The sequence below is a fragment of the Mus musculus genome, chromosome X, assembly GCF_000001635.26.
Source record: "Mus musculus strain C57BL/6J chromosome X, GRCm38.p6 C57BL/6J".
In the NCBI taxonomy this organism is placed as follows: Eukaryota; Metazoa; Chordata; class Mammalia; order Rodentia; family Muridae; genus Mus; species Mus musculus.
In genome coordinates, this window is record NC_000086.7 from 8,233,304 (window position 1) to 8,304,817 (window position 71,514).

The following is a 71,514-nucleotide window of genomic DNA, read 5'->3' on the forward strand; positions in this document are numbered from 1 at the left end:
TCTGAGGACTGAATGGATTGAACTAGAAGCTTGCTTCTTGTGTGAGGTAACCCAGACCCAGAAAGACAGACATTGCATGTTCTCTTCTGTGTGGATATTAGTGTTTATGCTTTACATATGTGTGTTTCACTTTAGAACACCCACAGACGTTAGGTAGCTGGCAACAGACCAGTTGGGAGGAGGGAATCTTCTAAGGATATGGGATACAGAATAGAATCGTATAAAGGGATACAGGGGAAACTACAACAGAAGGATTAAGGAGGGCAGGGTAGAGGAGGGACAATAGAAAGGAAGGGATAATTAAGACTAAAGGTCTTTAGGCTGGGCAGTGGTGCTGCACGCCTTTAGTCCCAGCACTTGGGAGGCAGAGGCAGGCGGATTTCTGAGTTCAAGGCTAGCCTGGGCTACACACACTCTTCCAGCTTCCAAGGACACTGCTCATACCTGACATAGAATCACACACATAAATACAAAAAAAAGTGGCTCTTGCTGGGCGTGGTAAGATAACCCAGCACTTGGGAGGCAGAGATAAGTGGATGCCTGTAACATAAAGGTTATCAAGACCTGGCTACATAATAATCTCTAAGCTTTTTTCCCCCTTCTCCATTGGTTTTTCAAGACAGGGTTTCACTCTTTAGTCCTGGTTATCCTGGAACCAGGATGTGTGGTGGAGGTTAAGGCAGCTGTTTCAGCAGTTACAAGTACTTACTGCTCTTGCAGAGGACCTAGGTTTGGGTCCCAGGACAGCCAGGACTACACAGAGAAACCCTGTCTCAAAAATCAAAAATAAAGCAGGGCATGGTGGAGCACGCCTTTAATCCCAGCACTCGGGAGGCAGAGGCAGGCAGATTTCTGAGTTGGAGGCCAGCCTGGTCTACAAAGTGAGTTCCAGGACAGCCAGGGCTACACAGAGAAACCCTGTCTCAAAAAACAAACAAACAAACAAACAAACAAACACAAAAACCCAAAAATAAATAAACAAACAAATAAAGACTTAGGCCTTCTGAAAAGCCATATGAAAACCTTCTATTGTAGAAGCAGCCCAAAATATATACATTTACCAAAGGACTCTAAATGTAGTCACCATATAATAGGACAATATCACAATATCACAACCTTATACAACCTTAATATACAATCTTATACAACCAAGTAAAATCTCCAGGGCCGGGAATGGGTTACATCGTAAGTCCCTGGCCAAAGAGGTTTCTCAGACCATTCAAACACTGTAGGTTATTGTCAGTGCTATTGGTTACCCTCTGTCTTAGTTAGGGTTTTACTGCTGTGAACAGTAAACATGACACCATGACCAAGGCAAGTCTTATAAAAAACAACATTTAATTGGGGCTGGCTTACAGGTTCAAAGGCTGGCTTACAGGTTCAAAGGTTCAGTCCATTATCAAGGTGGGAGCATGGCAGTATCCAGGCAGGCATGGCGCAGGAGGAGCTGAGAGTTCTATGTCTTCATCCAAAGGCTGCTAGTGGAAGACTGACTTCCAGGCAACTAGGGTGAGAATCTTATACCCACCCCCACAGTGACACAGCCATTCCAACCAGATCACACCTATTCCAACAAGGCCACCCCTTCAGATGGTGCCACTCCCTGGTCCAAGGATATACAAACCATCACACCCTCCATAGGTTGATAGTAAGGCCCTACTGCTGAAGGTGCCACGTACTTACAGGATAGAACATGGAGAAATGAAGATGGTAGTCAACTGGAAGCACTGCCCCTCCTGGCTAGAGCTCACAGTGCTAGAAGGCGCTACAGGTGCTACTGGTGGGGAAAACTAATCAGTATCATCTGCTTCCAAAGCCTGTGAGCCAGGCTAGATTTGCTCGCTAGGATATGCACTGCCTCTGCATCCCAAGTGCTGGGATTAAAGGCGTGCAGCACCACTGCCTGGCTGTTGTTTTATTTTTTGAGACAGAGTCTCTCTGTGTAGCCTGGCTGTCCTAGAACATACTCTGTAGACTAGGCTGGTTTCAAACTCACAGTGATCTGCCTGCCTCTGCCTCCCAAATGGTGGGATTAAAGGCACGAGCCGCCGCCACCACCACCACCACCACCACCAGGCAGGCATTTTTTAAAGACTTATTATATGCTGGGCAGCAGTGTCCCAAACTTTTAGTCCAGCACTTGGGAGGCAGCAGCAGGTGAACTCCAGATAGGTCTGATCTACATACTAAGTTTCAGGATAACCAGGACTAAAGAGGGAAACCCTGTCTTGAAAAACCACCGGGTGTGGTGGTGCACGCCTTTGATCCCAGCACTCGGGAGGCAGAGGCAGGTGGATCTTTGAGTTCGAGGCCAGCCTGGTCTACAAAGTGAGTTCCAGGACAGCCAGGGCTATACAGAGAAACCCTGTCTCGAAAAACAAAAACAAAACAAAAAAAAAAAAACAATGGAGAGGGAGAAAAAAAGCTTAGAGATTATTATGTAGCCAGGTCTTGTAACCTTTATGTTACAGGGATCCACTTATCTCTGCCACACCCAGCAAGAGTCATTTTCTTTGTATTTATGTGTGTGATTCTATGTCAGGTATGAGCAGTGTCTTTGGAAGCTGGAAGAGTGTGTGTATGTGTGGTGGAGGTTAAGGCAGATGTGTCAGCAGTTACAAGTACTTACTGCTCTTGCAGAGGACCTAGGTTTGGGTCCCAGTACCCCTATAAGGCAGCTCAAGACCACCTGTAACTCTAGTTCCAGGAGATCAGGTGCCCTCTTCTTGCATTTATGTGACGTGCATACCCTCATGCACACAGGATCATAAAAACACATTTAAAAAAAAATCCTTCAGGGGGCTGGTGAGATGGCTCAGTGGGTAAGAGCACCCGACTGCTCTTCCAAAGGTCCGGAGTTCAAATCCCAGCAACCACATGGTGGCTCACAACCATCCATAACGAGATCTGACTCCCTCTTCTGGAGTGTCTGAAGACAGCTACAGTGTACTTACATATAATAAATAAATAAATCTTAAAAAAAAAATCTCTGACAAAAAAAAAAAATCCTTCAAAAAGGTGGAGAGGTTTGGATCTCCTGGAGCTGGACTTCCAGACAGTTTCGAGAAGCTCAATGTAAGTGCTGGGAATTGAACTCAGGCCTTCCAGAGCAGCAGCAGCAGCAGCAGCATGTGTTTTTAATTACTAAACCACTTCTGCAGCATCCAAGAAGTCTTTATTCTGTGTAAATAAAAATGTTATAGTTTCAAGAATCTCGAATGTTCTATATATTAAAGACAGTATCACATGTAGTCCAGGCTGGCCACAGACTTCTGATCTTGCATCCACCCCCAAGTGTGGGGGTTACAGAGGTATGTGCCACCATGCTAAGTTTATGCCGTGCTAGAGACTGAATCTTAAGTTTTATGCATTTTAGACAACACCCTACAAACTGGGCAACATCCCCAGACCTCTTGGTGTTTGTTTTTTGTGTTCGTGTGTATGTTTTCTTGCTGATATATATTTTTTCCAGATAGCATCTCACTGTGTAACACATGCTGATGGCATCTGTTTTTGCTTCCGGACTGGCTAGAACTACAGGTGTGTGCTACCACAACCAGACCAGTTCTGAGTTTTCACAATAAAAAACAAGTTGGGTAATCAGCACCACACAGCCAGAGGAGTCTGTTACAACCAAATGATTCATGCCTGCACTGTGTGCACAAAGCCCTGCCCCAGTGGCTAAGTGTCAGTCCTTTCTATGGCCTACAAGGGGCTGCAGCTATCCCACCTCCTTCTAAAATGTGGTATTTTCACTCACATTTAGTTTTGGCTAATTTCCATCCTTGTCTGCATATTGCTGCCTCCTCCTCGCTGTGCCCTTTCACCACAAGCACTCCCTGTCCTCTCTCCCCATCTTCTGTGTTACTTTCCCCACTCTCTGCCTTTCAAAGCTTTCCCCTTCTCATGGACACCTTTCCACTTCCACAGCCTTTGCCCACATTTACTCTGGCTTAGAGACACACACCTAATGCAAGCTAGGATCCACACAGGAGTGCAAAGGAGGCGGCATATTTGTCTTACTTGCCTTAGTGTTTTCCAGTGCCACCATATCTCTTGCAAATTTCATCTCTGGGGGCTGGCGAGATGGCTCAGCGATTAAGAGCACTGACTGCTCTTTGGAAGGTTCTGAGTTCAAATCCCAGCAACCACATGCTGGCTCACAACCACCCGTACTGAGATCTGATGCCCTCTTCTGGTGTGTCTGAAGACAGCTACAGTGTACTTACATATAATAAATCTTTGGGCTGGAGCGAGCAGAGGTCCTCAGTTCAATTCCCAGCAACCACAAGATGGTTCACAATCATCTGTACAGCTACAGTGTACTCATATACATAAAAATAAATAAATCTTAAAAAATTATCTCTCTTTACAGCTGAATAAAAATCTATTGTATAAATATACTACCATTTTCTTGCTATTATGAATACAGAGCAGCCCGAATATGGAGGGTGCACACCTTTAATCCCAGCACTTGGGAGACATGCAGGTGGAGCTCTGTGAGTTCGAGACCAGCCTGGTCCATAGATTGAATTCCAGGACAGCCAGGTCTGCACAGAGACTCTGTCTCAAGAAACCAAACAAAGGAAATACAAATGGCCAATAATCTTTCAGTTTGCTTGTTTTATTTTATTGAGACAGGATTTCTCTGTGTAGCATTGGCTGTCCTGAAACTTGCTCTGTAGACCAGGCTAGTCTCCAAATCACAGAGATCTGCAGGCTCCCAAGAGCTAGGCTTAACAGTGAGCCCTGCCACCACCCAGGTATTAACTCTATGTGAAGTATATAGCTGGCAAAAATTGTCTCCCACTGTATACAGAATGTCTGTTCACTCTGCTGGAGCACAGAAGCCCTTTAATTCTAAGTAATCCAATCTACCCAGTCTTTAAAGATGTATTTCACTTATATGTGTGTGTTTTTTCTGTCTGTTTTATATACTACATGTAATATCTGGTGCTCAAGGAGGTCAGAAGAAAGCATCAGACCTGGAGCTGGAGTTATGGGTGTTTTTCAGATACCTTGAGAGTGTTGGAAATTGAACCCAGGTCTTCTGCAAGAACAACAAATGCTCTTTTTTTTTTTTTTTTTTAAATTTTTATTTTTTTTATTTTATTTTTTTTAAGATTTATTTATTTATTATATGTAAGTACACTGTAGCTGTCCTCAGACACTCCAGAAGAGGGAGTCAGATCTCCTTACGGATGGTTGTGAGCCACCATGTGGTTGCTGGGATTTGAACTCCTGACCTTCAGAAGAGCAGTCGGGTGCTCTTACCCACTGAGCCATCTCACCAGCCCCAACAAATGCTCTTAAAGTGGAGCCATCTCTCCAGATTCTCAATTCTTGAGCTTTTTTTTTTTTTGTGCTATTGGGTTCCATTCAGGCATTTCTTGCTCCTCCTATAGGCCCTCTCTGATCTCATGTCGCACCACTGGTCCTCAGGTTGACTGTTCCAGCTCCATCCCTCATCTCTGCGTGCTGCTCATGGAATAGGGCAAGCACAAGGTTTCCCCTTCCTTTGCCTGGATCACTTGCCCCACCGATACAACTCCTAAGAGTCAAAGCCCAGAACAGGGACACTTGTGGAGCTCTTTCCCGGGCACTGCGGAGTTGCTGTGGCAATGGGTGTGGGCGTAGAAGCATCTGTGATTGAATGCCCTTCCTGTGGACCCTCCAGACATGCATTCCTGAGGTCAGATAGCCTGGGCTGTGGACATTCCTGTGGTCACATTGATTGGAATGAAAATCATCATCTTGGATTAAACCATTGTAGTGTGAACACCTCTAGACAGAGTGGGGTGCAGACATTCCGGGCATCACAGAGAGAGGCGTGGTCAGAGACCAAAGTGCAGGCGCACAGGAATACGAGGGTTTGTAAAGACATTGGATTAGGCCACAGAAGACGGCACCCTGTAGCTTAGGGCGTGCATGTCAGCTGCTGCCTGTCGGGCTCTAGGGAGACTAGAAAACAAGTCTCCCTCCCACACCCGCTTATACTGGTAGTGCTGGGCATACAATTCAAGGACTTGTACATGTTAGCTAAGCGTGAAGAAAAGACTGTCAACCTAAAAAACTTTGGTCTGGTAAAATCAGGCATCGCGAAACATGCCTTTAATGTGGACTTGGGAGGTACGGATGGGAGGGAGAATCTCTGTTTCTTTGTTTTTTTTTTTTTGTTTTTTTTTTGTTTTGTTTTTTTGTTTTTTGAGACAGGGTTTCTCTGTGTAGCCCTGGCTGTCCTGGAACTCACTTTGTAGACCAGGCTGGCCTCAAACTCAGAAATCTGCCTGCCGAGTACTGGGATTAAAGGCGTGCGCCACCACGCTCAGCTTGGATCTGTATTTCAATGTCATTCTTGGGTATACAGTGAGTTTGAGGCCAGCCTTGGCTACATGAGACCCTTTCTCAACAAAATAAAGCAAAACTAGAGCAAAAATTGTTTGAGAAATCCTTTGGAAATCTGGGATTATAGTACTACTACATTTGGCTTCACCTTTTGTTTTGCTTTGTTTTGTTTTTGAAAAGGGCCTAGCTATACTGTCCACATTGGCCTTGCAGTTCTAGGCTTGAGGGTTTTCATTTTAGGCACCCAAGTAGCTAGGACTATAGGTGGTGGTAGTACTACATCCAACTATCAGGCTTTGTGTGTGTGCTAGTGAAATTGGAACCCAGGGCCTTATGCATACGAGGCAAGGACCTACCTACCGCATCCGCATCCTCAGCCCATCACAGGACGTCTTTGAAGGCACACCTGCATATGCACACAAACACGTCTGAATGATGAGGAAAGCAGACTATGCTGAAATACAGTTATCACCTTACATTTGAATAAAACTGGAAGACAGTAGCTAGGTTTGGTGGCACAGGCCTGTAATCTCAGCACTCAGGGAACTGACACAGGAGGATTTTGAGTTTTAAGGGCGGTGTAGCCTATATGGGAGGATGTCTTACAAATACCTGCCCAGCCAATCACCCAATTGGGATGCGGTAATAGATGAGATGTCTAATTATAGGATTAATTTATAAAATCAACTATCATTCAAAGTGGTGAGAAATATGAGCAGTATTTCAGATGTCTGTGAACTGTCATATAAAAAAGTAAGCAACGTGCATATGTAGGGTTTTTCCTGTTTTGATTTATTGCCAATATTTGTTAACTGGGACTAAAGCTGAACTTCCGTCATAGTGACAACATTCACGCTTTCCTCCATCATGTTTGGTGGAGGTTGCTGACGTTTGACCATAGGAAGAACCAGTGCTTTGGGGGAATTCCTGGGCCTTCTAGGACATTCCAGGAGAGGTTTGGAGAAGAGGAATGTGCTCACAGTCTCAACAAATCCTTCCTGCAGTTCTGAGGACTTCTTCACCATTTCTTTGTCATGATGGAGGTGTTATAGATTCTCACTCTAGGTCGGTCTGTTCAGTCCCCATAGATGACATCTGCAAACAAACTCATCAAGCCAGCTTCTAGTTGTCTTGGCAGGCAGCAGCTTTTGGGCTGTATTAGTTTGATTTTTCCTGCAAACTCTAACATAAAGGGAAATGTATATATATATTTAAAAAAACCCACACGTGTCAAAGGTTAACTACAAGTAGTACTTCATTCTCATTGCTGTGTAGCTCCTCACTGTGACCAGGCAAGGACTGAACAGGAGGGCCATAGGCATTCAGGAACTAATTTGTTGGGCTGGAGAGGTGGCTCAGCGGTTAAGAGCACTGACTGCTCTTCCAGAGGTCCTGAGTTCAATTCTCAGCAACGACATGGTGGCTCACAACCACCTGTAATGGGGTCTGATTCTTCTGATGTGTCTGAAGAGAGCTACAGTGTACTCATGTACATAAAATAAATAAATAATATAAAAAGGGGAAAACCCCTCAATTTTAAAAGAACTAATTTGTCTAAAAATTTTCTTTTACAGTTATTTATTTTGTATACGTGTGCAAGTGCCGACAACAATGCTGGGGAGTCAGTTCTCCTTCTACTGTATGGGTTACAAGGATTAAACTGGTTGGCCATTGGGCTTGGCAGGGAGTCTTTTCCTTCTACTTCATCTCTGGATCCTTCCCCGGGCAAGCCCCATCACTGACATACAGCCCACCCGCTTTGGAGTTTGGTTTGTTTTTGTTTTGCTTAAGACGGGGTCTTACTATGTAGCCTAGGCTGGACTGTCGCTTATGTACTAGGGTCAAAGGCCTGTGTCACCACACCTGGCCTGCTTCAGTTTAAAAAAAAAGATTTTATTTATGTTCATTTTATGTGTATGACTGTCTTGCCTCCATACATGTATGTAAATGCATTTCATGTGTGCTTGGTAAATATGGAGGGCAGAAGAAAGCACCTGATATCCTGGAATCAGAATTACAGACAGTTGTGAGCTGCCATGTGGTGCTGGGCACTGCACCCTGATTGTCTGAATGGGCAGCAAGTGATCTTAACCACTGAGCTGTCTTTCTAATTAAGTTTTTTTTGTTTTTGAGATTACTTGTTTAATTATTTTATGTGCATGGGTGTTTTGCCTTGCATATCTGTGTACCATGTTGTGCCTGGTGCATTAGGTAGGTGTGAGCCCCTGGGTTTCATTCTGTAGCCCTGGTTGTCCTGAATTTACTATATAGACCAGGCTGGCCTTGAACTCAGAGATCCGCCTGCCTCTGCCACCTGGGTGCTGGGATCAAAGGTGTGTACCGCCATCCCTGGTCGGTGTCTCAATTTTTTGTTGGTTTTTATTTTTTAGTAGATTTATTTATTTATTTTTATATGAGTACACTGTAGCTGTCTTCAGACACACTAGAAGAGGGAATTGGATCCCATTACAGATGGTACTGAGCCACCATGTGGTTGCTGGGAATTGGACTCAGGACCTCTGGAAGAACAGTCAGTGCTCTCAACTGCTGAGCCATCTCTCCAGCTCATGTTTCAAATTTTTAAGGTGCCCTTTATACCAGAAGACTTAAATGTGGGTAACTTGCTAAGCCATGGTCAGAAAAGGATGTCTCCTAATGGCTAGACTAAGTCCACCCTACTACAGAGCAGCTGGCTTCTTCTATTTCAGGTAGTTTTAACCTTGAATTCTGCTGTGCCCTTTTCCCTGCAATGTTCTTCCCCTAGATAAACCCACAAGTCCCCACACCTCAATCCCCTCCATGGTTTCTTTACCTCAGAAAGGTCTTTTAGAAAACATGCTTGCTGGGCAGTGGTGGCACACGCCTTTAATCCCAGCACTTGGGAGGCAGAGACAGGCGGATTTCTGAGTTCGAGGCCAGCCTGGTCTACAAAGTGAGGTCCAGGACAGCCAGGGCTATACAGAGAAACCGTGTCTCGAAAAAACAAAAAAAAAAGAAAACATGCTTTTATTTTTTATTTCCTTTTCTCACAGGATCTCTACATAGCCCTGGCTGTCAACTTGCATGTAGACTAGGCTGGCCTTGAAATAGCAATCCTGGTGCCCCTGCCTCCCACCTGCCTGGCTAGAAAAAGACTTTCAAAATTCTAAACTCCTGTCTGCATTCTCTGACTTCCTCCATTTTGTTCTACTTTTCCTGCCTTCCATAGCCAGTATTCCTTTTACATGTGCAGCCATGCATTTCAGTGACAGGGCGTCTCTGTGGGAAATACACCTTGGGTGTTTTTGTTATTGTATAAAAATAAGCCGGTATCTTAGGAGACCATTGTTTCTGTAGCACACTGTACACACAGGCAAATACAAATTACAACGTATAAATCCCGGCTCTTTGTCTCCTGCTGGTTCTCTAAACCCAGAGTGCCTGCAAAATATTCATTCAGTAAATATTTATCAACCCCCTCAACAGGTAGTAGCGAAATGCTTCAAGTTCTTCAGACGCTCTCTGCACATTCATTTACTGAGAAAAAACAAACAAACAAACAAACAAAACCAAAACCAACTTAGCAGTGGGGGCCAGGAGCTGGAAAAATGGCTCAGTGGTTAAGAGCACTGCCTATTCTTCCTGAGGTCTTGGGTTTGATTCTCAGAATCTACATGGTGGCTCACAACTACCTGTAACTCCAGTTCCAGGGGACCTGCTACCATCTTTTGGCCACCTCCATAGCTCCAACTTTGTTTTTATTGAAGATAGGGTCTCATGGAGCCCAGGCTGTCCTCTTGGACATACAACTTGGTATAGAGTTGTGGATGACCTTGTATTTCTGAATGTCTGTGGTGGTTTAAATGAGAATGGTCCCCAGAGGCTCATATATTTCAATGCTTGGTGCCCAGTTGGTAGAAGTGTTTTGGGAGAGATTAAGAGTTACAGTCTTGTTGGAAGAGGCGTTGTCACTGGGGACAAATTTTAAGGACTCAAAGGCCCAGGTTATTACCAGTAATCTCCCCCCCCACCCCCGTTTGTGTCTGCCCCGTGGTTTATATCTCACAATTACTAATTACAATTACACCAGAGCCATGCCAGCCTACTGCCATGCTCCCTGCTACGGTGATCATGGGCTCTGCCTCTGAAACTGTAAATCCCCAATGAAGGTTCTCTTCTATAAATTGCCTCGGTCATGGTGTCTTATCACGGCAATGAAAAAGTAACTAAGACAACTTCCTACCACAGGATTACTGGCATGGGCTACATGGTACTGGGGCTCCGAGCTCTGTCTGTTCCAGACAAGCATTTTACTAACTAAGCTACATCCCCAGCTCTTAATTTATCTGTTTTATTTTCTTGGCAGCATTGAAGATGGAACCTTTTAACCCTTTAAAGATTTTAAAAAAATTGTATGTGTATGAGTGTATACCTAATAAATAAACTTTATTTTTTAAAGTCCCTGGGTGGTGGCAGTGTTTGCCTTTCACTCCAGAACTCGAGGCAGAGACAGGTGGATCTCTGATAAGTTTGAGGCCAGCCTGCTTTACAGAGCTAGTGTTAGACAAACCCTGTTTCAAAAAAAAACCCCCGTAAAACTGTACTGAGGTCTTTTACTTTTTGAGACAGGTTTTCGTGTAGCTCATGCTGGCTTCAAACCTGCTAAGGATCTGAGGATGCTCTAGAAACTCTGCTGCTTCTATTGTATCTGCTGGGTGCTAAGATTACTCTGCCTCGACTTTTATGTGGTAGCTAGAGATTGAACCTGGGTTTTATGCATTTTAGGTAAGCACTCTACAAACTGAGTTATATTTTCAACCCACTGAGGGATTTCTTTTCTCTTCTTTTTTCCTTTCTCCTTTCTCCTTTCCTTTCCTTTCCTTTCCTTTCCTTTCCTTTCCTTTCCTTTCCTTTCCTTTCTCCTTTCCTCTCCTTTCCTCTCCTTTCCTCTCCTTTCCTCTCCTTTCCTTTCCTTTCCTTTCCTTTCCTTTCCTTTCTTCCTTCCTTCTTTCCTTTTTAACAGACAGGGTCTCATTATGTAGCACTGGCTGGCCTGGAACTATTCAGACCAGGCTAACCTCAAACTTGTAGAGACTTGCTTGCACCCCACCCCTCCAAGTGCTGGGATTAAAAGTGAGTGACACCATGACCAAACTATTTTTATTATTTTTAATTGTGTGTTGTGTGTGTGTGTATGTGTGTCCTGGGTGTGTGCTTGTGAATGTAGGTATCCTGAGAGGCCAGAGATGTCTGCTCCTGTGGAAGTCATAGGCAGTTGTGAGCTCCCACACGTGGTTGCTGGAAACCAAACTCAGATCTTCTGCAAGGGCAATCCTTGCTCTTAACTAGAGAGCCAGCCTGCAGTCCCTATTCAGATTGTTCTTAAAGGTACCCTTTACTTGAACTTTAGAAGGGGAAAAAAGCAAATTTACCTTAATGTGTTAAGGTCAACAATGAATTTCATTGTCTTCCACCTGCCAAAGAAAGAGAAAAGGAACTCAGCTATTTGGCTACATTTTTCCATTTGTCAGTGGGCTGAGCTAGGGATTCTTAAAGAGATTGCAAGGCAGGAAAGGACCAGGAGAGGGAGTCAGTCAGGACAGAAACGGGCACACTGGGGAGATGTCATGGTGGGCTCAGAGGTACATATCCATACCTTGGGGTCTAGCAGGGTATGGATAGCCAGAGGCTGGGGCAACTTGTCCACACTGTTGATGGAGCATTCTTGGGGGAGGAGTTCCTTGGCCAGCTGTCCATTCTTCTTCAACCTGCAGGCCTCTTGGTATGGGGGTGCGATGGGGGGCTGTGTGGGTGGAGTATATTTGTACTCAGAGCCACCGTCTAGCTGTAGGACACAAGAGATGATGAGGATCTGCCAGTCCAAGACAATCTCCTGCCCCCTGCCCCGCTGGCTGGACACTCACATCCAGAGAGTAAGTGCGGTCCGAATCGTAGGCGCTGAGGTCCCCACAGGCCACAAAGGGCACAATAACACGGGTGGGACCATCCAACTGGTTGAAATCTGTATCTTAGAAAGAGGCAGAGTGAAGATACAGTCTACACCAGCACTGAAGTCCCCCTCCCCACCATCATGGTCCTTTTTCCCTCTGGTGCACATTCCCTTCTGATCACTGTTGCTAAAATGTCAGCCTGTGGCCTGGCTTTTTCACTGTACCATGCCCGCTCAGCGTTTTACCAGTACATTCTACCTTGTCTCATGCAAATAGGATCTACAGAGACAGGTTCCACCTTTGCCTATCAGGTTAGAGGCTACAGACTTCCACAGGGGACATGTTTAATACAGGTGAGCTTTCTACCTGAGGGGTTCCCTAAGGTAGACACTTAGGATCTTCCCTGGGTGAATGCTTAGTTTGCTGCAACAGAATTTCTACCAGGACCAAGGCTACCATTGGAAGACTATCTGAAATATCCCTAAGGGGGTACAACTGCCATCGGAGTGTGAGGCAGAGGGCTCTCAACAGACACAAGGTGAAGCAAGCCAGTAAAGAACATCCCTCCATGGCCTCTGCATCAGCTCCTGCTCCCTGACCTGCTTGAGTTCCAGTTCTGACTTCCTTTGGTGATGAACAGCAGTATGGAAATGTAAGCCGAATAACCCCCCCCCCCCCAAAAAAAAAAAGAGACACAAGGCACACGGAGCTGGTAAAGTTTTCCCAGGCATGGGTCACCACCAGCTCTGGCTCTCACCATATGAGTGGTTCAGCAGGGGTCTGGTCAGGTCTGGAATGAAGCCCTCAGGAGGGTCATAACCCTGACACACAGCAAAGGCCTCTGTGGGGGAAAACCTGGAGTGAGGGGTGACTCTCTGTCACCTCAACCTTGTGCAGACACATGGCCAATCACCCCCTTGCCAATCAGGCCTCCATGTCACCCACCCACTGACCAATGCTAGAGTTCCGGCTGCTCTTGGGCTTAGCGCAGAGCACACTGGAGAAGAAGATACGTAGTTGGCTGTAGAGCAGGGTCACATCCCGGCCTCGGAATATCTGTAGGGTGTGGAAGGCAAGCTATAGAAGTAAGGGGGCCCTTTCCCGGCAGGGACCTTTCTCACCACTCCTGCAGGATCCCCAAGGCTCACCTTGGCCACGAAGCAGCCCCCTAGCTTCAAGACATGAGTAGCGATGTTGAGAGCCTGCAAAAAGGAAAGGCGGGTATGGTGGAGGCAGAAGCAGGCAAGAAGGGGCCAAAGGAGGGCAGAGGCAGCCACCAGGGTTACTCACAGCTAGCAGAAGCTGGGCCTGCATGTACTCATCCACATCATGGAGACCAGTGACTGTAGCAAGAAGAACAGCATTAGGGGACTCTCTGACTTGACATGTCTTCTTATACCAGAGATTAGAAAACCAAGGATGTTTTTCAGGCCTTCTTACTGTGAAGGTTCTGGAAAGAGCATTGTCTTCCAACTAGAGTTTGAGCCCCGAGTGCTTAGCAACCTGGGAAGTCATTTTAATCCTGGAAAACTACTTGTCCTACAAGCAGCACTAGTATGTCTACCTCTACCCAGATGGCTTCGTGGGGCTGTATTGATAAACCAACCCCATAGGTGCAACCAGTTCAAAAGCAGATTTCTACTTCCTTCTCTATTACCAGTTTCTTGATGTTTCTCAGCTCATCCGATCTTCTAGTTACTCATGTCAAAAACCTTAGTCCCTGTGACCAACTTTGGCCCGCATCATACTCACATTCCAGACCTTAGCAGATCCAGCCCATTCTATTTTCAAAGTGGGACCATTCTCTCCTTACCTGTGACTGGAGCCCCCACTGTTATAAGTTACTCTTTTGCACTACTGCAGTGGCCAGCTCCTCTTGGTGTGTGTGTGTGTCTGCTTCCACCTCTGCCCCTCACACTGCTCAAGAAGCCTAAGGGATACTTCCTTGGTCTACAACCCTCAGGCTTTCTCCAAGTTTGCACTATCAAGGGCAGTGCTGTAACTGACAGCCCTGTTAGCCCCTTCGCTATCAATTCTTTCTGATGATAAGTCAATACAGCCTTTCCTATCTATTTTATTTCAAATCTCAGCAGGTAGTTTTTACTTCCTCAGCCTGTCTTAGTGACTTCCCTACATGATCTATTACCTGTTCTATCTTTTTAAAAAGTTTATCTTTTTATTAAAAATTGTAGGGATGGAGAGATGGCTCAGCGGTTAAGAGCACTGACTGCTCTTCCAGAGATCCTGAGTTCAATTCTCAGCAACTACATGGTGGCTCACAATCATCTATAATGGGATCTGATGCCCTCTTCTGGTATGTCTGAAGAAGGCAGCTACAGTGTACTCATATAAACAGAAATAAATTTTAAAAAATTGTGAATTGCTATTCATTTTGTGTATTTTTAAAACATTTTATGTATGTGTGTCTGCATTTTGTATGTCACATGCGTGTGCCCATGGGGACCAAAAGAAGAGTGTCAGATCCTCTGGAGTTTAAGCTATAGGCAGTTGCAAGTCACCAGGCATGGATGGCTCTCAAATGAACTCAGTTCCCTGGAAGAATAACAAGCATTCTTAACCATTAAGCCAGCCCGCCCCCCCATTTTTATTTTTTGAGAATGGGCTGACCTTGAGCTCCAGTGATCTTTCTGCCTCAGTCTCCCAAGATCTGCAATTACAGGCATTGAGCCATCAGATCAACTGTCTCTCTTTTTAAAGATTTTATTTATTTAATGTATATGAGTACACTGTCACTATCTTCAGACACACCAGAAGAGGGCATCAGGTCCCATTACAGATGGTTGTGAGCCACCATGTGGTAGCTGGGATTTGAACTGAGGACCTCTGGAAGAGCAGTCAGTGCTCTTAACTGCTGAGCCACCTCTCCAGCCCTCAACTGTGTCTTTTCTATGCAATCCCACGGAAACATTGACTTCACAAGGCCAGAGACCAGTGGAATTTATTTATGCACACTTTCCCAACACAACGTGTGGTCAGAAAATGTTTTGAATAAATGGGTGGCAAAAACAAACAAACAAACAAACAAACAACCAACCCACAAATCAAAAACCAAGCACAGGATTGGCCAGGCTCTCAGATGAGAAGGCAGGGGGCTTGACACACAGTCTAGCACGAAGCTGACGGGCGGGGGTAAACCTTAGCAGCAGAAGACTTGCCTCGCACACATGAGGGTTCATCTATTTTTAGCACCACAAAACAGTCCAAAAAAAAAAAAAAAACCAAACCCAAACAAACTTGAAAGGCAGGGAGGAGGAGGATGGGCAATGAGGGCGGAGATAGGGAGAGACTGCCAGAAAGGGGGGAAATGGAAAGAACAGAGGGAAAGAGGGAGAAAAAAAACTGAGCTAAGAGACAGAGGTCACCCTCACAGCGCATTTACCATCAGGAGCCCCGTCACACACTACTAGGTCAGCAGGGCAGCCTTCAAAGTGCTGGATGATCTCCTTGGCAGTGGAAAGCTATGGAGAAAGGGGGGTGAACAGCCTTAGTACCCCTCTGCTGCCCTCACCCTCAAATCCCACCTGCCTACAGCCCTCGCCTCAAAGCCTTGGGGACAGCCATGTTCTGGAGGCTTTGTCTGACTAAGACGTAGTTGGATCTCTGGGGAACCATCCTCACCATCTTTTGGTGTCTCTGCAATACAGTCTACGCACAGGGGGTCAATCTCCGTCTTTCTCAGGTTCTGTCTTTTGGTACTGGGACAGAACCCAGTATGCTCTGTTTATACCACATGAGGGTTCTAGCACTAAGCTACATATCCAGTCCCCTCCTCTTTCTTATTTACTCTTTTAGAAAACATTTTTAAGAGCACGCCTTTAATCCCAGCACTCGGGAGGCAGAGGCAGGCGGATTTCTGAGTTCGAGGCCAGCCTGGTCTACAAAGTGAGTTCCAGGACAGCCAGGGCTACACAGAAACCCTGTCTCGAAAAAACAAACAAACAAACAAACAAAAAGAAAACAAAAAAAAGAAAACATTTTTAAGGGGCTGGTGACCTGGCTTGGTAGGTAAAGCACTTGCTGCCAGGCCTTGTGACCCAGAGTTCCACTCCTGGAACTCAGAGTGGAAAGCGAAAACTGACTCCTCCAAGTGATCTCTGACCTCTATACGAACACCATGGCACCCGACCCCTCCCCCAAACACACATACAACAACTAATAACAACATTAATAAACTAATTAGAAATGCTCTCGATTTCCCTCTCTCCCTTTCTTCCTTTGTTTTTCTTAAGGTATATGGGTATTTTGCCTTTATGCATGTTTGTGCCTCACATGTGTGCCTGGAACTGGGGGAAGGCCAGAAGAGGGCAACTGATTCCCTGGGACTGAAGTTGCAGACAGTTGTGCGCCACTGTGTGGGTGTTCCGAATTGAACCCATATCCTCTGGAAGAGCAACCAGTGATTGCCCTTAACTGCTGAGCCACCTCTCCAGCCCCTTAGATATTTTAAAACTGCATTTATTTGTTCATTAATTGTGTGCGTGTCTGGGTACATACGCATGTGGAGGTCAGAGGACACCATTTGGGATTGAACTCAGTCACCTGGTTTGCTGTCAAGCCATCTCGAAGTCCTTTGATAACTCAGGCCAGCTTTGCCTGCTCAAGCCATCTCGAAGTCCTTTGATAACTCAGGCCAGCTTTGGTCTTATTATCCTTCACCCTCAGCTTTTTAAAATTCGAGGATTAAATAGCCTTTCTCATTTTTTTATTGTCTTGTTTCTCTTCTCCTTTCTACTGTCCCCCAAACGAAGGCAGTCACTCAGGATAACCCCAATATTCGTAGGCATGCTCTCACTCACCTGAGTGATGTCGCCCTGTATCTGTATCACACCTGGCAGTGGAGCCATAGCCTGTAAGTCCACGGCCACCACCTGACCAGAACCCTGGCCCCTGTGGATAGCACATGTCAGCATCGGATTGACGCCCCACGCCTCCCCCGCCCCCCAGGTCACCCTCTAGCCCCTCCACTCACCCAACCTTCTGGCTCAGCACCTGGCTCCAGCTGCCTGGGGCTGCACACAAGTCAACCGCTCGCTTCACACCTGTGCACACACAGTGAAGACATACTGCTCAGCTGCATGACCAGAAGATGCGGCAAAAGTCACCTCTGTCCTGTGGAGAACCTATGTCTACCCACTGCCCCTGTGCCCTCCTCCTCCTCCTCTTTTGTGGTCTATCTCCTTCCCCGTCTCCGTGCTCCAAGTCAGCCCAGCTACTACAGTGAGTTCTTCAGAAGCAGCCTGCTCTTCCACTCCCAGGTCACTTAGCCCCCAGATTAGGCACCTTTGAAGAGTTGGAATTCCTCATCCAGTTGCAGGAGCTTGAAAGCGCTTCGGGCCCGCCAGCCATTCTCCTTGGCCAGGCGGTAGTAGACATCCCGTTTATCCTTAGATGTCCGTCCCATCTCAGTCTGCTGGCAGACAGTGTGTGCTGATGCTGTCCTGCGCAGGTCAAAGAAAACAAAGTACAGCTAACTGAGTTCATGGGTCCCACACGACAGTCAGCTCATTCAACACATGGAACCCGAAGCCCAGGACCTTATCATGAACTCTCAGGCCCTTTTTCTGATCACATTTAGGTCCCCATCTCTGAGGGACATCACAGACTCCACAGTTAACTGACAGAGGACCCACTACTGACTCTGCTCTCTTCCAACTACTGTCACGGACACACTACACAAGTAATCTCTCTCGCAACCATTTTCTCTGCCCATTTCATCTCTATCAACACCTGACCGTCTCTAGTTATTTCCATTATCTTTAGAGTCACAGAACCCTACTACTCCCTCCATTAAGTCCTTGCTTTTCACACCTATTACCCGACACAACCTCATTCCATCTCCCATAGCCTAATCTCTCTCTCTCTCTCTCCACTCTGCAGTCCACCAATTCCATCATAGATTAAGCTTCCAGTCATTAGTTACTACCACCTTAATCCCCACTAATGCCTGGAGGACCATGACCTGTTAGGGCTCCATTACACCAATTTACCAGCTCCATTAACTCAGCCCTCCAACCAACCTCTCAAAGATCACACGAGTGGCCTTTGGGATCCTTTGCATCAATACAAAGATTACCTCTGTCACTCATATAGCTTCTATTTTGTCTTTCGTCACTGACCCCATTAGTTTAGCACTCTGCCTACGCACCTGTTATTCTCTCCAGAACCTCACCAATACGATTACTATGTAAACTGCCAAATAGCCACCACTTTTATTATTAGCCTTCATTAATTTTCCAGCAGACACAGCACCACGAGTGTAATACCTTCAAGACCCATCTTTTAGTAACATCCCTAAGACCATCTGCAGAGCCTCAAAGACCATCAGCCCATCAGAACCGCCAAATACCCTTCAAGTCGGCCCAGCAGATAGCAGATCAGTTGTGTAGCTCTATGCTGCACCCCGTTCGAGTTCACCTAACAATCTAGTTCCCTGCTCTAGGCAAGCTTCTCGGGGCTTGACTGAACTATGCAGCTGCAGTACCGAGAGTGAATCCCCTCATCCCGAGTTGGAGACAGGGCAGGCATGCCTCCAGTCTCGGTCCCTTTCAAGTCATCAGTGCCCTAGGACCTACCTCAGCTCTTGGATACAGAGCGTGGCTGTTCACCAGCCTCGAGAACAGTTTGCAAACTGAAAATTACAGACTCCAGTTGGTGTTCGGAGTGGACCCGAAGGCCTGTCGTACACGCCTAGAGGTTGTCGCCACGCGGTAAAGTTTGCTTTGTAAAACAGTTCAGTTCCACGGAGATCCAGACCGGAGCACAACGTATGACGTTAGTCTCGTCATCTTGTGTCGACATATCCCGGTCACAGGAACTTCAGTTCCCAGAATGCAACTGACATCGTCTGGCCAATAGTTTTGCAAGGCTTGTGAACCGGCTCTTTGTTCTTTGTTTCAAGGCCAGGGTCCTATAGCTGCGATCCGGAGCAAGATCCTGAGTTCTCGGCTAGTCTGGCTACACGGAGAGACCTTGACGTGGGAAACTTCCACCCCTCCCCCATCGCCCGCTCACTCAGACAAGATAACTTACTTGGCCGCCTTTTCCCTTTTACATCGGGACGGTTATTTAACCTATGTACTACATTTCCCAAAATTCAGCGGGCACGACCACGCCCATTTTTCTTTAAGTCTGGAGGGAAAGGAAATTACGCAAAGGGGGTGGAGCGTGACCACGCGAAGTGAAAAGTCTGTTGCGAAAGCAAGCTAACCTGGAGGCTACGGCGAGCAATTTTGAATTTTACTACCGGGAAGCTACCGCATACGATTTGCAATTTTGAATCCTACTTCTACCGGTTGACTGAAGTGCTTTCAATTTTGCCACCTTAGAACTTTAGTTTCCTCATCTGAAAAGAAGGGATAATCACCTATCTAGAATTCACGGTGTTAATCGGATGCACATCCTTTTCTAATTGTATATTTTCCAAATACTTTTTAATACATTTTAACCACCACCACTGCCCTCACCGCCTCCACCCGCACCACTGAAAAGCATGTCTACGGATTTGCGAGACGCACTGAGTAGAGGCTCTTGCCGCCAAATCTGACCACCCAAGTTCGATTCCCCATACACAAGGTCATGGATGGAAGAAGACTGATTCCTGCAAGTTGTCCTTTGATCCCCAACATGCGCACTTGTCACGCGCCCCCTCCCCCAAATAAATAAATAAATAAATAAATAAATAAATAAATAAACGGACGAACGAACGAATGAATAAATACATGTATGAATGAATAAAAGTTTTGTATTTTTTGTTTTTCCTTTTTCCTTCCTTCTCTCTCTTTCTTTCTTTCTTTCTTTCTTTCTTTCTTTCTTTCTTTCTTTCTTCCTTTCTTCCTTTCTTCCTTTCTTCCTTTCTTCCTTTCTTCCTTCCTTCCTTCCTTCCTTCCTTCCTTCCTTCCTTCCTTTCTTTCTTTCTTTTTGTTTTTTGTTTTTTGTTTTTTCGAGACAGGGTTTCTCTGTATAGCCCTGGCTGTCCTGGAACTCACTCTGTAGATCAGGCTGGCTTCGAACTCAGAGATCTGCCTGTCTTTGCCTCCCAAGTGCTGGGATTAAAGGCGTGCACCACCACTGCCCGGCGAATAAAAGTTTAAAGCATATATGCATGTATGAATATGTATATGTTCTTTAAAAATTCATTTTCTGAAGTGCTGAATTCAAATCCCAACAACCACTGAGCCATCTCTCCAGCCCCTATGTATGTGTTCTTGTGTGTGTGCTCATGTCATGACCTAGTGCATGAAACACAATAATTGAAAGTATTTACTGTGTATTAGGCACTATTCTAGTGCTCTCAGCAATGCGCTGGTAAATGGTTAACTGGCTTCTGGCAGGGTAGGGGATTGGGCCTGTTTGTAGCATTTGTTAGTTTCCATGGTTTACATATTATCTATCATCTGGTCAGATTTTAAGTCACCCATGTGTAGTCTAAACACAGGTGCAGCAGGACATCATTATGTATTAATTCGACCATACAAAAAGAGAAATGGCTTCAAGAACATAGGAAATGAATGCGATATAGTCAGATAACTGGGAAGTGATACATTTTGAGTATCTATTATGCATAAAAATCCTATCCACTTAATCGTTAAGTTCACAGTATTATTTTTCTTTCTCTTCCTCTCCCCATGGTTTCAACATAGGTCAAGCTGATCTCCAACCCACAAACCACTCCCCACCTGCCAAGTGCTGAGGTTTCAGCTTTTCCCACCCTAGTGTTCTGAATTTCTTATTTTATTTCTTTGAGACAGGTTCTCAGAGAGTTACTATGTAGCTCTGGGTGTCCTAGAACTCATTATGTAGTCCAGGCTAGCTTCAAATTCGCAGAGATCTGTTTGCCTCTGCCTTCTTAATGCTGAGATTAATCAGCATTTCATTTTAAAGATCAATTTAATTTTATATGTATGAGTGTTCTTTTTCTACATGTATATGCAGAAAACATGCACGTCTGCAGCTTAAGGAGTTCAGGAGGTGTCAGACCCTGGAATTGGAGTCAGGATGATGGTAAGCTATCATGTCAGTGCTGGGAACTGAAACTGGGTTTTCTTCAAGGGCAACAAGGACTTTTGACCACAGAGCCAACTCTTCAGCCCTAGCGTTTCAATATTAACAATAGTTATTTAACAGTCAGTTTACAAAATTCTCAAAATTGAACAAGCTTACTTGTGAAAACCTATATATGTTGTTTCCAGTGTACTGCTGAATTCTTAAAATGTTATTTTTAGGAGCTGGAGAGATGGCTCAATAGTTAAAATGCTCTTAATTCCCAGCAACCACATATGGGTGGCTCACAACCATCTGTAAAGGGATCTGATGCCCTCTTCTGGTGTGTCTGAAGATAGCAACAGTGTACTCACATACATAAAATAAATAAGTAATTCTTTAAAAAAGTTATTTTTAGATTTTATTTTGTTTTGTGTGTGTGCGTGTTTTTGCCTTCATATCTGTATGGGAATCAAAGGCATTCCTGGTGCCTTTTGAGGCCAGAAGAGGGCATTGGATCTCCTGGAACTGAAGAAAAATAGTAAATATTTTATATATTGTGTATCATGTATAAAACCTAGGCATCACCCTATACATATAACATACAGTGTATATGGTAATATGTCTCTATACATTTAGTAAGAAAACTATTAAATACAGGTATACTAGTAACTAGATAAGAGAATGTTTTAGGGGGCTGGTGAGATGGCTCAGTGTGTAAGAGCACCCGACTGCTCTTCCGAAGGTCCAGAGTTCAAATCCCAGCAACCACATGGTGGCTCACAACCATCCGTAACGAGATCTGACTCCCTCTTCTGGAGTGTCTGAAGACAGCTACAGTGTACTTACATATAATAAATAAATCTTAAAAAAAAAAAAGAGAATGTTTTATCTTTAAGGTAGGGTCTTCCTATATAGCCCACTCTGTCCTTAAGACTTGGTCCTCCTGCCTTAGTCTCCATAGCATTGGGATTACAAGTGTGACATACCATGGCCAGCAAATAGATGATGTTTTGTTGGGTGGCGAGAAAGTAAGATGAAAAGAACAGACAATAAAGAAAGGATTGCATTACCCTTTCTTCCTTTTGAGATGAGATCTTGAGAGGTTGCCCAGGCTGGCCTCTACCTTGTGGGCTCAGTCCATTTTTTCTGCCTCAGTCTTCAGAGCAGGAGCGCACACTCTGAGGATATTTGGAGGAAATGCATTGCAAGAAAAGGGAGCAGTAAACGCAAAAGGCTGAATGGGAAGAACTTCGGCAAGCATTCAGAGAACTAAAAGACGGACTCTCCATGTCTTTGAATGGTGGTGGTGCAGGGAGGGTGCGGGTGGGGGGGTTGGGGGGTGGGGGGGGTGGGGGGGGTGGGCGGGGTGGGGGGGGAGGCGATTGTGATGCTTTCTGCTGCCCCCTACTGCCTAGAACAGGGTCTGTTCTCAGTTCATAGCAACTAGCCTTTTGTGGCTGTTTCCTCATTTTCTTCTCAGTATGTTCTGTATTTTCTTTTATTGCCCAAGCACCCAGGGACCTATGCAAACAAGGTAAAGAGTTTTGAGCTGCACCCCCAGCCTCACTTTATGCTTTATTATTAATTTTTTTTTTAAGCAGAGGCTGGTGGTGCATACCTGGCAGGCAGAGGCAAGAGGATTTCAGTGAGTTTGAGGCCAGCCTGGTCTACAGAGTGCACTCAGGCCAGGCAAGGTTACATAGAAAGATACTGTCTCAGAAAAAATTGTGTGTGTGTGCGAGTGCTTGTCTGGAGGTCAGAGGATGACTTTAGGAAATTGGTTCCTGCCTTTCCCTTTGTTGAGCTAGATTCTCTTCTCTCACTGTTTTTGCTGCTGCTTTATGTAGCCCAGGAAGAAGGCAATGCTAACTTCTGGACTCCTGTCTCTGCCTCCCATTGGACTACATGAGTGCCAGGATTACAGATGCATGCCACTTCATTTGACTTTTACTTGGGTTTTGGAGATCCATCTTAGGTCATCTCTCTTGTGTGGCTATTGCATTTATCCATTGAGAAGTGTTGTGGACTCTACGCTGCTACTCTGTATTCTAGAGAGGTCCTAGGAAGAGACAGAAACATCCCTGAAGAACAGGGTTTTTGTTTGTTTGTTTGTTTGTTTGTTTGTTTGTTTTTGTTATTTTAATCTCTGGATAGGGGGCTGGAGAGATGGCTCAGCGGTGAAGAGCACCAGAGGTCCTGAGTTCAATTCCCAGCAACCACATGGTGGCTCACAACTATCTGTAATGGGATCTGATGCCCTCTTCTGGTGTGTCTGAAGAGAGCAATGGTGTACTCATATACATAAAATAAGTAAATAAATAAATCTTTTTTTTTTAAAAGAAATCTGTCTTTTTTTTGTTTTTGTTTTTGTTTTTGTTTTTTGAGACAGGGTTTCTCTGTATAGCTCTGGCTGTCCTGGAACTCACTTTGTAGACCAGGCTGGCCTCGAACTGAACTCAGAAATCCGCCTGCCTCTGCCTCCGGAGTGCTAGGATTAAAGGCATGTGCCACCACGCCCGGCTTTTTTTTTTTTTTTAATATCTCTGGGTGGGGCTGTGACGAGGCTCTGTTATGTGGCAAAAACCACTTAAGGGACCTGAAAGCCAAAGAAGGAGGGACAGCTTGGGATGCAGCTCAGTTATAGAGGAGCACTTGCCTGGTGTGTGTGTGTGTGTGTGTGTGTGTGTGTGTGTGTGTGTGAGGTCCAAGGATGGAGGCTCTAAATTGAGGCTCCATCACTACAGAAGAAACAAAATGTTACATTAAACAAGAAAGGTGAAGCAACATTTTGGTCAGTGGAGCTCAAGAGAGCCTTGTGGGGTGAGAGGAACCTGGCTGCAGTAAACAAGTGTGAGAAAGGAAGGGTTCAAACAGGCCACTGCTCCACAAAAGGGGAGGGAGTGGGGGGCACGGGGGCCCGTGCTCATCCTGCTGGATGCTTCCTATGTCCTGTTTTCTTGTGGGTCACAAAGAGGATGTTTAATTTTTAGCAAAGAAACTTGCTTCCTCCAGCAGGGCTCAAGGTTTGGGAGCCAGGAGTCAGGCTCTGAGTTCCCCATGCCACTGGAGGTGTCAGTGTCACCACAACAAGACAGACTTGGCCACCCGTCCTCCAGAAGCCAGTGGAAGAGACACATCAATAGTGAAAAGCAGGAAAAGGAAATGCAATCTTCGTGGGCACACTGAGAAGAGGGGTAAAGAGATTCAGCAACAACCTTTTACCAAGTGGCTCTTAGGTGAGCTAACACGAGGCCCAGGTTTAAGTAGGGGGTCAGAGTCATGCACAGCTGAGCTATCCTGGTCAAGGTGTGATTCGGCCCATCGGACCTGTTAGCTGTCTGTGCCAGTCTCTCCAGCAAGATAGTCTGACAAGTTCTAATATCTTTTTCCTAGAGACAAGATTTACCCCTGGCTGGCCCCAGATTTCAGTCTTTTTTTTTTTCTCTTAGCCCAGCATGAGATTCCTGGGGAAATTCCAATTTCTTGGGGTGCATTGTTTTAATAGTCTAATAGCCAAGGGAAGGGACATAAGTGTCTCTTAAGAATATCCTCATTCCTGCCAGGCAAGCCAGTTACACCCAGGCTCTTCCCGGAGCCAGAGGCTCCCACCCAACACCCCACTGAGTGTAAAGGTGTCCTTCGGTCAGCCAGACCAACTCTTTCCTGGAGAGGGCATTTTAAGACTTTGGGGGGAAGAGGAAGGGTTTCAATCACTGTGCGGAGGGCAGGGGTGGGGTCAGGAGGCAGGGGTGGCATGGACACAACTTTGAGGGTCAGGGAAGGATTGGAAAGACTTTCCCAGCGGGGAGCCTGCATGAAAAGACAGATTAAATTCGAAATGCAGAAGAGTTTTGCCTTATAGACCATTCGTCTATTCGGTTCACAAACTTATACTGGGCAGTTAAGTCGGGCTAAGCGTGGTCATTCACCCTCACTATGATTTCCTAAGTTAGGCCTTGTCTTGCTCCCAAGGCACAGCAAAATGTAGGGATTTCTCAGGGCCGCAGAGCTGAGGAGGAGTGGCTGAGCAGAGAAAGCTTTGGCCAAAGACTTGCTTGACTGGGTTTTTTTGCTCCTGGGCTCTGAAAATGAAAATCAGGGGTCTTCCCGAAGGACCAGATTCTCTCTGTCTCTCTCTCTGTCTCTGTCTCTGTCTCTGTCTCTCTCTCTCTGAGATGGTCTCACTACGTAGCTCAAGATGTCTGTAACTGAAGATCTCAGAGCCTCTCAGTCACCATGACCAGACAACGGGTCTCCATACTCTGCTTTCCAAAATGACTTGTGACTAAATAGGAATGCCATGTCACACAAAGCCCTGCTTTACTGAAGCAGCAAATCCTTAAGTGACCTTGAGTAGGAGTCATACCCTGATCAACTAACAAAGTGTTCTTATCCCTGGCAGGACCTCAAGGCTGCAGACATACTTACGAACGACCATCTGTTCCTTCCATAACAGGCTGTTCTCCACAGTCCGCTCCTACCCTCGGTTCGCATTTCTTTGTGCCAATATATGTATTGTGCCTGATATTCGTAAGTGCTTTCAAACTTCCAGGAGCTAACAAAGGAACTGGCAGGCTAGCTGACAGTTCATTGCCCCACCCCAGCTCCTTTGGCAGGAATAATAATAATTGTGACAATAATAATAATAACAAGAATAACAACAACAATGACAAATAATAATAATAATAATAATAATGATAATAATAATAATGACACAGCACTTGATGTTTGGATTTATTGACCATTTGCTGTGTGTGTGCCTGGTAGCCCTGTTCTGGGTAGTAGTGAAGAACTGAGGAAGGCCCTGGCAAAGGAGATGGGTTCGTTCGTGGGTGAAGGTATCTATTTTTTTTTTTTTTTGTCCAAGGTGTATTAATTCTTTAGACAGGAGATTTCAGATTTTTTTTCTTGAAGTGCAAACACTTGCCTAGCCCCCTCCCCCATTTAGTCCCACGGGCCAAGGTTTCTGCTGACAGGTGTCTTTTTCCCTGGCCAGCCTGAAGTACAGATGTACTCTGGGTGGGGGGAGGTTGACAGAGGAGAGAGAAAGCTGCATAGGCCTGAACCGAAGCGAAGGGGACAGCTGCTGCGGTGCCCCTTGCTCTGACCCTGTGCGGTGTAAGGTGTGTGTGTGTTAATAATGTGGGTATAGCTTCCGCGGCTGGTCACGTTTTCAGCAGTCAGCACACAGATAGGCGCGGCGTTTGTGTCTTCCCACTTATTTGCCCAGCTGTGTTTTCTTTCTACACCAACTCCCCAATTTAACATATTTCCTTTCTGGCAACTGAGGCGTGTGGTACTGTTGTTCAAGTTGTTCAGTTCAGCTGAATGGAGGGAGGTGTATGTTGCTCACATGTTTACGTGTGTCCTTTGCAAGACTTGCGGGTGCATTTTTCACGTGTGTTTTCTCAGTGTCTGTTGTGGCTGTGGTCATGCCTTTCTTTGGTGAGTGGCAACAGATCTGTGCAGAATGGGTGTTTTCTTCCGTAGCCACGGGATTATGCTAGCTGGCTCTTGTTTCTTGCACATTTAGGCGCATTTTCTGGAGTTCTACTTTAAATCATTAGAAGTGGACTTTCAGCATCCTTGCATCTCTCACTTATGTGCTTTTGTATGGTGTCCCCGGATGTTTCATTTCTGAATTCTAGTGTTTGTGTGTGGCCATGTGCTTCATTGCAGATGGGTATGCCAATCACGGTCCACAAGCACGAGGTATCCTTTGGAGGCTGGGATGAGGGGCCCCGCTGGTGCCATCTGAATCCAAGTGTAGGAAAGATAAAGGGATGTGCTGTACCCTGTGCACTCATCCGTGCATCCATCTTTGTACCCCGAGCAACTGCGTGACTGTGTGGGATCAGTTGGCTGTCTGTCTTTGGTGTGTCTGCGAGTCCGTGGGGGCAACTTTGTCTCTAAGTCAGTATCCTTCTGCCAGTTTATGTGTTCTGTGAGGCTTTGATTCAGTGGGTGACATTTGTAAGTCCGCTATAGTTCAGCACAGCTGTGAGTTTCTGACTGTCCCATAAACTCAGGTACTCCATGTGCAGTTGGGCATGAGCCCATAGCATGCTCTCCCCTCTCAGCCTGATTCTTTGTGGGTGATTGGGAGTCTTTGTGTGCCCCTTGCTAGATGTCTGCATCATTGAGTTGCTGGATGGAGCTGGGAAGGAGCCCGTTGTGTAGCTGTGGTTCCTGAGTGTGCAAGCGTCTTTCCTATTGTGGGGAAGTAGGTGGGGTGGGGGGCATATAGGCTACCTTTGAAGGCCCAGCCAGCTTCTGGCCTTTCCGGGAATTCTATGCTCCCTGTAGGGGGTAGGCAGGCAGACCAGATTCCACATAGACGCGCTTCTTGTCCTTGTCTACCTGGGCTTCAAGCAGCTCAGTCTAATTAAGCTACGATTTCAGGAACTCATGCCTTGTGCAGGACAGACATGCTTGTCACATCCTTGGATGAAAGTGAATAGACAGACTACATGGGACTTTTAATTAGGGCCTGGACAGACCCATTCAATGCCAGGGCTGGGCACCAAGACTCTGAGACACACTCAGTTTTCAGACATTGTTCATACTCCTTACTCAACGACAAATCTTCTCCGTCCCTCCATCTGGGGGACCAAGCATCTAGAGTGTTGTTTTAGATTGGTATCAACCTTTGAGGACCCGGCTTACCCATACACTATTACCACTGTCCCTTTGACCCTTTGGGCAGAAGTGTCTGATCCAAACCTGTTTGGGATGCATTTAGCTGTACATACCTGTCTAGTAGACTATTTCCTGTTATTGGCTTTGATTGTCTTTGGCATTCCTCCTGGTTACTGTATGAGCCCATTTTCAACCTACTTGTCTGAGTTTGCCTTCTTTGGCACTTTTTCCCAGTAACCACCCATCCAAATGTTTGCCATTTCCTCTTTCCCCATGTCTACCCTGTTTGTCTTTTTGACCCATGACCTTTCTGTCCTTATGTTGTGTCTCCTGTCCACCTATTTGTCTGAGACTGTTTTTCTTTTTGTGTCCTCCTCTGTCCTCTTCTACTGTCTGAGTCTGTTCCCCCCTTTTGCTTGTCCCTGTCTCTGGATGTGGTTGTATTCCTTCAATCATTCCATCTATCCATTCAGAGCACCCCAACATACACCTCCTACACCCCCCCCACAGACATGCACACACACACACACACACACACACACACACACACACACACACACACACACACTTTTCTTTTCCTCCACATGGGTTCAGATGGGAAACCCTCCCTTCTTGTCTCCACGTAGGGTGCAAAGAAATGAAACTCAATTAAAACTAGCAGTTCTTCTATCACCCCCAAACAAAACAACAGAAACACCAAACCAACCTGATCAAAAAACAAACAAACAAAACCCCAAACCTCACTATTTGGCATGGTGGCAAAGCTCACTGTGGGGCAGGCACTTGGGAAGCAGCTTGGTATGGGTGGGATAAGGCCGAGGCAGAGTCATCCCAGTGGGAGCTAAGCTAGCAATGGCGTCCCGGAGGCCAAGCCTGAGTTGTTTCAGCTTTAGAGATTGAGAAGTGTGCAAGGGAGGGAGGAGGGCAAGCCATGAAGATGGTGGTCCTAGAGACTGTGGGGATGGATGGGCATTTCAGGGGCTCCCTAAGGACATCTGAGTGAAGTGAGGACGGCCTTTAGGTGCCTTAGTCATAGAAACTGCATTTAGAAGTGATGAAAGCCCCCAGAGGGTACTCGTGGACTGGGACCCCTCCTCATCCCAGGAGACAGATTCAGGATGTTTGCCAGGGCCATATCATTTTGTAAAGCTCCATTTTGATTGAGCTGTGAGTAACTACAATAATTTGGTTTTGAGAAGTAAATTAACTTGTTTCTCTAGATTTTCCACTGCCTGGCCCCAGGGATCCCTAGTAACGGGCAGCCAGGACAGGTGTTGCGGATCACCTAACATCCTTTAACGGACCACTCACCGGACCACTCACCGGTTGTCCCTAGCAATGCTCAACTGCAGGCCCCAAATGGAAACCTTTTAACCTTTCCCTCCACCCGCTTCTCCCCTATTACTAACCCAGCTGATAAGGGAACCGTGGGCTCTGATTCTAACAGAGACCCATCTGTTCGAATCTGAAGCTTTCCCCCTCCAGATAAAAATCTGCATCGTTCTAAAGAGTTTGTTCCGTTGTCTGTTTTTCTTCTCGCTGACCTTTCGTTTGGTGGCCCATATGGAGAGTCAGTGTGTGTGAGGTCCTTCTCCAGCCCCTCCTCCTCCCCTTTCTCCAGGGACTGCTTTCTGTTTTGACCACTGTGTACACCACGAAACTGACTGGACTCTGCGTGAGTTTGGAGATTTTTTTTCCTTCTCTGAAAAGTTTCCTCTCTGCCAGGCAGAGTTGTCAGAGACCCTAGGGCCTTGTGGAGAGTTTTGCCTAGACTGAACTCTTGGTCTCCTTTGGGGAGTTCACTAGAGATGCTTCTGGCCTCTAGACTGGTGCTGAACAGAGTCACTGGTTGACGGATACATCTTCCTTTCCACTAGGTTTCTCTCAGGAAAGAGGCCCCTTTTTTCACCCTTCCTTGTGGCCTTGAGCCAGCAGTCCTCTAACTGTCCAGACTTTTTTGAGCACATCTTAAAATTTTCTTCTGTAACCCAGCTTGGCCACCATGCCCCTCCAAAAATGGCTACCATTGCCCAGAGAGTAACAAGTTTTTGACTCGCCAAATTCAAGGACCAATGCAATGGAACACTGAAGTTTCCTGCACTCAAGCCTTTATCTTCCTCAGCTTCTGCCCTCCTCCCTGCTCCTCCTCCCCATGGCCTTTCGGGTTCTACACTCTCCTAGGTCTGACCCCACTCCTTTGTGATGCTCATGTTTTCTCTTGCCATAAAATGACCTTTTCTCTTAGCTGGATGATGCTTTCCAAAACCTGTTACAAAAAGTTCTACTTCTCTGGAAAACCCTCCTTTGTCCTGACTAAGCGGCAACTGTCTAGCAAAACCTTCTTTCGAACCAAACTCCTGCTCTAATCAGATAACAAGACTCAGGCAGGCTCTCTTTCTGCTCTCTCTGCACCCCCTCCTCCAGTTTGATACGCATGGTGGCTTATGGCCACTAGCCACCCCTCCCCTGAGACTTTCTCTGCCAAATCTCCCCATTTCTGTCTGCTTCCCACTTGTTTTTTTAATTATTATTATTATTTTATTTTTCCCTGTCTGGCCTAAAATTGGAACAGTCCATTCATCTCTCTGTGGGCATCTTGCCCATACCTGCCTGCAGGGATCGATCAGAGACAAACTCACCATGCCTACACCTGCAGATTCTCCAGCTAGACTTCTAGATCAAAGCAAGCACCAAGTTCTCTGCTTGTCTGAAATGGCCAATCTGTCTTCACCCACATGGCTGCCATGGGGAACATGCTGGAGGCTCTCTTTGTTACTGACCTTCTGAGTCTTATCTTAAATTACATTTCAGACATTTTATTACATTTTTATTTCTTTATCTAGTGTTGTGGCGGCGGCGGGGGTGGTGGTGGTGGTGGTGCACACCAGACCATATAGGTGGAAGGTCAAAAGACAACTTGACCCAGTTCTTCTATCACGTGGATCCCGGGGATTGAACACAGGTCATCTGGTGGGGCAACAAGTGTTCTTCTCTCCTGAGTCATTGATGGGTCCCTGCATTATTTGTTTTGAAAAAACAAACAAACAAACAAACAACCCCAAACCTAAACTAGTTCAATCTGCAGACCTGCATACAGCTTCTCTAGCCTGCAGGGACGCGTTGTTCAGTTGCATGGCTTTTGCTGACTGTCCCCTAGCTTCCTGCCCCACCCCAGTCTTTGAAACATCTCTCAGCCAAGCTGCAAGAGATAAGATGCTCTAGCAGGGAGAGAGGTTAAACTGCCCAGATGAACTCCCAGCTGTGTTCCCATTTCCCAGAGGCCCACAGTCTGCCCAGATAGAAAAGTTTTACATGAGTCCTGCCCTTTGGTGATTACATGTGATCATGTAATTTTGTATGTGTTTGTCATGTATGTTCATAAAGGTTGTGTTACACGGATGTAAATTGTCTTTATACGTCATAAAACATGTGGCCACTGTTAAGATTGTAGAGTTCTATATATCTGGTTTTAAGATGTGTTTATATGGGGAGCGGGCTGGAGAGGAAGTTTTGTGATCAAGAGCACCCTTTGCTCTTCCAGACGACCTTAGTTTGGTTCTCAGTAACTATAGCTGGTGGCTCACAGTCCTTTGTAACTATGAACTGCAGCTTCAGGGGATTTGACATCTCCAGCCCCCATAGTCACTTGCACTCATTTCTCTGTGTGTGTGTGTGTGAGTGTGTGTGTGCGCGCGCGTATGCAAATACACTATTAAAAAATAAAAAAAATCTTAAGAAGGAGTTGTGCACATAGGGCTGGAAAGATGGATGGCTCAGCGGTTAAATGACTGCTTCTCTTGCAGAGGACCAGGGCTCAGTTCCTAGCTCCCACGTGGTGGCTCACAACAGTCTGTAACTCTGATTCTAAGAGATCTGATGACCCTTTAGGCCCCTCCACAAGCGCCAAGCATGCACGTGGTGAACATAAATACATGCCAGCTAACAGACACATAAAATGAATAAACCTTTTAAAAAAAGATGTGTAAATGTGTATCGCTATGTATGAGTGGATATATATGTTACATATATATGTAAACATACTAAGATGACTTAATTTTTAAAATGGCATAAACAGTTTTCCTATTCAGTATATTTAAAATGGTCACTATATCTTCTTGTACTGTTAAACATTTGTGATACAGTGTGCGTATTTTCTGTGTCTCAAATAAAAGTTATTTTTTGTGTATGGGTGCTTTGCATGCATGCATGTCTGCACACTAGTGACATATGTACATTGCCCATGGAGCTGAGAAGAGGGTAATGGATCCTTTGGAACTAGAATTACAGAAAGTTTTCAGCTCTATGTGGGTGCTGGGAACTGAACTAGGGTTTTCTTCAAATATAAATATGAAATATAACTGGTTTAAAAAGCCATTACATTTAATGAGCTATGAAATATAAAGTATATAGTTGATAACAACACTAAAGACAAATGTTTTTACATAAAAAGATTTATTTATTTATGTATGTAGGTGTTCTGTCTTCATACACACCAGAAGAGGGAATTATATATACCATTACTGAAGGTTGTGAGCCACCATGTGGTTGCTGGGAACTGAACTCAGGTCTTCTGGAAGAGTAGTTGGTACTCCTAACCATTGAACCATCTCTCTAGTCCCCATAAAAAGATTTTAAATTCATTTAAATATTCATGTACTTTATGGATCTGAGTGCTCTGTCTTTATGCACACCAGAAGAGATCCCACTACAGATAGCTGTGAGCCACCATGTGGTTTCTGGGTATTGAACTCAGGACCTCTGGAAAGGCAGCCAAGTGCTTTTAACTGTTTGGCCCTCTCCTAGGCCCCATAAAAGATTTTTATATAAAATTTATAAAGGACAGGTGTAATATAGTTCTAACTTAATTTTAAATCTTGAAGTCTAAACTCAGGCGTATCCAGATAAAAGCTAAGCCTGCTTCTCTGTTTTCAACAAGGTCCTCTGAAGTATTGATCTGTTCTTACTAATGCTTATCAAATCTTGGAAGTGTTTACAAAAACTGTCTTGCAAAAACATAGATTTTTAGACCTGAAGATTAGGCTCCGTGGTTGGGAACATTTGTTGCTCTTGCAGAGAACCCAGGTTCAATTCTCAGTACCCACATAGTGATTTGCAAGCATCTGTAACTTCAGTTCCAGCGGGATCCCATGCCCTCTTCTGACCTCTGTGTGCACCAAGCATACATGTGGTGCATATTACACACACACAAGCAAATAACTCACACATAAAATAAAGTGAATAAATCTACTTTTAAAAAACAAGGATTGTAGCCGGGCAGTGGTGGCACATGCCTTTAATCCCAGCACTTGGGAGGCAGAGGCAGGCGGATTTCTGAGTTCGAGGCCAGCCTGGTCTACAAAGTGAGTTCCAGGACAGCCAGGGCTACACAGAGAAACCTTGTTTCGAAAAAACCAAAACAAAAAACAAAAGAACACACGCACAAATAAAAACAGGGATTGTGTTTTATCCTTTTACTAAATGAGATTTTAAAAACCTGTGATTGGATTTCTTCAAAAAGCTGTTTAAATGTTTTTCCATTGACCAAATTTCATAGCTTACTTCATGGGACAAAAACTTAAATCCATATAAATTTTTGTTCATTATAGAAACTGTTGCTGTGTCTATGATCTTCAGTTCTGTAGATTTAGCTATGGGAAAGAACTATACTTTAATATTTCTCAAATCCTAGATATTTAAATTTTTACTTCAGTGATAGAAATGACTAATAACCCCAAGTCTGCTAAATTTACAAGGAAAGACATTTTTAGTTCCGTCTACTATAACTTTGTTTACCAAGAGTCCTTATCTTATTTTTGGGCCACCTACACTTGAACTCTCCTAAACTAGAATATCGGTCTCCTTCATCTTCTTTCTTTGCATTTTAAAACATATTATATTTTATTATTTTCACATTAAATATAGTACCTCTGTGCCTTTCTAGCTGTCAGCCACAAGCATGCTGTGAGATAAGATCATGGACCCAGTACCATTCACAACAGCCTAAAAATATGTAAGAATAAACACAACCAAGGAGGTGAAAGACCTCTATCATGAAAACTTTGAATATCTCAAGAAAGATTGAAGAAGGCATTAGAAAATGGAAAGATCTCCCATACTCTTATGCTGGCAGAATTATCATTGTGAAAATGACCATTCTACCAAAGCAACCTGTAGATTCGATATGATCCCAATAAAAATCCTCACAGCATTTGTCATAGAAACAGAGCAAGAAGAACAAGGCTGGAGGGACTACCATTCCAAATCTCAAACTGTATCATGGAGCTATAGTGTGTTGGTATTTTTGTCATCTTGACACAAGCTAGAGTCAGTTAGAAAGAGGAGCCCTCATCTGAGAAAATGCTCATAAGATTAGCTTATGGGCAAGACTATATAGGCATTTTCTTTTCTTTCTTTCTTTTAAAAAAATTTATATATTTAATCTGAGTACACTATAGCTGTCCTCAGACACATCAGAAGAGGGCATCTGATTACATCCTATTACAGATGGTTGTGAGCCACCATGTGGTTGCTGAAAATTGAACTCAGGACCCCGGAAGAGCAGTCAGTGCTCTTAGCCACTGAGCCATCCCTCCAGCTCCTATGTGGGCATTTTCTCCACTAATGGTTGATGTGGGAGACCACATCTCACTGTGGATGGTATCGCCACAGAACAGGTAGTTTGGGATTGGATAAAGAGACAAGCTGAGCAAGCCACAAGGAGCAAATCAGTAAGCAACATTTCTCTTCTGTCTCTGCTTCAGTTCCTGCCTCCAGGATCCTGCCCTGAGTTCCTGCCCTGATTTCTCTTCATTATAGACCGTGACCCAAGAGTTCTAATTAATATGAAACAAAGCTTTTCATTCCCCAATTCATTGCTTTTGGTCATGGTATTTGTCACAGCAATAGAAAGCAAATGAAAACATATAGTAGTAAAACCTTGTTGTATTGGCACAAAAGCGGAAACACAGGCCAATGGAACAAAATAGAAACCCCAACACAAGTGCACATTAACCTCCGCCATCCGATGCTTGACAAAGGTGCCAAGGCATCATGTTGGAGAAAAGACAACGTCTTCAGCAAGTAGTACCGGGAAAACTGGATGCCCATATGGAGAAAAATGAAATTAGGTCCATAGCTACCATAAGCCAATCTATAGAAAAAGTAGCTCCAAATGGAAAGACCTAAATGTCCAACCCCAAAACACTGAAATTGCTAGAAGAAAACATAGGCAGTATGCTGCAAGATATAGCTACAGGAAAGGATTTTCTGAATAGGACTCCATTTGCCTAGGAATTAATGCCAACAGTTGACAAGTGGGAACTCATAAAGGTAAAAAGCTTCTACACAGCAAAGGAAACAATCAAGGGAAGAGGGAAGCCACAGGATGGGAAAGGATCTCTGTCAGCTACACACTGAGAGAGAAATAGTATTCAGAATATACAAAAAACTAAAAAAAAAAAAAAAAAACCCAAACCCCAGATAGTCAATGGTCTAATAAGAAAGGGGGCCTATGAAGCTAGTCATGGTGGCACAAGCTTTTAATCCCAGCACTTGAGAGGCAGAGACAGAGATATCTCTGTGAGTTTGCGGCCAGCCTAGACTACATAGCAAGTTCTCACTAGCCAGAACTTTGTTTCAAACCTAAAAAGGAAGGGGGTATGGATCAGAGAATTCTCAAAAGAAAAAATAAAAATGGCTAAGAAATATCTCAGAAAGTGTTCAACATCCTTAGCAATGAGGAAAATGGAAATTAAGACTACTCTGAGATTTCATTTACTCCAGTCAGAATGGCTATCAAGAAAACACAACAGGTGTATTCACACACACACACATCGTATGCATACACACATATACACATACATGTATACATACACACATATACACATACATGTATGCACACACATATACACATACATGTATGCACACACATATACACATACATGTATGCACACACATATACACATACATGTATGCACACACATATACACATACATGTATACATACACACATATACACATACATGTATACATACACACATATACACATACATGTATACATGCACACATATTTAAATGAAGTTACACCATTAGGGTGATGATGCTTCTTTTTTTGTTTTTTGTTTTGTTTTTTTGAGACAGGGTTTCTCTGTGTAGCTCTGGCTGTCCTAGAACTCACTTTGTAGAACAGGCTGGCCTCGAACTCAGAAATCCTCCTGCCTCTGCCTCCCAAGTGCTGGGATTAAAGGTGTGCGCCACCATGCCTGGCTGTGATGATACTTCTTACAAGGGCCATAGTCTAGCTTACAAAAACTTCAGTTCCAGACACAAGAAGCCTCCTTACAAGTCACTGGTCAGAGGAGTTCAAGAGATTCCCCAAACAATATAAATATGGGCTCATCGGCATTGACCTTAGTTGTCTTCCCAGAATTTCAAGGTAAATCCCTTCTGCTGAAGACAGCACACACTGTGGACTCAGGACTTGGAGGAACGGAGCCAGAACTGGCCTGGAAGCCTCGTCCCTGAGCACCAGAAGTACTCTTCAGAGTTCTGGAAGGTGCTGTGTAAGTTCCCTGGGGCTGCAGGGACAACCAGTAGTCTTATCCATTTGTCATGACTGTGAAATACAATGACCAGCATAGCAAGATATCCCCAAAGGTGCAATAGTGGCACTTCTATTTTGGGGTGACCAACAACTGTCTAATTGGACTTATGACCCAATCAACAGGAGAAAATTCATACCTGGCACTGTGAACCTAGCTGACTTAGCCATGGCTAAAGTCATGGAACCTAGTGGGGAATTTATTACTGCCCGTTTCTGAAGCCAGTATGATTTCCATTTGCATTTTAAGTACCTACCCTTAAACCCACAGGTAAGTGTAGCTCTCACCCATCCTCAAAGAAGGTTTTTTTTTTTCAGCAGATAGAGACCGTTAATGCAGATATCAACTAACTGGCCGTGGTGTGCCCATTCCCAGTCGATACACACACAATGCAACTTCGACATCTAAAGCTTGGAGGGCTTTATAAAGAGAGGTTTTAAAAGGTTGTCAGAAGAGGATCAGAGCATCAGCTGAGTGACTATATAGGACAAGGTAGCTACACCCATACAATCTCAACAGTGTAGGTGCCTATGCAAGACCATTAACAACAACATTAGTTCACGTACTCGCAAGCGTGTGTGTGTGTGTGTGTGTGTGTGTGTGTGTGTGTATCTCAAAAGGCTTCACTTTAAATAAACTCATAATGTCTCTAGGCAGTTCATGACTGCTCAAAGAGGGGAGAATCAGTCTTGCCCAGGGAGGAGGTTTCCCAATCAGTTACCCAGTACCAGTGGTCAGCCCTAAAAACGTATACATTCAAGCAACACTGAATAGACCCAGCAGGGTGTATTTATGTATGTATGTAGACGTGTAACAATAACAATTAAAGTGAAAAGGGAAACAGTGGAGATAATACATGAAAGCAGGAGGGGCCTTGGAGGCAGAGGAAGGAAAACAGTTGGAAGCAGAGCAGGGTATGGTAATAGGGGGAATGAAGACCATCAAAGCACATTTCATACATATATGACATTACATATATGAAATGTCAGAGTGAAACCCATTATTTTGTACAATTTGCTAATTAAAAAAGGCAGGCTTTCCAGGTTTGGGTGGGGATTGCAAAGACAATCTTACTCTGAGAAAGACATGAGGATCTGGGAGGGGGCCTTGGGTATTGTTGGCAGGCTCATTATCAGGAGGGGAAATGTTTAAACTTATGCGGGCTTGTGAGGCACCCCAAGCTCAGAAAGCGGCTCAGGTCTCCTAAACTTTTCCTCTCAGGAGAGGAGAGTTTAAGGCTTGATAGGGATCCGAGAAAAAGGGAAGTTTAATGAGAGTCCCCAGGTCAGGCTTTTCCCCCCCTTTTCTTTTTTAGTGCTGAGGATTGAAAGCGCTCCTCCAACTAGTTACATTCGCATACCGGTCAGTTCTTTCCCAGCAAGAGGGGCATTTCAGTTTGTTTCAGTCTCTGGTGAAGATATTCAGAACCGTAGTAAAAGCAGTTTGCAGAACTAGGGCTGGGGTCTCTAAACTGGGAGCGGGGGAGGGGGGGGGGGAGGGCGGCCCTAGGAGGGGTGGGGCAGACAGGTGACACGTGTCCCTGTTAAGAGCCAGCCGGAGAGAGGTGGGGGCGGGAGATAGGGACTGAAAGAGACAGAAAAGGGCAGACGGCGCGGGAGACAGAGTCTGCCCTGTGGGAGGAAAGTTCTATTTCCCACTTCAAATGGCCATTTCATGCGCTGTGGGGTGGGTCATTCTGTATCTCTTTGTGTCTCTCCCTTCTTCTATTTATCTCTTCTTGCCTTCTTTGCCCCAGGTCTGTCTAAGAAGCTGTTTTTGGTTTTCCCTTCCCTGATATTCCTTTCTCTCTCTCTCTCTCTCTCTCTCTCTCTCTCGTTCTCTCTCTCTCTCTCTCTCTCTCTCTCTCTCTCTCTCTCTCTCTGGCTTGTCAGCTCTCCACTTTCTCCTTTGGCGCTCTTTCCTCTCTGTTCCTGCTTGTCTCTCTGTCCAGTTGCTCTAATTTACATCTGTTGGTCTCTGCTGGGCTCCTCTGCCCTTCTAACTCTCCTCACTTTCTAGTTCCTTCGCTCCACTCCTGACCCTCCTACCCCATCTCTTTGCCAACAGGATGGAAATGCAGGAACCAAAGATGAATGGAACCCTCTCTGCGGGTGCTGCTGCGGGGTAAGTGGGGGGATTCAAGGAGCCAGGGTTGTTGGGGGGAGGTCCGGGTTACCTCTTCATCAGCCTCGGTTTTTCTGCCCTATCCAGCTACAGGCAGGAACGCGAAGGCTTCCTGCCCACCACCCGTAACCCTGCTACTGGGAGGAAACCTGTCCAGTTCTTGGATGTAAGTGAGCCCACAGGACCCGTGCAAGCCTCACCTCTCCTATCTAATCCCAACTCCTTCTCCTCCCCAGCTGCTCCCCGGCTAGCTATCTCCCCGGCCCAGCTATTGGCTCCTCAGTTGCTGCCATCTCTAGATACCCCATTTCCTCAAATGCTCCCGCTCTAGCTCTCTCTGTTGCCTAGTTTCTCCCTTCCCACCGATTGCCCCTGACTTAGTGACTGTTCTCCCTAACTCTTCTCCTCTTCTGCTTCGGGCTGCTCCCCCTCTGTAGTTTCTTATCTCCAGATGCTCCCCTGCAGCCCCCTTGCACTTCCAGCTGCGCCCTCCAGACTTGTCTCCTACTTTTCCCTTTCTAAGCGCTCCCCTTCCCATCAACTATCTCTTTCAGCTTCCTCTTGCTTCCCATCGCTCCTCGCTCCTCGTGGATGTCTCCCCTCCCCAGTTGCCTTCACCCTCCTGTCCTTTCCTGGCTCCACTCTAGCCTCTTGTCCTGTTCTCCTCCTCCCCGTCTGTGTTTGCTGGATCTTGCCCCTTGTCAACAGTTCGAGGGGAAGACATCATTCGGAATGTCAGTGTTCAACCTCAGCAACGCTATCATGGGGAGTGGCATCCTGGGACTGGCTTATGCCATGGCACACACTGGAGTCATCTTCTTTTTGTGAGTCTATGTGAGGCTTTTTGGGGGGTGGGGTGGGGTTGTTGGTCTGTGGTACAGAGGGCTGAGTGGGAGACCTGGGCCAAGTCTCACTGTGCTGTGTGTCATAGGGCCCTGCTGCTGTGCATTGCTCTCCTGTCTTCTTACTCCATTCACCTCCTGCTGACCTGTGCCAGTGTTGTAGGTGAGATTCCCAACCTCAGTCCCCATCCTCTGTGGACCTCAAACTCTAGATTCCAATCCAGAGCTCAACTCAGATCTTGAGCCCCAATCCCAGCCTCACTTTCTTGATGTCTGATTGCAACTCAAATCTGACTCTGGACATAAGCACTCTAACCTCAAACCCCAAACTCAGCACCCCAGTTTCCATACTCAACTCCCTGTATGACAGATTCCTCATTCAACCCCAGACCAGCCCCCAGACTAGATTACCATCTCCCAGTTCCCAATACCCACTCCTTTGGCCACCAGACCTTTTCCAGCCCCAGACTACTGCATTCTATCTCAGGAATCTTCAGGTCCTCCTAACCTGGAAACCAGTTCTGAAATACTAAGACCTCTGCTTCCCAGCAATGATGGTCCTAGGACTCTCTCTCTCTCCATTGTCTCAGTCCACAGTCTGTCTCCCAAACCCCAGCTCTTTGCCTTTAGCCTTTAACTTCTCCCTGGCCTCAGATACCACTTGCCAGACCCACAAATTCCACCTTAAACCACATAGCCCTCCACACCAGCCTCTATCAGTCACAGCTGAATTACAGTTCTCCCTCCTAGCCTGGCTTTCCCAAACTCACAGGCTATTCCTTCCTGCCTCCCTGTTCACAGGCATCCGTGCCTATGAGCAGCTGGGACAGAGGGCATTTGGACCTGCCGGGAAAGTAGTCGTGGCCATCATCATCTGTCTGCACAACGTTGGGGGTGAGATCGTAGGGAAGGTCAACTAGAGGGAAGAGGGTATACCAAGTGAGGTAGGCTTTCTCAAGGGTGGGCTGGGGAAGAGGGAACCCGGATTAAATATCTGCTCCTTCTGCACCAGCTATGTCCAGTTACCTGTTCATCATCAAATCTGAACTCCCCCTTGTTATTGGCACCTTCCTGCACATGGACCCTGAGGGGTGAGTATATAGTACCTTCCAGGGAGGGACCCCAACCCTACTTGTGAGTTCTAGCCATCATCTTTAATGCTGTATCTACCTGACTCCCAGGTGCTGTGTTTTGAGACTACTGCAGGTTAACCGTGACTGACTATGACTCCTGTGTATTATGAGTCAATATCAAATGTGACCATAGGCCATAGGACTCTGGTAGACCAGAGGCTGTTTTTGAGACTTCTTCAGGCTGATTTTGCCTGGCAGCTGTCTCTGTATGCTTAGTGTGTGCTGACGTTGGCCACATGTGTGTGACTGTACAAATCCAGTAGATGTAGACCCTGGATTGAACTCAGTGACTGTTGGACTGGCTGATTCTCTCTGGCCAGCCATGTGATGGATGACAGCTGGGTCCTGTATGCTGCGATTGAGCCCAACCATATGTGTTTGACACTTGGCTACTCTTATTTTTCCTGTTTAGCTGATTCTGGGTTCATCGGGCTATTGGACGCTATCTATCTCTAAATGTGTGATTGCTGACTCTAGTGGTCTGTGGGTCATGTCAACTGTGTGCGCTCTGTCAACTCCATCTCCTTGTTTGCTTTGGCGATTATTGTATGGCAGATCCTCCCAGGCTGTGTGTGTGCTCAGGGGAATGTGACTGTGGAGGTTCTCTTGATTACAGTTGCAACCATGTATATATGTTTAGACTGTTAGACTCCATGTTCACACTACTGGCACAGCATCTAAGTTTTTATTTTTAAATTATTATTATTATTATTATTATTATTATTATTTTGGTTTTTCGAGACAGGGTTTCTCGGTAGCCCTGGCTGTCCTGGAACTCACTTTGTAGACCAGGCTGGCCTCGAACTCAGAAATCCGCCTGCCTCTGCCTCCCAAGTGCTGGGATTAAAGGCATGCACCACTACTGCCCGGCTAAGTTTTTATTTTTTAAAATACATATACAATGAATGTGTTCATTTGTGCACACAGCAGTACTTTTTTTTTTCTTGCATACGTCTTTATGCCTCTGTACTTTTCTTTTTTAAATGTGGATGGAACCCAAGGTCTCTTGTGTGCCAGGCAAGTGCTCAGTCACTGAACTGCATACCCCTAATTTCCTCTGCATACGTTGTTGTTGTTTTGACACAGGGTCTCTTTAGATAGCCCTGGCTGTTCTGGAACTCACTATGTAGACCAGGCTGGCCTCAAACTCACAGAGATCTGCCTCCCAAAGTGCTGTGGCTAAAGGCATATGCCACCATGTCTGGCTTTCTATACACCTTTTTGAGAGAGGATTTGGCTCTGTAGCCCAGGCTGGCCTGGGATTTCCCTTGGCTTCTCAAGAGCTGGGATTTACAGGTCTGCACTACCTTGCCTCATGCCTCTGTATATTTTGGCATAGGTTTGTATGTTTAGAGACCAGGTCTTGCTCTAATCCTGTGGACTTTGGTGCACATGTGTGACTTGGTCAGTTAAACTCAGGAGTAGTTTCACGTGCCTGACTGACAGTTTTAACTAAGCACTTTGTTTTTAATCTCTGTATAGCCTGTGAAGTGCTTGGTTTGATTCTGAAACTATCCAAATATGACTAGGTATGTCCAAGTCTTCTTTTTTTTCCTCTGCCTTGCTGGGGTTCAAAGCTGGGGCTTTTGGACATACTAAGCAAGTAAGTGCCTTCACCAGTGAATGACGGCCCCTGCCAAGTTAATGACAACCAAGTCCCATTGTGTATGTAACCAAGATTTATTCTATTCAATTGTGTCTATGTAATAGGAAGAGAATATGTGAATGCCTGGAACATAGCATAAAGTGCGTATGTGTTGTACGTGTGTGTTCTTGTGTATGTGCACATGAATGCACATGTGTGAGTAAAGGCCAGAGATTGATGTCAGGTATCTCTTCTCTCTTTACCTTATTTTTGAGACTGGACCTCTCATTTTACCCAGAACTCATCAATTAATTAGGTTATAGCAGTGTGCCAACACTATGTCTGTCCATCCACAGCTCTGGGAGTTTGCATGAGTGTTGGAGATCCAAACTCCGGTCTTCATCGTCACCTAGCAAGCACTTTACAAACTGACCTATCTCCTCAGCCCTAAGTTTAAAAAAATTCTTTATTTTATATGTTTGTCTGAATGTATGTTGTGCATTTCATATATATGGTGCCCCCAGAGGCCAGAAGTGAATGTCAGATTCCCTGCAACTGAAATGTAGGCATCCGTGAGCTCTCTGATGTGGATTCTGGGATCTCCTTGTCTTCCTAGAGACTGGTTCTTGAAGGGGAATCTCCTTATCATCCTGGTCAGCTTGTTAATCATCTTGCCCCTGGCTCTCATGAAACACCTGGGTAAGGAGGCTGCCTGGGTCCGTCACTGGCTAGCAGGGTTAGAGTGTGGGAACTAGGCAGAAAAATTCCATTTTGTTTTATTTTCATTTTGGTCCTGGAGACGGAACCTAGGGTTGCACACAGACTAGGCAAGTGCAATATCACTGGGCTCTATTGCCAGTCTGGGGAAAAAAAAAATCCCATTTTCAAGGGTTTGGAACACTGAGGGGTTGGGGAGGGCTTGTTTGATTTGGGTTTTTAACAGATTAGTCGGAGTTTTGTATAGAGGTGAGGCTGGCTCAGGTGGAAACAAAGGCTTATTCGAAGAAGGACAGACCTTTGGTGTGTGGAGTGCCAGGTTCCTTGAATTCTGAGGCTCTGTTATCACCTCCTGTAGGCTACCTGGGGTACACAAGCAGCCTCTCCCTGACCTGCATGCTGTTTTTTCTCATTTCGGTAAGTCTGAGAGCGAGGGTGGGGGGAGAGAATGGGCAGTGGTGGGGGACACTGAAGCAAAGCCTTCTCTGTGAACTTGCTTCCTTACTCGTGACCCCCTAGGTCATCTATAAGAAGTTCCAGATTGGCTGTGATGTGAGCCACAATGACACAGTAGTGGAGGCTGAACAAGCTCCTTTGCAGGCGTTTAACAGCAGCTGCGAGGCCGAGCTCTTCACCGTTGACTCGCAGGTAGGTACACAGGCAGGTAGGAGCTTGGACCACACGGGGCCATCTCGTCACATCCCAACGTTTTGTTTTGATCAGAGTACCTTACTTGAGAGGGAATGGGATCCCCAGTACTGTAGGGATTCTAACTCTATATTCATGGACCATTCCCCCAGATGTCTTACACAGTGCCTATTATGGCTTTTGCGTTTGTCTGCCACCCTGAGGTGCTGCCCATCTACACAGAACTTTGCCGGTGAGTAGAGAGGCATGTGAGAGATGGGCCTGCTAGAGGGGGCAGTAGCCATAATGTCTGGCAGCCTCCATGGTAACCTTGGTATGGTATCTTGAGGGTGGCTGGCTTTGCCAAGGGAGGGATTTGGAGTGTCCACGAGACCTCAGAGACTCAGGGCAGTGAGTATTTCCTACTTGGATTTAAGTGGTCCACTCTTTTAAAATGTGAATAGACAGAGTTAGGAGGCAGCCATCAGGTGACTAGACAGAAGAGATGATGGTCTGAGGAAGCAAGAATGGTCAGATGGCTGGGGAGACAGATGGACAGAGGAGATGCAGGGCTGGGGTTTCTGGATGACTAGACAGAAAGGGGCAGTATCGATGGCTCTATGGAGGAAGAGTTGGAGATAGTCATATGTGTGGAGATATAGAAGGACAGATAGGGGAGGCTTGGCTAATTATAAGGGGGAGGGACGGGTAGAATGTCAGCGTGGACCAGCTGAACATTGTCAGATCAGGAGGAGGGAGACTCTGGAGGGTTGGGGGAAGTTTTGAGGGTTCTGGGACAAGATCAGGGGTGTGGACATGACAGTTTCATGATCTATGCACTTCAGCCCCACCCAGCGCAGGATGCAAGCTGTGGCCAACATGTCCATCGGAGCTATGTTCATCATGTATGGACTCACAGCGACCTTTGGATACCTCACCTTCTACAGTGAGTGTGGCTAGGGCCAAGGTTGGGTGGAGCTATGGTAGAAACTGAGCCTGAGCTATGGCAGAGGCCTCTGAGCTTCCTCACAACCCCCACTCCCCAGGACCTTGGGCTCATCAGTTTCCAAAGGGAGAGTGAGCATCACGTGTGTAGACTTTATCATCATGTACGTGTGCCTTGGTTTCTGAGCTAGTGAGCCCAGTGTTCATGCATCTTGTGTCCCCTCCTTATGGTCCAGGCACTGTGAAGGCAGAGATGCTGGAAATGTACACCCAGGAGGACATGCTTATCCTTTGTGTGCGTCTGGCCGTACTGCTTGCAGTAACCCTCACTGTGCCTGTTGTGCTTTTCCCTGTGAGTGGGGGCAAGGAAGACCTGGGGGCAGGGTGAAGGGATATGGATGGATGAGCAGAGAGAAGAAAAATGATGTTTGGCAAGAAGGTGGAGATAGGAGCAGATAGGTAGGTGGAAGACGTAGGGACAGATACACAAGAATGGGCCTGATGAACATAGACCGCAGCAATAGATGGCAAAAGAGGACATGGGACCAGGGATGTAACTGAGTTTGCAGAGTGAGTTTACCCTGAGTGAGATCTCAAGCACCATGGTGCATTCCTGTAATCCCAGCACTCTGGAGCTAGAGGCAGGAGGATTAGGAGTTCCAGGTCAGTCTTAACTACAGGCTGAGTTTGAGGCCAGCCTTGGCTGCGTGAGATTCTATCTCAAAAACCACAAACAAAGGAGGGACATGGTGGGAGAGGCAGTCAGAGAGGGAGAGAGGCAAGGATGAGTGATGGTCAGAGGATAGGCAAATGGGGAAATAGAGATGGATAGGAGAGGAGACAGATGTCAGTAGTGGTGGAAGTCGAGCTAGATGGTCATACGGAAGAAGATGGGTTGTCAGGGTAGAGGCACAGATACTTGGTCAGACAGGTAATACCTCCAGGTATGCTGGAGACATAGAGAGCGGGATAGGGAATCAAGGATCTTCGGCAGGGTAGAGACAGACAGGATCCCATGGCAGAGGGACCACATGTGAGTCCTGTCCTGCCCTTCCTTGGCTGCAGATCCGCCGAGCCCTCCAGCAGCTGCTCTTTCCAAGCAAGGCCTTCAGCTGGCTACGCCATGTGGCCATTGCCTTGATTCTGCTTATTCTGGTCAATATCCTCGTCATCTGTGTGCCAACCATCCGCGATATCTTTGGGTTTATTGGTCAGTATTGTCAACCCTGGTTCCTTGTCCTGTCTACTGTGGGCCTTGCCCTCAAACTTAGGTTGACTGCGGTCCCTTTCTGTCCTTCAGGGTCCACTTCAGCCCCTAGCCTCATCTTCATCCTTCCCAGTGTCTTCTACCTCCGTATTGTACCTACTGAGGTGGAACCTTTGTTTTCCTGGCCCAAGATCCAGGTGAGTATCCCAGGAAGTAGGGTTGGGGGAAGAGGCAGCATTCTGAAGAGGGACTACTTGCTCCAAGATGCTGAGAAATGCAAGGAGCTTCATCTAGATGGGGCTGGGGAAGGAAGCAGTATCCAGGAAAGAAGGGAAGATGGTAAGGAAGAATGAAGGCGGTTGTCTCAGAAAGGGATATCTAGCAAGAGAGAGAACAGTCTAGAAGGAACTGGCAAGCTGAGCTTATGGTTCAGCTGCAGTGTGTTCCTAGCATTGGTAAATCTCTAGTTTCTCTCTCCAGCACTGCAGAGTGTGGAGGATTTTTCAGATAGATGGAGGGCGCACCACTGGGGAGAGAGACAGAGAAACTCTGAAAAAGGGATGGAGGGAACGAATTCCCAGAAGGTTCTGAGAAGATGGAAGATATACTTCAAGGAGGGACAGGGAGAACATAGGAGAGTCAGGAATGGCTGGGGCTTCCCCTGGAAAGGGTGGAGGACTTCCAGAGCATTCTCCAGAAGGCTTTGGTGCATGATCCAGGCCAACTTTACCTTTTCTTCCTATTGCCCACAGGCCCTGTGCTTTGGTGTCCTGGGAGTCCTCTTCATGGCCATCAGCCTGGGCTTCATGTTTGCCAACTGGGCCACAGGCCAGAGCCGTATGTCTGGCCACTGAGCTGGCCTGGTTTGCCTCACTCAGCCCCTATGCTCACGCGTGTATACGAGGGAATCCAAGTCACTTTCCTGAGTCCTTCCTGCCTGGGACATGGAGGTGTCTGGTCTCTAATAACATTGCTGTGGGAAATGGGGACAGTTGAGGAGGCATAGTAAGTAGTTTATCCCCTTCCCCTTAGAGTTGCCTCACTGCCAACCTCATGAGAGGAGGTATGGGAGGCCAGGTCCTTAGAAGAGTTCTTAGCCCACATAGTTCTCACTTCCTAGATGAAGCTGTTAGGGTTACCCTGGCGCTAAAAGGGAAGAATAAAGATGCTGAATGAAAAACCTGGTCTGAGCCGTGTGTTATTTCTCAAAGCCTTACTAGAAGAAAAATGCCCAAGTTCAGGCAGGGGGAAACTGAGGCTGTGAGTAGACTCCTGCTCCTTGTCAGCTGTGCCCTGCTTCTCCCCATTCCTTCAGTGACATGGCCTTCAGCTCAGCCACTCCCTCATTTACTTACTCAACATTTATTGTGAGGTTGGGAATATAGCAGGGAATGTTCAAAGTGTCAGACATAGAGTCAGGAATCAAGTAGATCGGAGTGCTTCAGGACAAAAGACAAGAAAAAAATGGCCTAAACTTGGTCTGCTTCCCTTTTCTGTGTGGCTCATGAACTAGAAAGGTTTTGCAAATTTCTAAAGTATAGGAAAAAAAAAATCAAAGGAAGAATAGTATTTTCCAGACTGGCAAGATAGCTCAGCAGGTAAAAGTACCTGCTGCCAAGCCTGACAAAGGGACCTTGATTTGGAAGAGTTGTACCGATTCCCATCTATTGTCCTCTGACCTCCACACAAGGACCAAGGCATTTTGTGCATATGCAAATGCATGCGTATCCATGCATGTGCATGCACACACCTCAAATAAACATGCATGCACATCCATGCATGTGCATGCACACACCTCAGATAAACAAATGTAAACAAATAGATAAAACTTGAAGCATGAATGGTGTTTTTGTGACACTTGGAAATGATAAGAAACTCACATTTCATTGCCTGGATGGTCTTGCTGTAACGTGGTTATTATGTGTGTTTGCAGACTATTCATGGCTGTTCGTGCAGAACTAAGGAGTTGCTAAGGAGACCATATAGCCAACAATACCTATGTTATTCATTCACTGGCCTTTGCCAGAAAAAAAATTAGCTGAATGCTGACTGAGTGGAAAGGAAGAAAAATACCACCCCACTTTGAGACAGGGTCACACTATGTAGCCTTTGGTGACCTGGAACTGGCTGTGTAAACCAGGCTGGCTTGGAACTCACAGACATCTACTTACCTCTGTTTCTGCTTCCCAAGTGTTGGGGTTAAAAGCATATACTGCTATGCCTGAACTTATTTTAAAAAAACTTTAAATTTTTGTTTTGTGTGTGTTATGCTTGGTCACTGCAGAGGCCGGGAGAACATATTGGTTCCCTGGAATGAAGTTACAGATAGTTCTCAGATGCCATGTGGTTGCTAAGAACCAAATCCAGGTCCTCTGCAAGAGCAGCAAGTGCTCTTAACTGCCTAGCCATCTCTCCAGCCCCATAAAGGATTATTTTGAACCCTGAAGCAAAGAATTTCCAAAGCAGAAGGAACAACAAGTACTAAGTCCCTGAGGCACGGATGACCTTGACTGGTCCAAGCAAGAATAAGGAGTAAGGAGAAGCTAGCATAAATATTTAAGGGCTGATTTCACCACACCTTTGTCAATAACCCCAAATTACAAAACATATTATTGGCCACCTAATAGATGAAAATGGTATCACAGTTACATTTATATACTTATGGAAGAAAGGTTCAGGTGCCAGGTGACATTTATCTTCCCGCATCCTTTATATCTTCAATATTTATTGTGCCAAGATAAAACCAAAGGCTTGATACCTGCTAGGTGAATACTCCATCAAAGCTACATCCAGAGCCTCCTCAACAATCTTCATGCATGCATAGGCCACTGTTGATAAATAATGTTTCCCTATGTGATGGTTGGTCTTGACAACTTCATGGGATTAGGAATTGTCTAGGAGACGTACCTCTGGGTTTGTCTGTGAACGTGGGGGTAGGTTTGAGGAGGAAAAGAACCTGTGTATGGATGACACTTTCCCCATGAGATGAGGCCCCAGACTGAATTCAAAAGGAATAGGAGAAAGTGAAAAGCATACCAGCAACCATTGCTCTCTTTCTGTGCTTCTTGACTGTGGACATAGTGTGGTCAACCCCTTGAGTGCCTTTACCGTCATAAATTATACCTCGCCCAAACAAACAGTGCCTCAAGTCAATTTTGTTATAACATTAAGGAAAATAACTAATAAACTCCCGTCCACTCTATTTTTAAATTTTTTCTTAGATAAGTCCCACCATGGTGTCCAAGCACGCTGTGAGTGATGGCTTTCTCAGTTAAGCAACTGGCATTTTGGTGCATTCAGCTGTGCCCACCCCCATAAAAAGATCAACTCAGCTGGGCACATTACATAGCCCCCTCCACCCCGAATATCCAACTGGCAACTGCATATAGAGGCCAGAAGGGGGCTTGGTCCATCTATGTGGCTCTGGGGAGGCCCTCATCTGTGTTGTGTAAGGTTTTCAAGGTGAGGCTGCTTGGAGAATAGAGGACCACAGCCCTGCAAGGAACCCCTCCACCTATGTTCTGTAATGTAGCCCAATAAGCTCATTGCTTTTCCAGAGGGAGCATTGGAGGAACCGTGCCTCAGTTTGTAGCTGGGACCTTAGGAGAAGGGGTAGATAGATGTTGCTTATGTCTCCTCTGGAGAGGAATTTTAGTAACAAGTTTGGTTTCAAAACCTTGGCTTTGGGCTGGAGAGATGGCTCAGCGGTTAAGAGCACTGACTGCTCTTCCAAAGGTCCTGAGTTCAAATCCCAGCAACCACATAGTGGCTCACAACCATCTGTATAGCTACAGTGTACTCATATACATAAAATAAATAGATCTTAAAAAAAACCTTGGGGGGCTGGTGAGATGGCTCAGTGGGTAAGAGCACCCGACTGTTCTTCCGAAGGTCTGGAGTTCAAATCCCAGCAACCACATGGTGGCTCACAACCATCCGTAACGAGATCTGGCGCCCTCTTCTGGAGTGTCTGAAGACAGCTACAGTGTACTTACATATAATAAATAAATAAATCTTTAAAAAAAAAAACCTTGGCTTCAAGGAGTTATCTTAGGTGTGTGTGTGCGCGTGCACGTGTGCGCGCGCACACACCCACACACACACAGAGCTCTCCTTCTCTTCCCCTTCCCCCCCCCCCCTTTCCTTCTCTTCTGTGTGTTTTAAACAGTTTCACCTTGTAGCCTAGGCTAATCTTGAAGTTGTAATGATCCTCCTTGCTTCACCCTCCTGAGTGATGGGACTACAGACATATGCTACTATGCCCAGTCTCTCTTCTTCTTTGTTTATTCATTTGAGACAGGGTCTATGTAGCCCAGGCTGACCTCAAATTTGCCATGTAGCTAACCATGGTCCTACGTTCCTCATACTCATTCCGTAGTGATTCAGGTTTATATGAGTGCACCAGCAAGCAGAACCACGGCTCCTCTTTTCACTGTTCTTTGATCCTTACTGCCACCAGACACAGCTAAGCATGACTACTTGACCGGAGTCAGGTGGGGTAGCGGGTAGGTGTGTGTAACAGGCACACCAACCGAGCTACACTCTGGCCCCTTTGGCATTTGTTCTGTACAATTTCCGTTGTGAGCAGAATCCAGGTGGGGTTTTCTTGCATTTTAAAGTTTGCCAATAAGAAAGCAGGATTTAAAAAAGGAAGGACAGATTAAAAAAAAAAACTGCAGTTTGCCAATACAAACTAAAAAATAGCAGAATTAATATATAAAGAGCAGCCAAGACAGACCTGGAGGCACAGGCTTATAATTCCAACTGTGTGGGAGGCTGAGGTAGGTGGATCACAGGGCGAATTTCAAGCCAATGAGCTACAGAGGTGTATGTTACATTTGCGATTTAATGAGAATATGTTTCAGAAATAGAATGTTCAGGAGAGCAGGAGTTTAGTGCCCACTGGGAGAGGGCTCACCTATTCACACTGGCGAGGCTTTGATTTAACCCCCAGTCCCACGCACACACAACAGAGTATAGGCAAGCATTTCCTTATGCAGTGCTGCGGATTGAACCTGGCTCTTTATGCATGCTAGGCAAGCACTCCACCAAGTAAGCTCCATCCATAGCTCACAGCCCAGGAGATTTTGAAAATGAGAATAATATAGTATATTTGCCCTAACAAATACTGCCACGTAGCTTAAAAATCATAGTCAAGGGAATAGAGTGGCGTGCTAAGGAAAATAAGGGTTCCTTCAAAGATGCTCATCTCCTAATTCACAGAGCCCATGAACATGTTGAAGGGAAATTACAGTCGCACATGGAATTGAGGTAGCTCAACCTTAAGATAGTGAGATCGTGTTTGCTTATCCTGATGGTTCCAACGTCACCACAGCAATCTTTATAAATGGGAGGTAGACAGTTCTCAGAGAAAGACAGCAGAAACAGAGACAAAGGAATGCTATGTTGTTGGCTTTCCAAGATGCAAGATGAGCAGGGTGGTGGCGGCGCACGCCTTTAATCCCAGCACTTGGGAGGCAAAGGCAGGCAGATTTCTGAGTTCGAGGCCAGCCTGGTCTACAAAGTGAGTTCCAGGACAGCCAGGACTATACAGAGAAACCCTGTCTCGAAAAACCAAAATAACAAACCCAAAAAAACAAACAAACCCAAAATAAAACAAAAACAAAAACCAACCAACCAAACAAAAACATCCCAAAAAACAAACAAACAAACAAAACCCCTCAAAAACCAAAACCCCATAACTACAAAGTAGATGGGGGCTGGATATGATCATATATGCTTGTAATCTCAATTCTGGGGAGGCAGAAGCAGAAGTTGTGAGTCTGGGTGGCTATCCTGGGCTACTTAGTGGGACCAAATCTCATCAAACAAAACAAAACATAGGCATAAGTGTAGTGAAATATAAAAATTTAGCATAAGTACTTCTTGACATGACATAAAGGCTAAAACAATTAATCTGATATATTTGTAAGATCTGAAAGTGAAAGTACCATTTATCGTGCCAAAACACAGACAAATTACTGCTCTAAAAGGAAGATTTGGTGGGAAGGGAAGAAACATGTAACAGATCAATAGTAATTGTTCTGAGGATATAGTTCAGTGGGTAAGAGTGCTTGCCCAGTATGCACAGGTCTGGGATTGATCCTCAGCACCCCAAAAGTGAGAAATGGAGATTGGAGGATCATATATTTCTTAGGTCCATAGTGAGTTTGAGTCCAGCCTGGGGTACATGAAACTTAAAAAACAAACAAACAAACAAACAAACAAACATGAACAAACTGGGGGCTGGAGAGATAGATCAGTGGTTAAGAGAACTGACTGCTCTTCTAGAGATGCTGAGTTCAATTCCCAACAACCCCATGGTGGCTCACAACCATCTGTAATGGGATCCAATGCCCAATTCTGGGGTGTCTGAACACAGCTACAGTGTACTAAATAAAAATTTATTTTATTTATAAATAAAATAAATAAATCTTAAAAAATGTTCTTAGTATATAACAAAGTTATTGCATATCAGTAAAAGTATCATATTGGCAAACATGCCTAGGCAAATGAGTATTAAAAATATGTTCAGGGCCTGGAGAGATTGATGGTTCAGTGGTTAAGCTTACTGGCTACTCTTGCTGAGGACCTGGGTTCAAGTCTCAGGACCCACAGGAAGCCCAAAATTGTCTGTAACTCCAGTTCCAGGGAGATCTGATGCCCTCTTCTGGCCTTTCTGTGCATAGACATAAATATAGGCAAAATACCCATGCATATAAAAAATGTTCAGTAGTATTTCAGCATAGCACAAAAGGACTAAGAAACAAGGAACAAAAGGAAAGGAACCCAAAGGAGACAGACAACAGATCCTGGTAGTCTCAACGTTTACCTAGTTGGCTTTTCAGATATAAAATATCAAAAGAAGGAATGGAGAAAAGGCACTAGTTGAAATAATAATCTAGAATTCTCTGACCTTAAGAAAGGAATCTTTGGAGGCTGGAGTGCTAGCTCAGTGGTTATGAACACTTGTTGCTCTTACAGAAGACCTGTGTTGATTCCCAGCACTGACAGGGGTCTCACATCATCTTTCACTCCAGCAATAGGCCATACAACACTCTCTCCTGACCTTAGCGTGCATCGAGCATACATGTGGTGCACATACATGTATGCAAGCAAAACACTCACACACATAATAAAATCGTTTAAAAAATACAGGAATCTTCAAACTGAGAAAAAAACCACTAAATCTAAGCATGAGTCTCTGTGTGTCTCTCTGTCCTGGTGTCCACCTGATGGGGGTGAGGGGTGTTGGTGCAGGACGATTGCTTTAGCCCAGGAATTTGAGGTCAGCCTGGGTAGTATAGTAAGTCTCTTGGGGGTTAGGAGAAGACAGAGAGCATGATGGATAAAAGATCCAACAGTGTTAGGTACAAACTCAGGAGCCAGATTACAAACTGGAGTTCAAAATTGGACTTTTCAACTTGTTAACTTTATGACTTTGTATAAGTCACACAACCTTTCTGTGTTTGCATCTATTCAAGTAAATTTGGAATAGAACAATTAACTCATTTGATTGCTATGACCAAATGAGTTAATATATTAGAATGCTAAGAACAGCAGCCATTACTCAGTAAGAGTTACTGTGTATTTTAGCTATTATGGTTGCAATGACAATCTATTAAAATGCGAAGGCATTCGAGCTAGGATAGTGGCACATGCCTGTAAGCCCAGCATTTGGGAGTCTGAGGCAGGAGGATGTACTTCTAAGTTAGCTTGAGCTAGCTTCCTAGTGAGTTTGAGGCTGGCCTGGGCTATCAGATGAGATCATCTCAGAAAAAAAGTGAAGGCATTTGTATGAAGATGGGGATCAGCAATAGCTGCTGACTTCCTTCCTATCCCTATCTCTATAGATAATACAGAAGATGGGTAGATGTAGTTGGATTTCCAAATAGCTGCCAGCAACAAATATTCTGGGGAAGTACTGGGGTTTAAATCTAGGGCCTTGTGTGGGCTGGGCAAGCACTGTGACCTACATTGCAAGTCCTGTGGCAAAAAGATTCTTTTTTTTTTTTTAAACATACTTCTGTTTTTCTTTTCTTTTTTTTTTTAAAGATTTATTTAGTATTATATGTAAGTACACTGTAGCTGTCTTCAGACACACCAGAAGAGGGAGTCAGATCTTGTTACGGATGGCTGTGAGCCACCATGTGGTTGCTGGGATTTGAACTCTGGACCCTCGGAAGAGCAGTCGGGTGCTCTTACCCACTGAGCCATCTCACCAGCCCGGCAAAAAGATTCTTGATTGATTGACCTTTATTGGGGCATTAGATGACCTGTATGGATGTTCAACCTTTTTGCATTTCAACATGATGTTGTGATATGTGTTGGGCTGCATCTATATGTATCCTGAGATCCCCACAGGTTGGATACTTCTGGGAGTGAGACATCAGGGTCATGGGTAGAGAATCAGCTGAGGTATTTTCTTAATGATGTCCTCTACTTTCTTTGTGTTTTCTGGAAGGCTCAGTATCTATCTTGTAAATATTAGGGGGAAGACACTTGGCAGGCCTGACCCAGTGCCAGGTCAAAGAGACTTAGAGATGTTAAGGCCTAAGTGGAGCGGGTCAGTCCAATGGAAATCAAGGCTGGCCCGTAACTGACCAATCCCTGCATACCTCTCTCCACTCTCTAGTGTGCAATAAATAGCAATAAATTTCACTCATGCCTGGATCCTTATACACTGCAGATGAATGGCTAACAGAGAAGTTCTGGAAGCTTTGAGGGAGAGTCACAGGCAAAAAGGAGGCGATCGGCTGAGCTCAGCTTCAGAAATTCACTACCTTAATAAGTACCAACCTCCAACTTTTACCCATCTTCTCATGGCCTCATTGGTCTGTTGCTTTGTATTATAGTATTAAGTTTTGTACTTGAAGGTCTAGGCCTACAAGAGAATTCTCACACTTATAGGCCTTTGTCTTGCAAACTTTGTTCTTTGATTTAAAACTATTGGTAAAATAAAACTGACTACAGTCAAAAAGAGGGAGATTGGCAAGATCAACAAGACAGGTAATACATACACTGATCCTGCTAGCTGAGCACAGCTCCGAGACTGGCTGAGGCATTAAAAAAAGGCTTTCCATAGCCAATGGATCGTGTTGACTATAAAATCCTCAAGACTTTTCATACCATTTTTTAAATGGCATAGAACCAGTACCCCGGAGCTCTTGACTACATATGTATCAAAAGATGGCCTAGTCGGCCATCACTGGAAAGAGAGGCCCATTGGACACACAAACTTTATATGCCCCAGTACAGGGGAACGCCAGGGCCAAAAAAATGGGAATGAGTGGGTAGGGAAGTGGGGGGGAGGGTATGGGGGACTTTTGGGATAGCATTGGAAATGTAATTGAGGAAAATACATAATAAAAAAAATTGATATTATAATCTGCTATAATCCAAGCAAACTTTTGTTTTGTTTTTTTGAGACAGGGTTTCTCTGTGTAGCCCTGGCTGTCCTGGAACTCACTCTGTAGACCAGGCTGGCCTCGAACTCAGAAATCCGCCTGCCTCTGCCTCCCAAGTGCTGGGATTAAAGGCGTGTGCCGCCACTGCCCGGCCCAAACTAACTTTTAAAGCAAGACAGATCAGCTCAAACAAAGAAGAGAAAAATCATCCTTGACCTGTGCACGCTGCACATTCCATACAAATGTGCATCACCACGCCTGGATCTAAGCCTTTCTTATACCTTACCCTAAGGTAGACTCTTCAGACAAGGGCAAAAAGCAGCGACACTGTTCACCAACATATCATAAGAACAGTCTCTAGGCCACATACGAAAATTCTTCTCTGAAACCTCTTGAGCCAGGTCTGCATAGTTCAAATCACCCTCAGCAACAAAGTCTTCCATATTCCTACTAGGATGGCCCATTAAGCCCTATTTAAAGCATTCCACTGCTTTTCAAAGCCCCAAATCCACATTCCTCCAAACAAAAGCACGGTCAAACCTATCACAGCAAAACCCCAGTCCCTGGTACCACCTTCTTCTGTCTTTGTTAGGCTTTCATTGCTGTGAAGAAACACCATGAACAAGGCAACTCTTTTTTTTGTTGTTGTTTTTTATTTTTATTTTATTTTTATTTTTTATAAGGCTTCTCTGTATAGCCCTGGCTGTCCTGGAATTCACTCTGTAGACCAGGCTGGCCTCAAACTCAGAAATCTGCCTGCTTCTGCCTCCCAAGTACTGGGATTAAAGGCAGGCGCCACCATTGCCCCTCCAAGTCAACTCTTAAAAAAGCAAACATTTTCTTGAGGCTAGCTTACAGTTTCAGAGGTTCACTCCATTATCATCATGGCAGAAAACATGGCAGTGTCCAGAGAGATGTGGTGCCAAGACTTCTACATCTTTTTAAAAAGAATTATTTATTTATTTTATGTATATGAGTACACTGTAGCTGTCTTCAGACACATCAGAATTGGGTATCGGATCCCATTACAGAAGGTTTGAGCCACCGTGTGGTTTCTGGGATTTGAACTCAGGACCTCTGAAAGAGCAGTCAGTGCTCTTAACCACTGAACCATCTCTCCAGCCCCAAGTTCTACATCTTGATCTGAAGGCAGTCAGGAGAAGAATGTTTCATAGGCAGCTAGGATGGGGGTCTCAAAGCCCATCTCCATAGTGACACACTTCTTCCAAGAAGGCCACATCTCCACATAGTGCCATTCCCTGGGACAAACATATCAAATTACAGCAATAATAAACATAATTCCTGCTTCACAAAAGGTCTGTCAAATGTTCTGAGCCAAAAGACTGAAGATAGATGCTCCAATGTTATCGAGAATGCTGGGCACTATTCAGATGGTCAGCTGTCTCTGTCATTTCTATAAGTTTTGGAAGCTGTATCCTTGTGCTTCCTGCATACTCAGGTAATATTTATTCCTTCTTGTGACTCTGATGAGCTTGAAGACTTAAGATAGTCATAGTCTTACTAGAAGCTTAAGTTGTTTAGGATTTAAAAGGATCATCTAGGTCTAAGAAGGTAGTTTTAGGATGATAATACAAGTTATAGAAATTGATGTAGATACAGAACTCTAAACTCACCAGAATAGGATAGATAATAGAATACGTTTTCCTCAGTTGCCAAATATGAACAGAGTATAGTTTTTTAAAGGTAACTCTTACCTAATAATTTCCATAAGAATTTCATAATTGTTCCTAGGATATGTTGTTTAATATTATAAGAGAAAGAGCCTTTTTTATTTAGACAAAAAAGGGGAAATGTTGAGGTTTGGTCTGTTGCTATGTATTGTAAGGCTAAATTCTGTATCCCAAAGTCTAGCTGTATGAGTGACTTCTCAGGTTTACAAGCTTTTGTTATGTAAACCTTGTTCCTTGATTTAAGACAATTGGTTAAATTAAAATTGGCTACAGTCGATTACTGGAAAGATTAGAGGTGGGTGGATTTTTGACTTACCTGGTTGGGGGGTTAGAGAAGAGAAAGGAGAGAGGAGAGACCAGGTAGAGAAGGGACAAGAATGAGAGGAGAGGAGGAAGCCATCGTGAGGGGAGATGAACCATAAGTGCATGGCCAGGAGAAATAGCAAGTATCTGGGGCACACCGCTGGGGAGGCAGCCAGGCCAGCAGTTAGAAGAGTACATTAGGGGTGATCTCCCAGTAATTGTCGAAGCCAAGTAAAATAACTATAGGCTGAGTCTCATTAATCTGTAAGCAAGTCATGGATAAGCATAAATTGTTTATACTACAGAGCTGTACAGAAGAACTTCTGTACTACTGCATGAAAAAATAGTTAAAATAAAGAAATCAATAGAGTAGGTTGGATGTTACAATGAATCCAGTTGAAAAGCAGCTACTGAGTTGGGCATGGTAGCACATACTAATAATCTTGGCAAACTAAGGGAGAAGGATTTTGAGTTCGATGCTAGCCTGAGCTACATACTGAGATCTTTCTCGTACTCCTACCACCACAATACATGTACAAAACAGTTGCAAGCTGAAGATTAGCCTAATGAACTGTTTTAATAGTCACCAGGAGTGAATAGAGATGGCATCAAGGAGAGATAATTTAATAGAGAGAAATAGAAAGCCTACACTCACCAAATAATACCTTCATTAGAGGAGAGTAAACAGAAAAGAAAGGATTAAATGAATGAGAATTTATCAAACTTAGAAAAAACCCTGCAGACCTAAAGAGATCATAGAGATTATAGTACTCTGAATAGAATACACTTCGAGACCTAAAGCCATATCAACTCTTGAATGAAGGAAGGTAGCAGGCTGGTAGAATGTTGGATCAAAAAAGCAAGGTAAGGCAAGGCAAAGCAGTTTCTGAGAGAAGCAATAATCTACTTATAAAGAAGTAGCACATTTCTTTCTTTATAAGAAAGAAAGAGCAGATTTCTCGGCCCCCACACTGGTGCAGCTTGGGATCGGATGCTTACTTGCACTACAAAACCAAACACCCACAAACAAGGGAAGAAGAGCTAAGACAATAGTTCTCTTTAAGCCAGGTACCATGGGTACATAACTGAAACTCTATCATTTGGAAGACTGAGGCAGGAGAATTATGAGTTTAGGTCAGATTAGGCTATAAAGCAAGATCCTGCCTATAACACAAACAAACACAACTTTGTTGGCAAGGATACAATGGTGTACAGTTCAATAATGTTAAAAGAAAAGACTTTTTGATAGGGTGGAATAAAGAAAGACAGTTAAATCTACACTAGGGCTCAGAAGGTTTACAACCGAGAAATGTTTGAGCAGCAAATGAGCTCTTCTGCTGTAAAGAGTGAAATTATGTTACTTGTAGGAAAGTAGAACCAAAGACCACAATTTTCAATGAAATAAGCCAGACTCAGACAAGACTCACATGCTTGTTCCATGTGTGCAATCTAGATTTTTTTTTTGAGAGAAGCTCTCAATATGGAGCCCTTGTTGGCTTGGAACTCACTATAGAGACCAGACTAGACTCAAACTCACAGAGATCCTCCTGCCCCTGACTCCTAAGTGTTGTCACATGTCATCATGACTGGCTGGTATCCAGATTTTTATTCATGAAAAATTTCCATGTTTTCTTTTTCTTCGCTTTTGGACATTGTAATAGAATTATACCATTTTTCTTTTCCTTTTCCTCCATTCAACCTTTCCCTTCTTCACCCCCATGCTCTCTTTCAAGTACACATCCTCCTTTTCCACTGGAATCTAGGTTTCTGTTGTGTTTTTAAAGTATGAACTGGGTGTGGTGGGGCCCACCCATCCCAGTACTTGGGGAAGTAGAGACAGGAGGTTCAGGAGTTCAAACCTATCTTTACGTAGAGAGGTGGAGGCCCACTAGGGCAACATGAGAATCTTTTTAAAAATGTATATAAGTGGAGGCAAAGGCAGGCAGATTTCTGAGTTCGAGGCCAGCCTGGTCTACAAAGTGAGTTCCAGGACAGCCAGGGCTATACAGAGAAACCCTGTCTTGAAAAACAAACAAAAAATGTATATAAGTATAGGAATATTGGAAAATAAAAAAGAAATATGTGGTGGTATGAGGGGTCTCAAGGGAGGGGGAAGAAGAGATAGTGGGAAGGAAAATCCTTGATCTGATCCGTCCTATCTATCTATCTATCTATCTATCTATCTATCTATCTATCTATCTATCTATCCATCCACCCATCTACTTATCATCTATTCATCTACGTATCTACCTGACATGAAAACACAGACAGTTTAATTTGGGGGAGAGGAAGACCCAGCAGAAAGATTAGTAAGGAGGATAAGGAATAAAGGAATTATTTAAAAGGTTGGAAATGGAGACAAGAAATAAAGAAATAGATCCATAATTTTTCATACTTGGAAAAATCAATACAGGCAAGGTGTGGGGGAGCACAAATTCAATCCTAGCACTTGGGAGACAGAGGCAGGAGGATATTTGAGTTCCAGGCAGACCTGTCCTAGGTTTCAGGACATCCAGGACTATACAGAAAGACCATGTCTCAAAAGAAAGCAATCCACAAAGAAACAAACAAAAAACAAACTATAAACAATACAAATTGCTCATAAAACGACTTCTGAGTAGGATGGCGGATTAGAAGCTTTCCCCATGTGATGCAGTAAAAGAGAATGAACGAGCACTAGAAAGAGCCTCCATCCCGAGAAAGGAAAGAGAGGAGCAGTAGAAATTCACCGAGGGAGTGCTAGGCCAGGTGGGTAGTGTGGTGAAGGGCAACTTAGCAATCAGAAGCTGCACTGAGCTCTTGCCATGCAGCGCTCTGGTGGGAAGAGGGGAAACAGAAGTCTCATCCCACAGTTAAGCCCTGGACAGAAGAGACTGGAGGCGTTAACTTGCAGGGCAAGCTCACAGATGTTGCAAGACTCAAGTCCAGTGTTGAGCTTTGGTGAGATTCTGTGGGATAGAGCACTAACTAACTAACTAACTAACTAACAGAGCACTAACTAATCCCATTCTGTCACCCTCTGTAACTTGGAGACCTTTTAGGGGCACTATCATAAGAGGGATACAGATAGAACATTAGTGCCGGGCAGTGGTGGCACACGCCTTTAATCCCAGCACTTTGGAGGCAGAGGCAGGTGGATTTCTGAGTTTGAGGTCAGCCTGGTCTACAGAGTGAGTTCCAGGACAGCCAGAGCTACACAGAGAAACCCTGTCTCGAAAAACAAAACAAAACAAAAACCAAACCAAACCAAACCAAACCAACCAAACAAACAAACATTAGTGGTCCCAACCCACAGACTGCAGAACCAAGTGTGAGCAGCAGAGGTCTCTGGTATGTCAAAAAGGGAAGATACTAAAGTGAGGAAAGTTCTGGTGGGATATTTGACATCTGTCCTGGACAGGCTATATGTGGTGGTTTGAATATGCTTGGCCCAGGGAATGGCACTATTAGGAGGTGTGGCCTTGTTGGAGTAGGTGTGACACTGTGAGTATGGGCTATAGATCTTCATGCCTGGAAGCCAGTCTTCCACTAACAGCCTTCAGATGAAGATGTAGGACTCTCAGCTCCTTCTTCACCATGCCTGCCTGGAGGCTGCCATGCTTCTGCCATGATATTAATGGACTGAGTCTCTGAACTTGTAAGCCAGCCCCAATGAAATGTTGTGTCTGCCAAGCAGAGAACAGGAATGGGATGGACCCAGGCCTTCTGCACATATGTAACAGTTGTGCAGTTGGGACTTCATGTGGGACTCCTAAAGTGGGAGCAGAGGTTGTCCTCAAATCTGTTGCCTGCATTTGGGACCCTTTCCCCTAACTGGGCGGCTTTGTCTAGCCTCAGTGGAAGAGGATGCACCTAGTCTTGCTGAGGTTGATGTCTCTGGGAGGCCTCCCCTTTTTTGAGGAGAAGAGGAGATAGGGTGGATGAGGGGGTGGTGAAGTAAGAGGGAGGGACTGGTAGGAGAGGAGGAAGGGGAAGCTGTGATCATGATGTAAAAGAAGCTGCTGCATGTTTCATTTCTTTCTTTTTTTTCCCTTTGTGTTCCCTTTTTCTTTTTACTATACCTTTAGTAGTGTTTTGATTTTATCTTATCATTAAAAGGGGATTTTATGGAGGAGGCGTGAGAGATGGCTCACTGAGTAAAGTACTTAATTTCAAACACAAAGACCTGAATATAGAGCTCCAACAGCTGCATGAAAGCTGGGCGTGGTAGCCGGTGTCTGGAGTCTTAGAACTGATGGGGCAGGAGACAGGGGAAGCTGAGGCTCTGGCCTGTGTCTCAAAGAATAAAGTGAAGAGGACAGAGGACTCAGATGGGGACCTTGGAGAAGGAGTCTAACTCTAGGATAGTTCACTAGAACTGTGGGGTCTGTACAGAACTTTCTTTCTTTCTTTTTTCCTTTTGATTTGGATTCTCATGAAGTATCCCATACTGACTTGTAATTCACTATGTAGAACAGAATGTCCTCTAAACTCCGAGATATCTCCCAAGTGCTGACATTAAAGGCATGCACCAACACCACAGCCAGGATGTTCTCTTTTAATGAATCAGAATGAACAGCTCATAAAAGAGACTAGAACATATCCTAATGTATTATATGTGTATGCATTATATTTTATATAGTGTTTGTATTATATGTTACATATAATACATATACATGTAATAATGTTTCACACACACACACACACATATATATAATGGTATATATATATATATAATGGTATATATATATATATATAAAAAATGGTATATATATAATGGTATATATATATAATGGTATATATATATAATGGTATATATATATAATGGTATATATATAATGGTATATATATATAATGGTATATATATATAATGGTATATATATATATATAATGGTATATATATATATATATATATATAATAGTGTGTATAAGTGTTAGAGATTGAACCCAAGGCCTTGTGTGTGTTACATAATGGCTCTACAGAACACCACCCTTAGTTCAGAAAATCCATTTTATACTGCGAGAAGAGGCAGGGCTCAATTCTTTGGATGGATTTACTATTTTCTCCCACTCGTCTCTGAATTTTTCAAGTTCTTTAAGGGAACATGGATTATTTATCAAATAAGTTGATGATTTATTGAGAGTCTGGGCTGTGGAGATAGCTCCATGGGAAAGGGGGCTTGCTGCTAAGCCTGATAACCTGAGTTTGCTATCTGAACCGACATGGTGGAAGGAGAGAACCAACTCATTTATTTTCTGACCTCCATACACACAAAACAAAAAAAATAATTGAGAGTGGTGGCTAATCATATAATCCCAGTGCTCTGGAGGCCAAGGCAGGAGGATCACGAGTTCCAGGCAAGCCGACACTACATAGGGAGTCCAAGCTTTATAGTAGAATAAAATACAAAACCCTGAAATAAACAAATGAAATATCCAACTAACAAAACAAACAAACAGCAAATTCTGCTGAACTGTGTACAGTGGCCTATGTACATCTGAAATCCATCCTCTGAGAAGGCTGAGGCAGGAGTTTGAAAGCCACCTGTATAAATTTTGTGAGCCTCTGTCTGAAAATATAATATTCATGATGAAGGCCCTTGGTACACATGATGGTTGATTTTGATTGTAAACTATTTTGGATCCAGAAATGACCTATAGATTACTAATTGTTTCAGGGTATTCTCAGTGATAATTAGATGATATAGCTTCTGATCTAACCAATGTATCCTCTCGAAGGATTCATAACATTTATTCAATTTTAATTATAATATCTAATACAATATGAATGTCACACAAAAACAGCACAACAGAGATAATGGCATGAAGAGATCCCATTTAATGGGTCTCTTTACAGTGTCCTGGCTTCTCCTCACACTTACTTCAATGTAATTACACACATTTAGAAGCTAGAATAGATATTTAATGAGAGAGACCTGTGATATTTGTCTTTTTAAAGGACTAATTTATCTTATTTTTAATTACATGTATGTGTGTCTGTTGGGTATGTCCACGTGACTAATGCCTTTGCAGATCACAGGCAGATTCCCTGAAGATGGAGTATTAGGACATTTGTAAGCTGCCAATTTGTAAGCTGTCTATTTTTTATTAATTGTTGTGATATATATGTATATGTATATATAATATATATACACATACATACACACACATATATATACACACACACACATATATGCAAATATATAACTACAGCCTGCTCAGTCTGTATAATGTCTCCTAGCAGTGTCAGAAATTGTACCCATAAAGTCTCACCAACATGACTAAACATGAACTAAATGTAGACTACATCAAAAGACATGCTATCATGGATGGGGAAAGGCCAAGAGGCTTCAGTCCCACATAAGGACTACAGGTAACTAAGGAACACTGAATACTGAATACAGGTAACTAAGGAATACTGAAAAGAGGACGAATGATCTTCTCCGGGGAAGTTCATAGCAGTCACTTATCCAATACCAAGTGGCCAGTCCTGAGAACATACACAACTAGCTCCCCCTTTAAAAATTTTTGTTTTTAAAGTCTATTTTTGAGGCAAGGTGTCTTAGTTAGGGTTTTACTGCTGTGAACAGACACCATGACCAAGGCAGCTCTTGTAAGGATAACGTTTAATTGGGGCTGGCTTACAGGTTCAGAGATTCAGTCCATTATCATCAAGGTAGGAACATGGAGGCATCCAGGCAGGCATGGTGTAGGAGGAGCTGAGAGTTCTACATCTTCATCTGAAGGCTGCTAGCAGAATACTGACTTCCAGTAAGTTAGGATGAGGGTCTTAAAGTCCACTCCTGCAGTGACACACCTGCCCCAACAAGACCACACCTATTCCAATAGGGCCACACCTTAATAGTGCCACTCCCTGTCCCCAGCACATACAGACCATCACACAGGGTCTTACTATGTATCTCTGGCTGGTCTGAAAGTCTCAGGTAGGTTTCAATCTCACAGAAATCCTCTTTCCTAGGGGGCAGAGGAAAGGTTGGTATTAGTATTTTAGCAGATTGTTGTTTTCATTATATTTTAAGTTAGGTGTTTTTCTGTGTGCATATGAAGGCAAATTTCCTTAGGAATCCAGAAAAGGGCACTGGATCCTCTGGAGCAGGGACTACAGACAGACAGCTGTGAGCAGCCCAGTGTGAGTGCGGAGATAGAACTCAGGTCCTCTACAAGATCTGGGCATTCTGTTCCCCCTCCCCCTGAGCTCCTATTTTATCTGCACCCTGTCCACTAGGAAGGAAAGAACATCCTCTGCTAACGCTGATTTTTGCCCAAATGCACTGGGCAAATAAAGAAGTAGTGAATTATATGATACTGGTATCTGAAAATAGATATGTATTTCCTCATGTTTCTTTCAGGTGTTTGGTTCCATTGATTAAAAAAAAAAAGCAACATAGTGAGACTCAGTGCTAGAGTGTAAGAGTGTTTCAGGCGATGGGGGGAGGGGATAGGGGAGGTTTTGGAGGGGAAACTAGGAAAGGGGATAACATTTGAAATGTAAATAAAGGAAATATCTAATAAAAAAAAGTGTTTCAGGGAATAGCAAAATGAGCCATTGACCCATTTCCTGAGATTTGGAACTGCAGTGGTTCTCAACCTGTGGGTCATGACCCTTGGGGGGTTGTTGGTATTCTGTCTGGACTCTACCCCCACAGTTATCTGCCAACAGCCAGGTAGGCTCCTCCCCACATTTACCTGGCAATGGCCAGGTAGGCCTAGCCCTATAAAAGGGGCTGTTAGCCCCCTCCTCTCTCTCTCTTATTCCCACTTCTCCCTTGCCTCTTGCCCTCTTGTTCCTTCTCTCCCCATTCCCTCCCCTCCTCTCTCCACATGCTTATGGCCAACATCTACTTCTCTACTCTCTCTCTCTCTCTCTGCCTTCCTCTGTCTTTTCTACACTCTTAACTCCCCTCCCCATGCCCTAAATAAACTCTATTCTATACTATACCGGTGTGTGTCTGCCCCCTCAGGGGGAAAGAATGCCTTGGCATGGGCCTGCTGAGGCCCCCCTCCCCCCAACCCCTGCCAGAACATATCTTAATAGCTCTCTCTCTCTCACACAGATTTATCTATCTATCTATCTATCTATCTATCTATCTATCTATCTATCTATCTATCTATTTATTTATTTAGTTTTTTTTTGAGACAGTGTTTCTCTGTGTAGCCCTGGCTGTCCTGGAACTCACTTTGTAGACCAGGCTGGCCTAGAACTCAGAAATCCACCTGCCTCTGCCTCCCAAGTGCTGGGATTAAAGGCGTGCACCACCACCACCCGGTCTCAGAAGATTTATTTATTATTATACATAAGTACACTGTAGCTATCTTCAGATGCGCCCAAAGAGGGCGTCAGATCTCAGTAGGGTGGTTGTGAGCCACCATGTGGTTGCTGGGATTTGAACTCAGGACCTTTGGAAGAGCAATCAGTGCTCTTACCTGCTGAGCCATCTTGCCAGCCCCTGCTCTTTCTCTTTTTATGATCACAACAGGGGTTTTTAAATGCCCATTTCACAGGAATCACTTAAGACCATCAGAAAATACATATATTTACATTACTCAGTGACCTGAGTTCAATTCCTCCAACCCCACAAAATACTTGTTAATAATCAATCGGAATTAGAATTGTAAGGCAAAAAGTGGAAAGTTGGATTCTTATCAGAAAAACATCGATCCACACTGGGCATGGAGTATGATGGGAGAGGAGGGTTAGGTGTGGGCTGAGGCAAAGCAAGATTCTTTTTGTACTACAGAATTTGGATCTGTCATTTGGAAGGAGGCAAAAAAGAGGGGAGTATAAGGGAGCAGGAGAAGAAGGAATGGGGCAGGGAGCTCTGTCTCCTGGAAGGAAGCTAATAATGACCTTTTTAGTCCTGTCAAGGATCTGTGAGCCCCTCCTTCTGTGTATCTATCTCCTGTGACTCAAAATCCAACCATGACCATATCTTTCTAGGAAGAGAGAACAAGCACATCTCCACTGCTTTCCTCAGAGAATAAATACAGAGAATAAATAAATGGATAGCACACACTCCTCCTGCTTGACCCAATCTCTCTGGTGCACTGTGTATAGGTCTCTTCTCCTGCCATCATTAATTTCTGGGTCTTCTTACCTTCACCCATCTCTCCAAGGATACCCCATCTTGGAAAATGGACCATTGCCCTGTTCTCTGAGATTTGGAACTTAACCAGGGCACATTTAGTTCTCCTGGCTACACCATCCTCTCCTGTTCTCCTTAACATTCCGAAAGTTACATTGAATTCCCAGACAAGATTCTGTGCCTATGCCAACTCCCTGCTAAGATGCTTTGAGTTCCTCTGGGTTACCAGACCTCACTTATGCAAGGATGAGAGATAACAGTGTTTACCTTCTAAAACTGGTGTGAGCAGGAACTTCAGTAATGACTCCACTGGGGAATTGGTTTACATATCTGTCTGGCTTCCTTTGTTTTGACACAGGGGTTATAAACAGGGCCTTTAGCAGGCCAGATACATGAACTCTACTACGGATCTACAATTCCACTTAACGTTGGTGGCATTATTGTTCACCCACACAAAATGGCTTATGGTGAACTATCTCTTTATCATCCCCAGAGTGAAGCTTTCATGTTAGTGTGCAATGGCACACAGGGAGCGGACTGTCCCATCCCTGGTCTTCATCACAACTGTAGCCCTGAAGTCTTTCTACGACCACAGATAGGCTTCTCTCATCCTGTGTCCAGTAGAGATCTCCAACTATTGCTGTCCAGAATCTACTCTCAGTGCATCCTTCTGGACCAGTCTACAGACGGCATTGCCAGCACTACACACTTGTTCCTGATTCCTTTGTATGTCCCAGTTGCTGACATGTCTCATTCCCACACAGTATACATGGCAGACAATTAAAACACTGTCACTTAACTCTTCACTGTGGCAATGTTCCTTTTGATGTTCTCACACTTCTGAGCAGCCCCTCAAAGGCTCAAAGTCAGTGGTCCACAGACACTAGCATGCTTATGTCAAGTGCAGCCCTGCTCACAGCATCCAGGATGTGCAATTGGCCTAGATTATCATCAGTGAATGGTTAAAATGTGGTACGTATACATGACAGAAGTTTGAAATTTGATGTCACGAGCAGAAGAAACAATAACAGTTTTATCATAAAAATGATCAAGTTATGAAATTTGCAGGAAAATGGGTAGAATTCAATATATATAACATACATATTTATAAATAATAAATATATAATATATAGCCAAGGCAGAGAAAGATAAAATATGTACATATGTGTATGTATATAGGTATGTTTTTCCTAAGCTGTGTGCTTTCTATTGCTGTGAGAAAACACTTAAACAAAAAGCAAACTGAGGAGGAAAGCTTTATTCCATCTCATAACTCACAGTTCGCCAAGCAGAGCAAGTACTCAATGCAAGATCCTGGAGGCAGGAACTGAAAAAAAGAAAAAAGACTATGAAGGAACACTGTTTACTGACTCGTTTTCTATGGCACGCTCTGCCTCCTTTCTTATACGACTCAGTGGTTTGAGCCTTCATATATCAATCAGTAATCTGAACAGCAGCAGCAACAACGATGATGATGATGACAATGATGATAATAAGGAAAGAACAGAGCGAGCACTACAAACAATCAGACGAAAGCATTTTATCAGTTGAGTTTCCTCTCCCCACATAACTCTAGCTTATGTAAAGTTGAAAAACAACAAAAGAAAACAAGAGCAACTGCCCACTTGTTACTGTGATACACCAATACACCACTATTAAACCACAACTGTTTCTTTATTCTTTAACCTCAAGATCTCATATTAATACTAATATAAAATAAAACATCTCAAATTTTCAAAGCTCCATGTTATTTTTAAAAATTCAAATGCTTGGACTGGAGAGATGGTTCAGCGATTAAGATTACTGACTGCTCTTGAGTTCAATTCCCAGCAACCACATGGCTCACAACCATCTGTAATGGGATCTGACGCCCTCTTCTGGTGCATCTGAAGACAGCTACAGTGTACTCATATGCATAAGTAAATAAATCTTAAAAAATTCAAATGCTTTAAAAATTCAGGCTCCTTAAGATATTCAAAGTCTTACAAAAATTCCAAAGTGTCTTAACTGTGGGCTCCTCTAAAATAACAAAAGGTACATATTTCTTATTCTAAGAGGAAGCACAAGGTGACAGTCAGTCACAGATAAAGTAAAAAAAAAATCATTGCTTCTTCTTGTGGTTTGTGAATTGTAGCTTGGGTATTCCAAGCTTTTAGGCTAATATCCACTTATCAATGAGTTCATTCCATGTGTGTTCTTTTGTGATTAGGCTACCTCATTCAGGATGATATTTTCTAGTTTCATCCATTTGCCTAAGAATTTCATGAAGTCATTGTTTTTAATAGCTGAGTAGTACTCCATTGTGTAAATGTACCACAGTTTCTGTATCCATTCCTCTATTGAGGGCCATCTGGGTTCTTTTTTTATTGGGTATTTATTTCATTTACATTTCCAATGCTATCCCAAAAGTCTCCCACATGCTCCCCCACCCACTCTCCCACCCTCCCACTCCCACTTCTTGGCCCTAGCGTTCCCCTGTACTGAGGCATATAAAGTTTGCACGACTAATGGGCCTCTCTTTCCACTGATGGCTGACTAGGCCATCTTCTGATTCATATGCAGCTAGAGACACGAGCTCCGGGGGGATATTGGTTAATTCATATTGTTGTTCCACCTAGGATTGCAGATCCCTTCAGCTCCCTGGGTACTTTCTCTAGCTCCTCCATTGGGGGCCCTGTGTTCCATCCAATAGCTGACTGTGAGCATCGACTTCTGTGTTTGCTAGGCCCTGGCATAGTCTCACAAGAGACAGCCATATCTGGGTCCTTTCAGCAAAATCTTGCTAGTGTATGCAATGGTGTCAGCGTTTGGAGGCTGATTATGGGATGGATCCCCGGATATGGCAGTCTCTAGATGGTCCATCCTTTTGTCTCAGCCCCAAACTTTGTCTCTGTAACTCCTTCCATGGGTGTTTTGTTCCCAATTCTAAGAAGGGGCAAAGTGTCCACACTTTGGTCTTCGTTCTTCTTCTTTTTTTTAATTAGGTATTTTCCTCGTTTACATTTTCAATGCTATCCCAAAGGTTCCCCATAATCACCCCCCCCAATCCCCTACCCACCCACTCCCCCTTTTTGGCCCTGGCGTTCCCCTGTACTGGGGCATCTAAAGTTGGCAAGTCCAATGGGCCTCTCTTTGCAGTGATGGCCGACTAGGCCATCTTTTGATGCATATGCAGCTAGAGACAAGAGCTCCGGGGTACTGGTTAGTTCATAATGTTGTTCCACCTATAGGGTTGCAGTCCCCTTTAGATCCTTGGGTAATATCTCTAGCTCCTGCATTGGGGGCCCTGTGACCCATCCAATAGCTGACTGTGATCATCCACTTTTGTATTTGCTAGGCCCCGGCATAGTCTCACAAGAGAGAGCTATATCTGGGTCCTTTCAGCAAAATTTTGCTAGTGTGTGCAATGGTGTCAGCGTTTGGAAGCTGATTATGGGATGGATCCCTGCATATGGCAATCACTAGATGGTCCATCTTTTTGTCACAGCTCCAAATTTTGTCTCTGTAACTCCTTCCATGGGTGTTTTGTTCCCATTTCTAGGAAGGGGTAAAGTGTCCACACTTTGGTCTTCCTTCTTCTTGAATTTCATGCGTTTAGCAAGTTGTATCTTATATCTTGGGTATCTTAAGTTTCTGGGCTAATACCCACTTATCAGTGTGTACATATTGTGTGAGTTCCTTTGTGATTGGGTTACCTCACTCAGGATGATGCCCTCCAGGTCCATCCATTTGGCTAGGAATTTCATAAATTCATTTTTTTTAATAGCTGAGTAGTATTCCATTGTGTAAATGTACCACATTTTCTGTATCCATTCCTCTGTTGAGGGGCATCTGGGTTCTTTCCGGCTTCTGGCTATTATAAATATGGCTGCTATGAACATAGTGGAGCATGTGTCCTTCTTACCGGCTGGGACATCTTCTGGATATATGCCCAGGAGAGGTATTGCTGGATCCTCCGGTAGTACTATGTCCAATTTTCTGAGGAACTGCCAGACTGATTTCCAGAGTGGTTGTACAAGCTTGCAATCCCACCAACAATGGAGGAGTGTTCCCCTTTCTCTACATCCTCGCCAGCATCTGCTGTCACCTGAGTTTTTGATCTTAGCCATTCTGACTGGTGTGAGGTGGAATCTCAGGGTTGTTTTGATTTGCATTTCCCTGATGATTAAGGATGTTGAACATTTTTTCAGGTGCTTCTCAGCCATTCGGTATTCCTCAGGTGAGAATTCTTTGTTCAGCTCTGAGCCCCATTTTTAAATGGGGTTATTTGATTTTCTGGAGTCCACCTTCTTGAGTTCTTTATATATATTGGATATTAGTCCCCTATCTGATTTGGGATAGGTAAAGATCCTTTCCCAATCTGTGGGTGGCCTTTTTGTATTATTGATGGTGTCTTTTGCATCTGGGTTCTTTCCAGCTTCTGGCTATTATAAATAAGGCTGCTATGAACATAGTGAACATGTGTCCTTATTACATGTTGGAGCATATTCTGGGTATATGCCCAGGAGTGGTATAACTGGGTCCTCAGGTAGTACTATGTCCAATTTTCTGAGGAACCGCCAGACTGATTTCCAGAGTGGTTGTACCAGCTTGCAATCCCACCAGCAATGGAGGAGTGTTCCTCTTTCTCCACATCCTTGCCAGCATCTGTTGTCATCTGAGTTTTTGATCTTAGCCTTACTGACTGGTATGAGGTGGAATCTCAGGGTTGTTTTGATTTGCATTTCCCTGATGACTAAGGATGTTGAACATTTCTTTAGGTGTTTCTCGATCATTTGAGTTTCTACAGTTGAGAAATCCTGGTTTAGCTCTGTACCCCATTTTTAATGGGGTATTTGAATTTCTGGAGTCTAGCTTCTTGAGCTCTTTGTATATATTGGATATTTGTCCCCTATTAGATTTAGGATTGGTAAAAATCCTTTCCCAATCTGTTGGTGGCCTTTTTGTCTTATTGATGGTGTCTTTTGCCTTACAGAAGCTTTGCAATTTCATGAGGTCCCATTTGTCAATTCTTGATCTTACATTACAAGCCATTGGTGTTCTGTTCAGGAAAATTCCCCCTGTACCCATGTGTTCAAGGCTCTTCCCCACTTTCTCCTCTATAAGTTTCAGTGTATCTGGTTTTATGTGGAGGCCCTCGATCTACTTGGATTTGCACTTTGTACAAGGAGATAAGAATGGATCGACTTGCCGGGCGGTGGTAGTGCATGCCTTTAATCCCAGAACTTAGGAGGCAGAGACAGGCAGATTTCTGAGTTCAAGGCCAGCCTGGTCTACAAAGTGAGTTCCAGGACAGCAGGGCTATACAGAGAAATCCTGTCTCGAAAAATCAAA

At 44.5% G+C, this 71,514-nt stretch overlaps 2 protein-coding genes across 3 annotated transcripts; one reads left to right on the forward strand and one right to left on the reverse strand.

Annotated features, from left to right (window-relative positions):
* Positions 1-5,364: 5,364 nt before the first annotated feature.
* Ftsj1 (FtsJ RNA methyltransferase homolog 1 (E. coli)) lies at positions 5,365-19,103 on the reverse strand. 2 transcript variants are annotated; one of them, NM_001290430.1, is made up of 13 exons: positions 18,869-19,103; positions 17,577-17,734; positions 17,266-17,335; positions 17,093-17,183; positions 15,676-15,754; positions 13,566-13,618; positions 13,424-13,477; positions 13,229-13,331; positions 13,033-13,116; positions 12,249-12,346; positions 11,981-12,169; positions 11,757-11,798; positions 5,365-7,527 (listed from the first exon to the last, which is right to left on the reverse strand). In NM_001290430.1, the coding sequence occupies exons 2-12, from the start codon at positions 17,695-17,697 to the stop codon at positions 11,772-11,774; spliced, it is 969 nt and encodes a 322-aa protein (NP_001277359.1). In that variant the 5' UTR covers positions 17,698-17,734; positions 18,869-19,103; the 3' UTR covers positions 5,365-7,527; positions 11,757-11,771. The 2 variants fall into 2 exon arrangements, with proteins under 2 accessions (NP_001277359.1, NP_598752.2); NM_133991.2 differs by having other exon boundaries at positions 12,249-12,352.
* Positions 19,104-38,077: 18,974 nt separating this feature from the next.
* Slc38a5 (solute carrier family 38, member 5) lies at positions 38,078-46,876 on the forward strand. Its single transcript, NM_172479.3, has 16 exons — positions 38,078-38,202; positions 38,584-38,640; positions 38,728-38,806; positions 39,349-39,464; positions 39,572-39,645; positions 40,284-40,376; positions 40,495-40,573; positions 42,817-42,899; positions 43,276-43,334; positions 43,437-43,565; positions 43,718-43,797; positions 44,390-44,490; positions 44,726-44,841; positions 45,555-45,699; positions 45,790-45,893; positions 46,449-46,876. Exons 1-16 carry the CDS (start codon positions 38,180-38,182, stop codon positions 46,548-46,550), a joined length of 1,440 nt encoding a protein of 479 aa, NP_766067.2. The 5' UTR covers positions 38,078-38,179; the 3' UTR covers positions 46,551-46,876.
* The last annotated feature ends 24,638 nt before the right edge of the window (positions 46,877-71,514 follow it).

Coding starts and splice junctions, on each gene's coding strand:
- Ftsj1 (NM_133991.2), bottom strand. CDS start 17,697: ATGGGACGGACATCTAAGGATAAACGGGATGTCTACTACCGCCTGGCC. Junction 13,478..13,565: donor AGGCCCAGCTTCTGCTAGCT/GTGAGTAACCCT, acceptor TCCTTTTTGCAG/GCTCTCAACATCGCTACTCA. Junction 13,117..13,228: donor CAGCCGGAACTCTAGCATTG/GTCAGTGGGTGG, acceptor TTTCCCCCACAG/AGGCCTTTGCTGTGTGTCAG.
- Slc38a5 (NM_172479.3), top strand. CDS start 38,180: ATGGCCATTTCATGCGCTGTGGG. Junction 38,203..38,583: donor GCCATTTCATGCGCTGTGGG/GTGGGTCATTCT, acceptor CTTTGCCAACAG/GATGGAAATGCAGGAACCAA. Junction 43,798..44,389: donor ATCTACACAGAACTTTGCCG/GTGAGTAGAGAG, acceptor TATGCACTTCAG/CCCCACCCAGCGCAGGATGC.